This window comes from Miniopterus natalensis, chromosome 9 (genome assembly GCF_054644295.1).
Source record: "Miniopterus natalensis isolate mMinNat1 chromosome 9, mMinNat1.hap1, whole genome shotgun sequence".
Classification (NCBI taxonomy): Eukaryota; Metazoa; Chordata; class Mammalia; order Chiroptera; family Miniopteridae; genus Miniopterus; species Miniopterus natalensis.
Genome location: NC_142089.1, coordinates 76620630 through 76685466, shown reverse-complemented (window position 1 = coordinate 76685466; position 64837 = coordinate 76620630). Strand labels below are relative to the sequence as shown.

The window sequence follows — 64837 nt, the reverse complement described above, 5'->3', positions numbered from 1 at the left end:
GTTTTTGTTGATTTCAGAGAGAGGAAGGGAGAGAGAGAAACATCAGTGATGAAAAAGAATCATTGATGGGCTAACTGCCTGCATGAACCCTACTGGGTTTGAGCCTGCAACCCAGGCACCTACCCTGACCAGGAATCAAATTGTGACCTCCTGCTTCATGGGTTGACACTCAACAACTGAGCAACACAGGCTGGGCCAGTTTGATGATTTTTGATATGTGTAAATACCTGTGAAACCATCACAACAATCAAGATAGGGAGCATATCCATCACCTCCAAAGGTTTCCTTGTGTCCTAGGAGCCCTCCCTCCCTGAGCAACCATTGATCTGCTTTTTGTCACTATAGATGAATTTACATTTTCTAGAATTGTACATAAATGAAATCACACAGTATGTACTTTCTTTTGTCTAATTTCCTTCACTCAGCATTGTGATTTAGAGATTCAACCATGTTTTTTTCATGTATCAATAGTTTATTCCTTTTTATTGGTCAGTAGTATTTATTGTATGAATGTACCATTCACCTATTGATGGACATTTGTGTTATTTCCAGTTTGGGTTATTATTACAAATAAAGCTGCTATGAACATTCATGTACACTTGTGCACATACATTAGTATGTATAATGCTTTCATTTATCATAGGTTGTATGGTAAATACAAGAAACACTGTTAAGAAACACTGTTTTCCAAAGTGGCTGTACCATTTTACATTTTCACCAACAGGGTGTGAGAGCTCCAGTTGCATCACGTGGGACACCAGCACTTGGTATGGTCAGTCTTTTCCATTTTATTTATTCTAGTGGGAGTGAAGTAGTATCTTATTGTTGTAATATACATTTGCTTAATGACTTTTGATGGTGTGTATTTTCATGTGCTTATTTGCTTTCAGTAGATCTTCTTTGGTGAAGTGTGTGTTCAAATTTTTTGAATATATATATATATTATTGAATTTATTGGGGTGACATTGGTTAGCATGATCATATGGGATTCAGGTGTGGGTATCTATGTTACAAAATCTGTATATTGCAATGTGTGCCCACCACCCAAAGTCAAATCATCTGTCACCATATATTAGGCCCCCTTTACCTCCACCCCCTTCCCTCTGGCAACCACCACACTACTGTTTGTGTTCAAGAGTTCAGTTTAATATCTCACATATAAGTGAAATCATATGGCTCTTAGCTTTTAATGACTGATTTATTTTACTTAGCATAATATTCTCAAGGTCTATCCATGTTGTTGTAAATGGCAGTATTTCATCTTTTCTTACGGCTGAATAGTATTCCATTGCGTATATAACACATCTTCTTTATTCAATCTTCTATCGCAGGACACTTTGTTTCCATGTCTTGGTCACCATGAATAATGCTGCAATGAACATAGGGGTGCACATATCTTTGTGAATACATGTTTTTGAGTTTTTCTGGGTGTATACCCAGGAAAGGGATTGCTGGGTCATATGGTAGCTCCATTTTTAATTTTTTGAGGAATCACCAGACTGTTTTCCGTAGTGGCTGTACCAGTTTGCATTCCCACTGGCAGTGAATGAGGGTTCCCTTTTCTCCACAACTTCTCCAGCACTTGTCATTACTTGTCTTGTTGATAATGGCCATTATAACAGGTGTGAGGCGGTATCACATTGTAGTTTTGATTTGCATTTCCCTAATTGCTAGTGAGTTTGAATATCTTTTCATACATCTATTGGCTGTTTGTATGTCTTCTTGGGAGAGCTGTCTGTTCAGGTCCTCTGCCCATTTTTTGATTGAGTTTTTTGTTTTTTTGGTGTTGGGTTTTATGAGTTCCTTATATATTTTGGACATTAAACCTTTGTTGCATATATCAGCTCCCATTTGGTTGGATGCCTCTTTGTTTTGTTGTCTGTTTCTTTTGCTGTGCAGAAGCTTTTAAGTTTGATATAGTCCTATTCATTTATTTTTGCCTTTACTTCCCTTGTCTTTGGGGTCAAGTTCATAAATTGTTCTCTTTGACCAAGGTCCATAAGTTTGGTACCTATGTTTTCTTCTATGTAACTTATTGTTTCAGGTTTTATATTTAAGTCTTTGATCTATTTTGAATTTATTTTTGTACACGTGGACAAACTATAACCCAGTTTCATTCTTTTGCATGCCACTTTTCAATTTTCCAGCACCATTTATTGAAGAGGCTGTCTTTACTCCATTGTGTGTTTCTGTCTCCTTTGTCAAAAATTATCTGCCCATATACATGTGGTTTTATATCTGGGCTCTCAATTCTGTTCCACTGATCTGTGTGTCTGCTTCTCTGCCAAAGCCATGTTGTTTTGATATCATAGCTCTGTAGTATAATTTGAAGTCAGGTAGTGTGATACCTCCAGCTTCGTTCTTCTTTCTCAGGATTGCTTTGGCTATTCAGGGTCTTTTGTGGTTCCATACAAATATGATGATTTCTTGTTGTTTCTTTAAAAAATGATTTTGGGATTTTGATGGAGATTGCATTAAATCTGTATATTGCTTTAGGTAATATGGCCATTTTAACTATGTTGATTCTTCCACTCCATGAACATGGGATATTTCTCCATTTTGTTGTCTTTTTCAATCTCTTTTAATAATGCTTTGTAGTTTTCAGTATATAGGTCTTTCACATTCTTTGTTAAGTTTATTCCTAGGTATTTTATTCTTTTGGTTGCAATTGCAAAAGGAATTGTTTTTTCATTTTTTTCCTGAATTTTTTTTAGTTTACAGGAAGGAGGTGAACTTTTGTACATTGGTTTTGTATCCTGCAACTTTACTGTATTTGTTTATTGTTTCTAATAGTTTTTTGGTGGAGTTTCTAAGGTTTTCTATATGCAGAATATGTCATCTGCAGAAAGTGACAGTTTTACTTCCCTATCTGGATGCCTTCTATTTCTTTCTCTTTCCTGATTGCTCTGGCTAGGAATTCCAGAACTATGTTGAATAAGAGTGGTGAGAGTGGCCATCCTTGTCTTGTTCCTGATCTTAGAGGAAAAGCTTTCAGCTTTTCACCATTAATATGATATTAGCTGAGAGTTTATCATATATGGCCTTTATTATGTTGAGGTACTTTCCTTCTATTCCTATTTTATTGAGTGTTTTAATCATAAATGTATATTGCATCTTATCTAATGCTTTTCCTGCATCTATTGATAAGATCATGTAATTTTTCCCCTTTCTTTTGTTAATGTGGTGTATTACATTGATTGATTTATGTATGTCGAACCATCCTTGTGTCCCTGGAATGAACCCTACTTGATCATGGTGTATTATTTTTTTGATGTATTGTATTCGATTTGCTAATATTTTGTTTAGAATTTTTACATCTGTCTTTATAAGAGATAGTGGTTTGTAGTTTTCTTTTTTTCATGTTATCCTTGCCAGGTTTTGGTATCAGGGTTATATTGGCTTCATAAAATGTATTAGGAAGTATTGCTTCTTCTTCAATTTTTTGAAAGAGTTTGAGAAGAATAGGTTTTAAACTGTCTTTGAACATTTGGTAGAATTCACTAGTGAAGGATCTGGTCCTGGACGTTAATATTTTGGGTTTTTTTCAATGGTTGTTTCAATTTCCTCACTCTGACCGATCTATTTAGATTTTCCAATTCTTCATGATTTAGTCTAGAAAGGTTATATAATTCTAGGAACTTATCCATTTCTTCTAGGTTATTGAATTTGGTGGCATATAGTCCTTCATAGTATTCTAATATTATCCTTGTGGATATCTGTTATGTCTGTGGTAACTTCTCCTCTTTCATTTCTGATTTTGTTTATATGGGTTGTTTTTTTCCTTAGTGAGTTTAGGCAGGGGTTTGTCAGTTTCATTAATCTTTCAAAGAACCAGCTCTTTGTTTTATTAATTTTATATAATATTTTTGTTCTTTATTTCATTCTGTTCTGCTCTAATTTTAATGATTTCCTTTATTCTACTGACTTTGGGTTGCTTTTATTCTTTTTCTAGTGCTTTAATATGTAATGTTAGGTTGTTGGAATTTCTCTTGTTTCTTGAGATAGGCCTGTAATGATATAAACTTCCCTCTTATTACTGCTTTGGCTGCATCCCAGAAGTTTTGATATATTGTACTGTCATTTTCACTTATCTCTATATATCTTTTGATCACATTCTTTTATTTCTTCTTTGACCCAGTCATTTTTTAGTAGTATGTAGTTTAATCTCCATGTATTTGTGGGTTTCTTTACTTCCTTTTTGCTTTTGATTTCTAATTTCAAGGCATCATGGTCAGAGGATATGCTTGGTATGATTTCAATCTTCTTGAACTTGTTGATGCTAGTTTTGTGACCCAACATATGCTCTATCCTTGAGAATATTCTGTGTGCACTGGAGAAGAGTGTATAATCTGATGTTCTGTGATAAATGTCTCTAAATATCAACTATGTCCATTTGGTTTAGTGTGTCATTTAAGGCAGATATTTCTTTATTGATTTTCTATTTGGTTGATCTATCTAGAGCTGTCAATAGAGTATTAAGGTCCCCAGCTATGATTGTGTTTTGACCTGTTTCTCCCTTTATTTTTGAGAGTAGTTGCTTTTATATTTCAGTGCTCCCTGTTTGGGTGCATATATATTAAGAAGTGTTGTTTTCTGGATGTAGTGTCCCCTTTATCATTATCAAATATCCATCTTTGTCTCTTGTTATCTTGAAACCTATTTTGTCAGATATAAGTATGGCTGGCTACACCTGCTTTTCTGTAGATGTTATTTGCTTGGAAAATCATTTTCCAGCCTTTACTTTGAATCTACCTTTGTCCTTGCAGCTTAGATGTGTCTCTGGTAGGCAGCATATGATTGGGTTTTGTTTTTTGATAAACTCTGCTACTCTGTGCCTCTTTATTGGTGAAATCAGTCCATTTACATTTAGGGTAATTATTGATTATGAGGATTTCCTAGAGCCATTTTATCTTCTGTTTTCTGGTGGCTCTGTGCCTCCATTGGTTCTTTTCCTTTGTGTTTCTGTCTGTTGTTTTGTTTGGTGGTGTTTCATACTTCTTTCCCCTGCTTCTTCTTTCTTTACACTGTGTGTCCTGGTTTGGGGATTTTTGTTTCTGGTTACCATTAGGTTTATAAAAAATAAAACTGTATATATACAGTAGGTTTTTTTCTTTTGAGTGAATCTGATATTCATCTTCCTTTGCCAGTTCAGACTCTTACTCCCTCCCCTTTTATGTTTTTGTTGTCACAAATTATCCCTGTTTATGCTGTAATTTTTTTGGTGATCTTACTTGTAATATTGTGACCTTATGTTCTTTGTTTCAGGTAGAATAGCTCCCCTGAGTATTTCTTGCAATGGAGGTTTTCTGTTGATAAAATCTCTCAGCTTCTGTATGTCTGGGAAAGTCTTTATTTTTCCTTCATACTTAAAGGGTAATTTTGCTGGATATATTATTTGTGGCTGGTAATTTCTTTCAGACTTTTGAATATTTGATTCCACTCTCTTCTGGCTTGTAGCGTTTCTGCTGATAAGTTGGATGATATTCTGATGTATTTTCCTTTGTAGGTCACATCTTTCTTTTCCCTGGCTGCTTTGAGAAATTGTTTCTTTGTCATTAATTTTTGACGGTTTTAATGCAATGTTCCTTGAAGAGGGCCTTTTTGGATTGAGGCAATTAGGTGTTCTGTTTGCGTCTTGGATTAGAGAATCTAGTTCTTTCCATAACTGGAAGTTCTCTCCGCTATTTGTCTGAATAGGCTCTCAGTTCCTTTTCCCTCCATTCTTCCAGAATGCCTATTATTCTAATATTTCATTTTCTGATGGAGTCAGACAGTTCTTGTAGAACTATTTAATTTTTATTTATGCTCAGGTGTCTCTTTTCTTCCTCCTGCATCACTTCTAGACTCTCATCTTTGATATCACTAAATCTTTCCTCCATCTGGTTGGCTCTGTTTCCTATGCTCAGTAGTTCACTCCTAATCTCCTTAAATGCATGCTTCATTTCCAAATGTCTGATTGATTCTTTTTTAAAGTTTCAATCTCTTTGGTAAAGTACTCATTTTGTTCATTAATTTGTTTTCTGAGTGCATTGAATTGCCTATCTGTATTTTCTTGCATCTTGTTGAGTATTTTCAGAACTGCAATCTTGAAATCTCTGTCATTTATATTATACATTGCTTTCTGGAGATTTTCTATTTTCTTTCTGAGTTTCCTCATTACTGTGGTTATTCATGGTATTTGCTATTCTCCTTGTCCAGGCATGTATATATAGCACTTACATATGTATTACTGGACCTTCTCTAGCAGCTTTCTCCAAAGAGTTCTTTCTACCATTTTCTAGTAGATAGTGCTGAATCAACATTTTTTACCTCTGTGATTTCCCAGACTTGACCTCTGTGGCTTCTGTAAGACAGTACAACTGTGCTGCTTGGGGGTGGGGTATGTTTGCCCTCACCATAATGGCAACCCCGGACCTCCCCAGAGCCCCTGCTCCAAGTGTCCCACCTGGGGACCAATCACAGAGGGAAACATTGGTTCCACTGCAATAGCCCTAGGTTTACAGATAATGTGCTCCTCTACCTGACTCCAAGGGCAACAGGAGGTGAGTTTGGGGGGTCCAAGGAGCAGCAGGGGTCTGTGGTTCCATTTCTTTGACTGAAACTTCACTGCCCAACAGTGGACAGTCATGAGGCAGAAACCTCATGCTCTGTAAGGAATCCCTGCTGTCCCAGTCACTGTTCTCTCTGCTTGCCCTACTGGACTGTTTGCCATGACTCTCTGTTCCTCCCAGCTAAAGGAAACACACACTACCACTGGCTTCCTCCCCTTTCCTGGCTGAGCTGTGAGCTCCCGGTTGCAGGGCTGTGTCTGTGGCCATCTGAGCTTTCCTCCCCTCTTGCCTCCTCATTATATTCTCAGTTGCCTACGTTTAGATGCTTCAATGTGTGGGTCTCTCAGGGTATATATACCCTTCAATGTGTGGGTCTCTCAGGGGTGTCCCCACATTGAGTAGGGAACTTTTGGTTGGGTTATAGTTGGTTAAATTGTTAAAATTTAAAGGTGAGAGGCCAAGGGGATCTCTCATGCTGCCATTCCTCTGACATCACTCCCAGAGCTTGAATATATTTTTATTGGTTTAATGAATTGCTATTGTTGAATTGTAAGAGTTCTTAATTTTAATTTTTTATTTTATAATTATAGTTGTTATTCAATATCATTTTATATCAGTTTCAGGTGTACAGTATAGTGGTTAGATATTTATATAACTTATGACATGATGCCCCTGATAATTCTAGTATTTACCTCACACCATACATAATCATTACAATACTATTGACTATATTCTCAATGCTGTACTTTGCATCCCCATGACTATTTTGAAACTACCAATTTGTACTTCTTAATCTCTTCACCTTTTTCACCCAATTCCTCAAGCCTCCTGCCATCTGGCAGCCATCAGTTTGTTCACTGTACCTGAGTCTGTTTCTATTTTGTTCGATTTTCTCTTTAGATCCCACATATAAGTGAAATCATATGGTATTTGTCTTTCTCTGTCTGATTTATTTCACTTAACGTAATATCCTCTATGGTCATAATGTTGTTACAAATGGTAAGATTTCATTCTTTTTTGTGGCTGAATAATATTCCATTGTATGTATGTACCCACCTTCCTTATCCATGAATTGCTTCCATATTTTGGCTATTGTAAATAAGGCTGCAATGAACATAAGGGTGCATATATCTTTTTGAATTAGTGTTTTGGATATCTTAGAATTTCTGGGTTATAATATAGTCCTATTATAATTTTTTTGAGGAACCTCCATACTGTTTTCCGTAGTGGCTGCACCTATTTGCAATCCCACCAACAGTGCACGATGGTTTCCTTTTCTCCACATCCTCACCAACACTTGTTTTTTGTTGATGTATTGATGACAGCCATTCTGACAGGTGTGAGGTGACCTCATTGTAGTTTTAATTTGCATTTCTCTGATGATTAGTGATGTTGGGCATTTATATGTCTATTGGCTATCTGTATGTCCTCTTTGGAGAAATGTCTATTCAGATTCTCTGCCTATTTTTCTTTTTTTAATATATCTTTATTGATTTCAGAGAGAGGAAGGAAGAGGAAGAAAGAGAGACAGAAACATCAGTGATGAAAGAGTCATCAATTGGCTGCCTCCTGCACACGCCCTGCTGGGGATTGAGCTTGAAACCCAGGCATGTGCCCTGACTGGAAACAAACTACAATCTCCTGGATCATAGGTTGATGCTCAAACGCTGAGCCATGCCCGGCTGGACTTCTCTGACCATTTTTAAATTGGATTTTTTTTTGGTGTTGAATTGTATGAGTTCTTTACAAATTTTAGATTCTAGCCCCCTATCAAATATCTTCTGGCAAATATCTTCTCTTCATTCAGTAGGTTTCTTTTCACTTTGTTGATGGTTTCTTTTGCTGTGAAAAAACTTTTTAGTTTAATGTAGTCCCATTTGTTATTTTTTTGTTTCCCTTGTCCAAGGTGGTATAAAAGAAAAAAAAATATTACCAAGAGCAATGTCAGAGAATTTACTGCCTATGTTTTTTTCTAGGAGTTTTATGGTTTCAGGTTTTACATTTAAGTTTTAAATCCATTATGAGTTTATTCTTATATATGGTGTAAGAAGGTGCTGTGGTTTCATTTTTCTTTTGCATGTATCTGTCAGTTTTCTCAAAACCATTTATTGAAGAAACTATCTTTACTTCATTGTAATTCTTGCCTCATTTTTCATAGATTAGTTGACCGTATGGGTGTGGGTTTATTTCTGGGCTCTCTCTTCTGTTGCACTGATCTATGTGCCTGGTTTTATGCTGATAGTTTATACTAGGTAGTGTCATGCCTCCAACTCAGTTCTTTTTTCTCAAGATTGCTGTGGATATTCGGAGTCTTGTGGTTCCATATACATTTTAGGATTATTTGTCTTAGTTCTCTGAAAAATTCCTTTGGTTTTTTTTTTTTTGATAGGGATTGCATTGAATGTATAGATTGCTTTGGGTAGTATGGACATTTTAATGATGTTAATTCTTCCTATCCATAAGCATGGTATATGCTTACATTTATTTGTATCTTGTGTGATTTCTTTCTTCAATGTCTTATAATTTTCTCAGCACAGGTCTTTTACCTCCTTGATTACATTTATTTTTTTGATGCAATTGTAAATGGGAATGTTTTCTTAATGTATCTTTGTGACAGTTCATTATTGATGTATAAAATTTTAATTTCTGAATATTAATTTTGTATCCTGCTACTTTATACTACACTTACTTATCACTTCTCATAGTTTTTTGGTGGAATCTTTAGGGTTCTCTGTATACGGTACCATGTCATTCGCAAGTAATGATAGTGTTACTTCTTCCTTTCCAAACTGAATGCCTTCTATTTCTTTTTCTTGTCTAATTGCTGTGATTAAGACTTCCAATATTGTGTTGAAGAGAAATGATGAGAGTGGACATCCTTGTCTCGTTCCTGATCTTAAGGAAAGTGCTTTTAGCATTTTCTTGTCGAGTATGATGTTAACTGTGGGTTTGCCATATATAGCCTTTATTATGTTGAGGTATGTTTCCTTTGTTTCCACTCTGCTGAGAGGTTTTATCATAAATGGATGCTGGATTTTGTCAAATGCTTTTTCTGCATCTATTCATATAAGTCATGTAATTTTTATCCTTTTAAAAAATGTTGTAGCCCTAGCAGGTTTGGCTCAGTGGTTAGAGTGTCGGCCCTCGGACCAAAGGGTCCCAGGTTTGAATCTGGCCAAGGGCACATACCTCGGTTGCAGGCTCTGCCCCAGTCATGGGAGGCAACCAATTGGTGTGTCTCTCTCACATCGATGTTTCTCTCTCTCTTTCTCCCTTCCACGCTCTCTGAAAAAGCAATGGAAAAAATATCCCCATGTGAGGATTAAAAAAAAAAGTGTTGTATATCACATTAATTGATTTGTGTATATTGAACCAAATTTGCATCTCAAGAAAAAATGCCACTTGATCATGGCATATTATATTTTTAATATATTGCTGAATTCAGTTTGCTAACATTTTGTTGAGAATTTTTGTATCTATGTTTATCAGGGATACTGACCTATAACTTTTTTGTTTTTGTAATATCTTTGTCTGGCTTTGTAATCATTTTAATACATAAAATGAACTTGGAAGCCTTCTCAACTCTTGAATTTTTTGGAATAGTTTGAGGACAGGTGTAAATTCTTTTTTTAGTGTTTGGTAAAATTAACCTCTGAAGCCAGGACTTTTATCCCTTGGGAGTTTTTTGATTACTGCTTCAATTTCATTGGCAGTGATCAGTCTGTTCAGATTTTCTGTTACTTCTTGATTCAGTCTTGAGAGATTGTATATTTCTAGGAATTTCTCCATTTCTTCCAAATTGTACAATTTGTTGGTGTATAATTGTTTATAGTATTATCTTATTCTTTCTTATTCTTTGAATTTCTGTGGTGTCAGTTCTCACTCCTCTTTTATTTCTGATTTTATTTGTGTCCTCTCTGTTTTTTCTTGAGGAATCTTGTTAAAGGATTATCAATTTTATTTATCTTTTCAAAGAACCAGCTCTTGGTTTATCGATTTTTTTATTTTTTAGACTCTCTTATTTTTGCTCTTATCTTTATTATACCCTTTCTTTTACTTACTTTGGGCTTTGTTTGTTGTTCTTTTTCAGGTTCCTTTAGGTATAAGTTTAGGTTGTTTATTTGAGATTTTCCTTGTTTCTTGACATAGGCCTGTATTGCTATGACTTTCCCTTTTAAGACTGCTTTTGCTGTGTCCCATAGACTTGGGGTCATTGTGTTTTTATTTTCATAAAAAAAAAAAAAAAAATAGGGATAGAGAGAGAGAAACATCATGAGAAATATCCATGGGCTACCTCCTGCACGCCACCCTACTGGGAATCCAGCCCACAACCGGGGAATGTGCCATTACCAGGAATGGTGACCTCCTGGTTCATGGGTGAAGCTCAACCTCTGAGTAACACCAGCCTGGCTTATTTTCATTTGTGTCAAGATATCTTTTGATTTCTTTCGTGGTCTTATTGTTAACTCATTCATTGTTTAGTAGTTTGTTTTTTGGACTCCATGTATTGATGTGTTTTTCAGTTTTTTTCTTGTGATTAATTTCTAGTTTTATACCATCATGTTCAGAGAAAATGCTTGATATGAATTCAAACTTCTTAAATTTGTTGAGACTTGTTTTGTGGCCTAAAATGTGGTGTGGTCTGGAAAATGTGCATTTGAAAAGAATGTATATGTTGCTGCTTTGGCATAAAATACTCCAAAAATATTGACTAAGTTTATATTTAAGAGGGAATCTGTTTAGAGGGAATACCTGGGTGGAGGTTCAGAGGCCACTGAGAGCGCCAGCAGGCACTGGGTTAAGCCTCAGTGGACTGACCTGCGCCCTGCACCTTGAACCCCCAACCGGACTTGCTGCGGCTGTGTACACTTGGAGTGTGGCTGGAGCCTGTCCTTCGTGGGCTTGGACTTTCTGGGCTTCTATCACGTTGGGGTGACCCGCTGCCCAATGGAGCACGCCCCGCATGTCCTGCCTGGTGTCGCCTTCCTCACAGGTGTTCCGCTGACACTGAGTGAGGCAGTTAAAAAGCGAGGTGGCTACCTGAGCAAGACTTGCAATTTCTTACGGCCTAAGGTCATGTCTTACTGATGCTTCCCTGAACGCTGTCGGTGGAGCCTGCGGTTGCTGCTGTCCAGAGACTGGTGATGTGGCTTCCAGACATTCCTCATGACATCCATGGCTGCAGTCGATAACCTCCCAGATTTGTTCTCCAGCGATGGTGCATCCGTTCCCCACGTCCACACTCTCCGGATCCCCGGGTGATGCCTCTGCTTTCTGAATTCTGCACATTAATTCTTAGCAAGAAGGGCCTTGCTCCAGTTATGAGGGTTAGATCTTGTCCTGAAAATTCTGAGCCTTGCCTTTCTTACCTGCTCAGCAGGGCTGATCCCCACCTCTCATTGGGTTTCTGTGAGGCTTTGGGGATCCTCTGCACAGTACTGGACACGTGGTGGGCACTCATGAGGAGGGGCCTCAGTTGTTGCTGCTATTGGCAGACCTGGAAGGGTTTAATTTAGGTGATGACAGGATCCAGTTTGCCTTGGGAATGACCACAGTAACCTTGTGGAGGAGACTGGATCTCGGTGCCTGAGTGACAGCAGGCTCAGCAGGGACAGGACAGCTGCACTGGCCCAGGCAAGGACGTGAAGGGCCTGGTCTTAATAGAACCTGTGGGACTGAGAGGTGTCCCTAGGCTCCAGGGCCCCAAAGAAGGTGCTACTTGCAAGTCCTGGGGCCTGACTGCATTCTGAGGGAGGGGCAGCTAGTCAGGAGGAGGAGGCTGGAGGAGGGGTCATGAGGTGGGCTGGGTCGGTGCCCTGGCCGGTGAGCTGCTTTGTGTGGAGGAAACTTATGGGCTCCGTCATGCCTGTGGAAGTCCAGAGGGAAGTGTCCAGATGGCTGGGAGGGCCACAGGCCTGCAGGCCTTGGTTGGTGACATCTGCCCAGCACCAAGAGGCAGGGCAAGCACTGTCTTTGGGCTGGGCCACCCTGCAGTGCCCAGGGTGTGCATGGTGGCACTCAGCATTGGCAGGCTTTGTTTGCTGAGATGGAAGATGGTGCCGAGTTAGCATTTATTTGTTTCAGATTCCAAATCCTGGCCAGCAGCCAGCAGCGGTCCCCACACAAACCAGAGCACGATGGGCCCTGTGGGCATCCCTGCTCCCTGTGCACCCACCCTGTAGACCGTGCAGTAGGGCCCACAGCTGAGGCTGCCCAGCAGTCCATCTTCCAGTCCAGCGTAAACGCCTTGGGCAGCAGAGCCTATGCTGGGGTGGGAGGGGCCCCCCTCCTCCCCACTTTCCAGTGGGGAAGAGTTTCTGAGTCATTTGAGGAGGCAAGTCTAGGATGTTCTTTGCCAGGTGTTGGACCTTTCCCATCTTAGGGAAGCTTCGCGCTGTTTAATGCCTGTGTCTGTGATGGACAGAATCTTGGCTCTGTGCTGAGTTCACGGTTGACTGAAACCAAAAGCAATAGAAAAGCTAGGAAGCTACTTTGGTCTACTCAAGGGGAAATGTGGGAATCTGTTTTCCTTACACATTTGAGTATTACAAAAAGAAAATCAGTGATTTCAAAATCCCAAATGTTGGGACAGAAAGCTGCACCTCTCCCTTACATTGTGTAAGTTTCCTGGAGTCGGAGAAAGCAAGTTCAGACAAGGCAGTTTCTTAGGAAGACAAACCCTTTAAAAGGGAATGTGGTCCTAGCTGGTTTGGCTCAGTGGTTAGAGCGTTGGCTGGTGGACTGAAGGGTCTGGGGTTCAATTCTGGCCAAGGGCATGCACCTCAGTTGCAGGCTCAATCCCTGGCCCTGGTTGGAGCACATGCAGGAGGCAACAAATTGATGTGTCTCTCTCACAGTGACGTTTCTCTTTCTCTCTCTCTCTCTCTCTCTCTTCCCCCCCCCCCCCCCCGAGAAGCAATGGAAATAATATCCTCGGGTGAGAATAAAAACTAACTAAATAAAAGGGAGTGTGGTTCTAGGGGCAAACCCTACGTGAGCCCCATTCTCTTGAGCTGTGATGAGCTGTGAACTCCTAGCAAGCAGGGGCGACTTGTGACTAAACAAGGTCATTGCCCAGCACAGAGAACCCCCTGTGACATCCCTTGCTGGCTCCTTGTGTCTCCAGGGTGAGGGAGCACCCGAGGCTCCTGTTCTGGTAGCGCTTGCCCCTTAATGAGGCAGGGGCTGATGAGTGGTGGGGTCTCCCAGCTACCCAGGCCCCACAACAAGGCACTGCCCCCTTGCTGAGCTGGCCTGGAAGTGGGGGAGGCCACGCCTGACACCCACCTGGACTCCTTGTAACCCGCCTCACACCTTCCCTGATTCAAGTTTCCTAATCGGCTTTTCTGCCAGAAGCACAGCTATAACTACACTTTAATAGTATTTTACAATAACCAATGTATTTTCTTAGACAGATACATACACGAGTTTTGTGATCATTATCAGGAAAGAAATATGTTCAGTGGCTGATAAGATTACCTGAAACTTATTTTTAAATTGTGTTCTAAGACAAGGAAGTGCTGTAGTCATCTAGAAATGGCCAGGGCTTCCCTGACCTGTGCCTTAAATGCCACCCTCCCCACACCCCCCAGGCCCTCATCTCTCCGGCTCTGCTGGGATTTCTCACCTGCAGATAAAAAACATTCTCAGTCTCTCCTACCTGGTCAAATAAAACCCTCCCTCTCTTTATGGAACATTTAAACTTTGGAGTACTCCACTATCAGTAATTATCCATGCGTAGTCTAGTTAATGCCAGGGAACAACAGCCTTTACTTGGTTAATAGATAGCAAAACCTGGTGCAGAACATGGGCCCAGTCTTGTTAAATGCAGTGTGTATGTGTGTATGTGTGAAATAGAAAAGACTGAAAGGACATATACCCAGGTACTGTCACTGGTTATCATCATGCCATTATTTATAATTCTATTTTATTTGTTGTGCTTATATGTGTTTTCCAAATTTCTATGTGAACACGTATTACTTTTGTCAGAAAAGAACTACTAATAAATGTGGTATTTAAAGTGCTTTAAAAAATTCTAGTTTAATGTGTAATTTAAGGCCTGTTTCCTTTTTTATTTTCTGTCTGGAAGATTTTTTTAAATTATCACCTGAGGATATTATTTTTTTATTGATTTTAGCGCAAGAGGACAAGGAAGGGAGAGAGAGAGAAAAATTGGTATGAGAATCATTGAATGGTTGCCTCTCGTTAATGCCCCAATGAGGGATCGAACCCGCAACCTGGGTATGTGCCCTGACCGAGAATCAAACCTGCAACCTTTCGGTGTATGGGATGATGCTCCAACCAACTGAGCCACCTGGCCAGGGTTCTGTCTGGAAGATTTACCTATTGATGTCACTGGGGGTGTTAAAGACCCCTAGCAGGACTGCATGACTGTCAATCTCTCCCTTTATGTCCATCAGTATTTGCTTTATAATTTAGGTGGGCCTATGCTGGGTGCATACATGTTTACAAGGGTTATATCCTCCTGTTGGATTGACTCCTTTATCATTATATAGTGTCCTTCTTTGTCTTTTTTGCAACCTTTGTTTTAAAGTCTATAAGTATTGCTACTCCAGTGTTTTAAAATTTCTATTTGCATGAAATATCTTTTTCCATTCCCTCCCTTTAGTCTGTGTCTTTCAATCTGAAGTGGATCTCTTGAAGACAACATATGTATGGGTCTTGTTTTCTTATTTATTCAGTTACCTATGACTTTTGATTAGTGTATTTAATCCATTTACACTTAAAGTAATTATTGATAGGTACATAGTTATTGCTATTTCATTATTCATATTTCTGTTCTTTTTCCCTTCTTCTTAAAGAAGTCTTTTTAACATTCTTGTAATGCTGCTTTGGTGGTGATGAACTCCTTTGGCTTTTTCTCATCTGGAAAGCTCCCTATCTCTACTTCAATTCTAAATGATAGCATTGATGGGTGAGAGGTGTTGGTTGTGGGTCCTTGCTTTTCATCACTTTTTAATGTAATTTAATTTAATCTTTAATTTTGGTTAATCCTCACCCGAGGATATTTTTCCATTGATTTTTAGAGAGAGTGGAATGAAGGGGGATAGGGAGAGAGAAAGAGAAAGAGAGAGAAAGAGAGAGGGAGAGAAACATCAATGTGAGAGAGACACATCAATCAACTGGTTGCCACCTGCATTCACCCGGACTAGGGCTGGAGATCAAACCTGCAACTCAGGTATGTATCCTGGACCTGGAATCGAACCTGTGACATTCGGTGTGCAGGCCTACACTCTATCCACTGAGCCACACTGGCCAGGGCTTTATAACTTTAAATATTTTGTGCCAATCCTTCTATCCTTCAGAGTTTCTGTTGAGAAATAAATCAACTCTTTTATGGGTGCACCTTTGCAGGTAACTTGTCTTTCTCTTGCTGCTTTTAAGATTCTCTCTTTGTCTGTAACTTTTGACATTTTAATTATGATGTGTCTTAGTTGGGCCTCTTAGGTTCATCTTGTTTGGGACTTTCTGCACTTCCTGGACTTGTATGTCTATTTGCTTCTCCAGGTTAGGGGAATTTTCAGGCAATATTTATTCAAATAGCTTCTGAATCCCTTGCACTCTTCTTCTTCTAGTATCCTTGTGATGTGACCATTATTATGCTCGATGTTGTCCCAGAGATCCAGTAAACTATTATTTATTTATTTATTTATTTATTTATTTATTTATTTATTTATTTATTTATGATGTATTGTTTTTGGTGTTCTGATTGGGTGTTTTTTGCTACCTTGTCTTTTAAATGGCTGATTTGATACTCTGCTTCATCTAATTCATTCCAGTGTAGTCCTCACTTTATTATTGTATTCTTTATTTATGAGTGGGCGAGTTCGGGTCATGAAGCAAGAGAGTGCAAGGGAGCAGGAGAGAAGAGAGAGAGCAAGAGATAGGGAATTCTTTGTCTGGGGATTTTAACTTCCAAGATTTCACAATCTTGCAGTGGCTCCACTGTTCTGGCCAATGATCTTTTACCCAGGTTAGACTGACAGGCAAGCACCTTTCCTATGTCACGCCGACTTCACCGTGCATGTAACCATTTCCTCCTTTGTTCGATCCCTTTGTTAAGATTAACAACTAGCTAATGATGAGGATAACAGGGCCAGCCTGCTTCTGGTCTCTGCCCCTCCTACCAGTCTCGAGGTGGCTTCTCCTTTATATCTTTAGTTATAAAAATTCTGTTTGCCCGACAGGGCGTGGCTCAGTGGTTGAGCGTCGACCTAGGATCCAGGCGATCGGGGTTTGATTCCTGGTCAGGGCACATGCCCGGGTTGCGGGCTGCAGCCGATCAATGACTCTCTCATCATTGATGTTTCTATCTCTCTCCCCTACTCATTTCCTCTCTCTGAAATTAATAAAGATATATATATATATTTTTAAAAATTCTGTTTAACTGGTCGTCCTGTGGCTCTCCATGCTGATTTTTCAATGTTAGTTGTAATTTTGATTTGTGAAGGCCAAGTCAGTAGTTTTTTTTCTTCTGTTTTCTTCTAGAAGTATTATAGTTTTAACTCTTCCATTTAGGTCTATGATACATTTCCTGTTAATTTTTGTATATGGTGCCAGATAAGGGTCCAGGTCAATTCTTTTGCATACAGATGCCTAGTTATTCTGGGCTCCTTGGTTCTTTCCCCATTGGATTGCTTTGACATGATTGTCGACAACCAATCGATCATATCTATGTGGGTCTGTTTATGAACTCTTGCTGTATTCACCAATTTGTTTATCTTTGCACTAAAATTGCAGCGTCTTATTTATTGCAGATCTTTAACAAGTCTTGAAATCAGGTAGAGTTAGTCTTCTAACTTTGTTCTTTTCAATGGTGTTTCACATTATATTCCTTTGGTCTGTGCCAATGACACACTGTCTTAATTACTGAGCAGCTGTAATGTGTCTTGATGTTTATTAGTGCTAGTTCCTTCAGAATGTTCTCATAACCACTCAGAATCAGAGGCAGAGCCTCTGGGGGGCAGAGCCACCCCCCATCTCCCTGCTCACGTTTCCTGAATTCTTCTGCCCCTCAAGAAGGCCTGGGGGAGTGTGTGGGAGAGAGGAGGATGGCAGCAGCCTGCCCTTTCCTCACGAGGAGTTTTTGACTGAGAGGTGCCTGCTGGGTAGTGAAGGAGCCAACTTCCCGAATGGAAAGATACAGTTAGATCCTGTCTAGGGCTCTTGAGGCCTAAACGTTTCAGACAGAAGGACACATTTGTTTTGAGAATGATGATAAATCACAAGTGAAGAGGGTAGGATAAGTTCCCCTGGGTCTTCTTTAAAATCCTTTCACAGCAGCATGACAAGATTTGTAGAGAGAGAAAGTTTATTGGCACGTTCTGTAGGAGAGGAGAGACAAGGTTGTTATTTTAGGCTGTCAATGAGCTTACATGTACATTGTGTCTTTTCTTCAAGGATTACAGAATGCTTTACAAATGTGAAACTGCCAGACAGTCATTAATCCTTTTAGTGCCCCGGGGCAATGAAGATTACAGTTGAATGGCTGAGATGGATGCAAATGGCCTCCCACTTATGCTTACCCATCCCCTAACTGAAGAATGAATGATGGAAGAGCCCCTTCAGTGTAATCTAGTCAAAGGATGAGCATTCCATCCACCTGTGCCACATCCTACTGGTTAAAGCAAGTCACATGCTTGCACTTAAGGAGAGGGTTTGTACAAGGGTGTTACTCATTAGGGTTCCCCCCAGGGTGTTTGCCACACTGTCTATTTAGCATAAAGCTCTCTTTCCTTCCTACAAAGAAAAAAACAAGTTTGAATTTCCCTTTATTTAGTAAAACACTGTTTTTCTCCCCTGTCTTTTTGCATACCCATCTATCTCACAGATAATGCAAACAACTCATATTATTAATGAGAAATCTGAAGCTCAAAGGGGAAATGATTTACTCCCTTTTTTAGGTCTTTAATTTCTGTGAATAAAATTTTATGATGAAAGCCCTTATAAATCATAAACTTAAAATTTACACAAATAAAACATGTTTAGTATAGAAATGATGAAAAATACAAGTGAGTATAAACAAGGAAATAAAAATCCTCTGGATGATAGAATTTTATCAGCTATTTCTAAATCAGCCAGCATACTCGTATCAGAGAAAATACACTCTTGCTCTGGACAAGATTTATAGCATCACTGATATGGTCTTAAGTAAACCCAAGTGCATTATTTAAGCAACTTGCTAACTAAGAAAATACCAGTGTGGCTGGGTAGTATTTCTAGGGAACTCTGACTATAAGAAATGGAAAACAATTTCTACCTGGTGATCCTGGAAGATCTTAGAAATGATGTTTCTTTAGATCACTTCATTTTCACCCATAATCACATCTATCCTCTTTCTGTTGAACTTGGGTTGGTTTCTAAACTGGGAGTGATTTTGCCTCCCAGGGGACATTTAGTTGTCATGAGGTGTGGGGAGAGGGGAAGAGAGAACACTCCTACTGGTGTCTAATGGGTAAAGGCCAGGGATCCTGCTGAACGTTGTACAATGTAGAGGACAACCCTCACAACAAAGAATGATCTGGCCCAAAATGTTCATAGTGTTATGGACGAAAACCCCTGATCACACTCCTGCCAGTTAAGTGACCGAGAGCTTGGTTTCTGCCACAGAAACTTTGCCATCCCTGAGGCAACCAGACCCTTCACAGAACACCAACAACCTGTTGCCATTTCAGTCGTATCTCAGGGCAAGATCTAGCTTAGATATCTAACTTCAGGGGGACAATGACTAGGGGAATCCAGAACCCAATATTTGGTCCTCTCTTCACCCTTTGGAGCACTGCAGGCGCTGACAGGCCATCAGCAGCTACAGGCCCTGGGATAAAATCCCACAGTAGAAATATGATAGCAGTTGGAGACACTGGAGACAGACAAGATGGACTGTGAAGGTTCTTACACAGCTGATAGAAGGGCCCCCCAGATGGACCAACGGGACCACAGGGGGTCCAAAAGGTAATACTCAATAGCCTGAGGGCAACTAGAAGGGAAGACTGATATTCACAATAACTAAAGCCTAATAATAACTAATCTCAGTGAGCCCTTCAGTGACAGGCATCGTACTAATATGCACTTTTCACCCCTTATCTATTTATACCTCACAATAATCCTATGAAATGTACTATTATTATCTCTATTCCCAAGTAAGGAAGCTAAAGCCCAGAAAAGTGAAGTGAGACGCTTGAAGTCACAGAGCCCACAGTGGGAGGAAGCACTGAGGGGAAAGCCTGGGCTCAGGAGTAGCACCCAGAGGGACCCAGGAACAGATGGGGAGCCCCAGGCTGCAGGAGGCTGGCCCCTGGGGCGCCAGGCCGGGGCTCCATCACAGATAAGAAGGCTTTCAGGTTTGGGGTATGAGGGCCTGGCCACGGCAACAGCAAAGAGGGCTCGGTGCTGAGCACCAAAGTGCCAGACTACTGGGTGAGAATTGTTTCAGACCTTGGAGAAGCCCTGGACTGTTAGGGGAATAAAAATGGGGTAACGTAGGGAAAGGAGGAATGGAATTAAGGCAGGAACGGACAGTTTAAACATTCCTTGTAGTCAGGTCCTGTGTTCCAAATCAGACTGTTTCTCACACTGAGGGTTTGGGCCGCTCCTGCTCTGAGGCCTGGAGTAGACCTGGCGGGAGTGGCGCTGCTTGACTTCTGCCCGCGTTATGAAAAGGCCACCAATCACCAGTTACCAATGCTGTCCTCAACTGAAACTGAGACATACCCGAGATCTCCTCATCTCTTTTTGGAGTATTCTTTTATTTACCCTCCAATATACACTCCAAAAATTAAAAAAATGAAGTGATAAAAACTTGAGGTCTCAGGTTGGAACTTGGAAATTCTCTGGGATGCTCTTTCCTCTAGAGCAGTTCAGTGCAAAGAGGACTCTGGCTTCAGAGAAAGACAGACTTCAGTCTAAATCCTAGTTCTGCTCCCCGTACTTGTATAAACACCTTGCATCAGTTTACTTATCTATAAAATAGGGATAAGAATAATTATAATTATATATATGTATATAATTCTACACATGAAATTATAAAACATATAAATAATGAATATTCTCAAAATTATAAATATGATTATGTTATAAATATAATTATAGATGGAAATATAAAAATATTATATATTTACATAACAATTATATAATGTTGAGTATTATATATGATATATATAATTATATATAAATAAATAGAAATAAAATAATTTCTGAGAAGAATTCTATTAGCTATTATCATTTAGTTATTTATTAATGAAGTCCCAAGGTTGGCTTGTCCTGAGCTTGGCAAATCAACCTGATTAAAAAATGATCTCTTTTGGGGAAAAAGAAGCTCTGTGGCCAGGTTTGGGAGATGCATATCAGGGAGGCCGGCAGGGGCTGGTGATCTCTGGGGCTGTGGGAAAATCCCCAGGGTGGACCTCTAGGGTGACTGCTCTAGATACTCCGCAGCTGCTACTTTTGACTTAGTGACACTGTATTTTTAACATTTTAAATTATGAAATATTTCAAATACTCTCCAAAATCCAAAACTAACAGGCACTTGTATACCCACCACTGATGTTAAATGTATGTTAAGATTTTGCCATATTTGTTTAGATCTTTTTGAGAAGCACTTAAACCTTCCTGAACGGTGCTCTTCCTCCTTGGACCCCCCGCCCGCCCCCCGCCCAGAGCTCACCAACCTTCCTAATGTGTTTTGGCTTTTTCGTATCTATAAACAATTACATGTTTTGTTTGATTAAAAACGTAACTAGATGGTATAAATGGCATAATCTAAGTATTCTTTTCGAATTATCCTCCCCCCCACTCAACAGCATACTTTTGAGATTCAACCATGTTCATATGCATATCTCTACTTCAGTCATTTTAACTGGTGAGCAATTAAATATAGTTTATTTATATATTCCTCCTACTCAGGGGCATTCAGGTTCTGCCTCCCTCCCTGTCTTTCTTTCCTCCCCCTCTTTTTGTCTTGTCCTATTACAAACAGCTGTGGCCACCTTTTGCATGTCTCCTGGGTTACGTGTGTGAGAGTTTTTCTAGCGTGTATCTTCAGAAGTGGAATTGCTGGATTATACAGTATGCCCGTCTTGACCTTAATAGTATTGAAAAATTGCTTTCCAGAGTGAATCTTTCCATCCATTCGCCCACCAGCAATGTATAGAAGAAGTTCCTGCTTTTCCACATCCTGGCTGTTACTTGTTGTTATCAGATTACATTTTCATCCATCTGACAGGTGTGACATATTGTCCTATTGTTTTTAATTTGCATTTCCCTGAATTTTATTGATATTGGACATTTTTTTCATATGATTATTGGACATTGGTTTCCTTCTCTGTGAATCCTGTTTGTATTTTTCACTAATTTATCAAGTGGGCTGTCTTTTCCTGCTTAGAAAGTTTGTATATTCTAGATAATTAATCCTTTATTACATTCATTAGTTGCTAATAATTTCTTTAAATCTTAGTTGTTGTTTTTTTAATATCTTTATTGATTTCAGGGAAAGGAAGGGAGAGAGAGAGAGAGAGTTGAAACATCAATGATGAGAAAGTCATCATTGATCTGCTGCCTCCGGCTCGCCCCTGATGACCCGGGCATGTGCTCTGACATGGAATTGAACCACGATCTCCTGGATCCTAGGTCGATGCTCAACCGTTGAGCCACACCTGGCTGGGCTCTTAGGTTGATTTTCCATGCTGTTTGTGGTTTCTTTATAATACAGATGTTTTAATTTACAAAAAACCATATCTTTATTGATTTCAGAGAGAGTAAGGGAGAGAGAGAGAGAAACATCAGTGATGAGTCATTGATTGGCTGCCTCCTGCCTGCCCCCGACTGGGGATGGAGTCTGAAAGAGGCATGTGTCCTGACTGGGAATCTTCTTGATCATAGGTCTATGTTTAACCACTGAGCGATGCTGGCCAGGCCAGATGTTTTAATTTTTTTAAAAGTTAAATTGATATATATTTTACTTTATATTTTATTATATATGTATTTTTTATAATTTTTGGTTTTTACTTCTTAAGAAATCCTTTCATATCTAGATGTCATAAAGATATTTACCCATGATTTTTACATATATAGATTTTTACATCTAAGTCTTTAGTCTATCTGGACTCTATTTTTGTGCATAATGTGAGATAGAGAACTAATTTTATCTTTTGCCATATGGATAGTCATTTTTCCCAACATCATTTATGAAATAGACCATTTCCCACTCACTCTTTGTAGGCTTCCTCTTTCTTATACCAAATATAACATATATGTAATGTACCTTTGCACTGTGCTTCCGATGACTCTCAGTCACCATTACTTGATTTCTATGTGCGAGGACTTTCACAAAACCATGGAAGCTGGAAAGTGCTGGGGACCTGACATCCCGTGGGAACAGTTCACGACGAAAGTCTGAAAGGACTTAGTTTAAGAATATTCATCTCAGTTCCGCCACTCACTTCTCTGGTGGGATTGAAACCAGACACAAGGGTTCCGAGGCCATCTGTCACTACTTGAGCCAAATTAAGCAGAGACAGGGTTGAATCATATGTGAGAGTTCATTCCATTATTGCCAGCAAAATGGGAGAGCAGTTGGTGACCCTGGAAATTCTGCTCTGCCTCCCCTCACCAGTCGGCGGATTGAATGCCGGTGAGAGAGAAGATAACTAACTGCAGCTGTGAGCTGCGAGTGTCACAGAGAAAGGGGACGGGAGGGTCTGCAGTCCGGCCTTCAGGAGCTCACAGTCCGATAACCAGGTAGTTAATCTTTTATGATGTGACAAACAGCTCAGCCAGTTCCAGGGACTGGAGAATGGCTAGCATTCCTGAGGCAAACTCCCGGAGGGGTTCAGGGTCCAGGCACAGCAACCAAATCAAAGCATGTCCTGTCCTTGGTCTGTTCTCAAAATAGATTTCTTTCTGAGTAATGGACCCACCGAGGCATCTTATCTTTTTACAGCCTTGTCTCACCCTCCAGTTTCCCAGGGTCTGTAAGAAAACTTCTTATCTACTGTTAGAAGCTAATACCTCAAAGGGGGTATTAACCCCCAAGATAAAAGTAATCTTGTTAACTATCCCACAATTCAATCCCCATCTTGCTTTCTCCAATCTTCCTTCTGTTCCCTCCTTAATTCCAAATGCATAAAAGAAGCTGCAGAACTGTTATTTTCTAGAGCATTTGAAATCTGGCCCCCCCCCCCCCCCCCCCCGCGTATGTCATCAGTTTGGCTCAAATAAACTTATAAAAATTCTCTACAGGTTTGGATGTTTTTTTATGTGAACAGGACCTTATGGACCTTATCCTAACAATCATAGTTAAAAATCTAAAGTCTAGGGTGAGCAAAACCAGAAAAAGGGCACTCACATAGATTCTTAACACTTCTTTGTTAAAGAAAGAAACAGGCCAAAATGGAGACACCTTTGCTAGGCAACGTCACCAAACCCAAACGTGACTAATTTAATTGCAGTTTCAGCCTCTCCTAGGATGGAATTTTAAACCAGTCTGAATTTCCTACTCAGCACTAGTGAGGCAATCTGCCTGATGGGACTTTCCCTAAAGACCAATGACCCTGCTTGAAATGGTCCACTCTTTTAACTTTCTGCCTATAAAAATGTTCTATTTTATACAACTCGCTGAAGCAATTCATATTCATAAACCACTTAATAAAACCAATTAGATCTTCAAGTTTACTTGGTTGAATTTTGTTCTTTAACAGTTTCTGTCTGGAGAACTGCACATTGTTACAATAGGTGTGAAAGAATCTATAAAAAAGGAAAGGACCATACAGGACCATACAGTTACAGGAAGTGGCGCCAATATCAGGTAAGGGGCTGGGTACAGGAAAATGAAAAGTAAAGAAGAACCACTTAATATATTTCTTGGTCAAGTTTTTTTTTAAAAAATGTTTTTATTGATTTCAGAGAGAGGGAGAGGGAGAGAGATAAACATCAACTATCGACAGCCCCTTGCATGCCCTCTGCTGGGGATGGAGCCCCCAACCTGGGGATGGAGCCTGCAACCTGGGGATGGAGCCCGCAGCCTGGGTACATGCCCTGGCCAGAATCCAAAGGCTACTCCTGGTTCATGGCGGGGATCAACCAGCGGAGCCCCACAAGCTGGCTCTTGGTCAAGTTTTGGAGCACTGAGAGTGTGTATCCTTCAGGACTCTAACTCTGCCCAATTCCTGTGTTCAGTTGTTTCTTTCTGGACCCTACCATGGGATCCTTTCTTACCCTGGGTATTGTTTGTTAAGGTAAGTAAGTGCCAAAAGTATAAGCTGAGTCCAAATTGTGTGGTAAATATGAGAGGACTATTTTAAAGCTTCTCTCTCTTTTTTTTTGCAGGTGGCTATGCTGTTGTTTATCTATAATAAACATTATTATTGTAACCCAGGCGTGAGAGTTTTACTTATTTTACATATATGTTTCCAAAGTTAGCTCAGACACTGTTTTCCTTTCCTTTCTTTTTTTTTGCATCTTTTGTTGGAGTTACCAATTCACTTTGTCTTTCCACCATTGTTTCAGATTTTCATATAAAAGACTTTCGTTCACTTCTGCTTTGAGGCTCTTAAGATAGTGTTTTAGGTGCTATTTACATCAAAAGAGCAAACTGGTGCGTGCTATCCTCCCGGCAGATTTCCCTGCTTCCTCTGTGGGGGGCTGGCGGCTTCCCACCAGATCTTGGGTTGCAGGCCCCACAGGCCCAGCAGCCCAGCAGCCCAGCAGCCCAGCAGCCCAGCAGCCCAGCAGGCTCAGCAGACTCAGCAGCCCAGCAGGCTCAGCAGCCCAGCAGGCTCAGCAGGCTCAGCAGGCTCAGCAGCCCAGCAGGCTCAGCAGGCTCAGCAACCCAGCAGGCCCAGCAGCCCAGCAGCCCAGCAGGCTCAGCAGCCCAGCAGCCCAGCAGCCCAGCAGCCCAGCAGGCTCAGCAGCCCAGCAGCCCAGCAGCCCAGCAGCCCAGCAGGCTCAGCAGCCCAGCAGCCCAGCAGCCCAGCAGCCCAGCAGGCTCAGCAGCCCAGCAGGCTCAGCAATACTGAACGGAGTGGTCAGAGCTCCTTCTCCTATTCCGGGTGCTTTACATGACACTGGATCCCAAGGAAGGGCCCCTGGGTCCAACCACATGATGTGATTATTTTGGAAAGCCCAGTGGACTGCAAAGAACTGTAATTAAGGAGCAAGAGACTCCTTTCTACAGGGTTGACCGGCGGTGGCAGACACCAGACCACTCATTTCTTTTTAGACACATTTACCTGCATGCTGTCCTTTTACACTCTATGCTCCTTGCCCGTGAGCACCTCTTTCCTGATGACCGAGAGCAATTTCAGGGAGCCTTTGACTCCCTCGGCAGGATGAACCCCGCTGTGCTGCAGGCACCCGCCCTGGCTCTGACTTCCAGGTGCCGCCTGCCGCTGGGCCCCAGCCGCGGGGAGGCGGCTGTTCACGCAGCGCCCCTCTCGCCGCCTTCTCCCCGCCTTCTCCCCGAGGAGGAGGGAGTCCCCTCTGTGCTCCCGCGCCACCGGGCTTTCCTCTACCAACAGCACGCACCAGCCGTGTTGTAGTTACCTGGTGTCTCCCACCGGCCCAGGGCACCCGGGCACACCCCAGACTGGCAGTGGCCGCGCTCGCAGTGGAATTCCTGCTTCTCTGCGCCCTTTCTTATACCGCCTTTCACCCTGGGTTCTGATTATGCTTTTTCCTCGTGTCTTCAAAATGTCCTTTCTATATGGCCATTGACGTTTTGCTCCTGCCCCGCGCACCAGCCCAAAGTGGCAGCTCTGCCACCCTGACTACCTGTCTAGGGCCTGGCATAGAATGGGCCCTCAACAAACATGACTGGCTAAGTGAGAAAGCTCGGGTGTTGTCTACCCTTCACCCCTTCGCCCTTTGTTTTGACCTCAGTTATCACCAATGGGTAACTGGGTAGGGGCAGACTTTCATCCTCAGTTAATAAGTACAACTCTTCCAGGAAAATCTTAGGTGGTCAAAACTTTTGTCAAGAACAGTTCCCATAAGCAGTCCATTCTTTCATTCATGCGGTCCTTCCCTGTAGTGAATTCCTACAGGACGAGTTTTCTCAAAGGTTGAAGGATATTTGGAGTAGGGACCACCCAAGTCCCTTCATGCCAATCCCAAGGTTCTAGACTCGAAGCCTTCATGAATATGTTAAGCAGACAGGTTCCTGATGTAGTGTGTAGGTTCTTGACTTCATGTAGGAAAGATTTCACCGTGCAAGTGAAGGTGGCTTTTGAGAGTATGTTTATTAAAGTTGGGGACAGTGAAACAAACAGGGGGCTTAATTAAGATAGAGGAAGCAACAGGAGAGGAAAAGTCAGAGAAAAGGGGGCCTTGGAGACAGGTTCACGAGGTTAGCCCAGGTTGAGCTGCCACTGCCCACGGCTCCCTGGTTGCAAGTCTCATGGGGTCCCTTAGTATTTAGATTTAGAAGAAAAACAGCAAAGATACAAGGTGTGGACATGCTCTTGCAAGAGCGTGCTGTAGCTCCTTTGTCTTGAGGTCTTTTAAATCTCTCTTTGCTCGCTGGAATCCTAGGGGAAGTCTTTGGGGAGGGTTTCAACAGAATATTCATTAGTTTTTCAGATGTGTCCTTCAATACTTTGATTCATCAAAATGTGTGTATAAAGGGGCCAGAATTATTTTCTGGTTAGTTTTATTTTTAAAGAACGTCATTGAAGAGGGACTGGGACTGATGCTGGTCTGCCCTGGGACAGTCTGAAAGGTGTAAACCATTTGCTTCTAAGTGTCCTTGGTTAGGGAAGATAAAAACTTGTGATTCATTAGCTGGCTGTAAATTGCTCAAATCGTTTGGCCTTGTTTAATTATTTTGTCTCAGTTTCCCTTATTCCACTTTTCAAGGAATTTTCCTAGCTTCTTACTATCCTGCCTCAATGAAAAGAAAGAAATATCTTCAAGGATTCCTTCCCCTGACCCACATGTTGCTAAATGCTCAAATCTAGTAGATTCGACTTTCCTTCACCAATAAAACACACAATGCGCCCTAGCTGGTTTGGATCCGTGGTTAGAGCATTGGCCTGCAGACTGAAGGGTCCCGGGTTCGATTCTGCCCACGGGCACACCGTACCTTGGTTGCAGGCTTGATCCCCAGCCTTGGTCGGGGCACGTGTGGGAGGCAACCAATTGATGTGTCTCTTTCACATGGATGTTTCTCTGTCTCTCTCTCCCTCTCTCCCTTCCGCTCTCTCTCTCTAAAAAGTGATGGAAAAAATATCCTCGGGTGAGGATTAAAAAACAACAACAAAAAACACACAGATGCAGGAGACAGGAAAGGAATAGCTAACCACTCTTCAGAGATGGGCAAACTAGCCCTACATGCCTAGAAAGCATGCCAGGAGGTAAAGGTTTATTGTAGCCAAACCTCTATGCAGATGTGTCTCAGCATCACCATGGAAACATCTCTTAAACAGTTAAATACAGTAATGACATGGTAATGAAAGAGATGGGATATAATTAAAAACAAAGTCAGAGTTAATATTGGAATAGAAGTACAGAAAAGGCAGCTGGAAGGAACAGGAGGAGGGGTCAGAAAGAGGCAGAGTCAAGTGTATTAAAGTCTAGTATCAGACTGGGTTTTCAGTGTTACGGATTTAGAATCTATTCGAGTCTATCCCCGTTGGCTACTACAACACCTAAGAGAGTTTTGGCTTCCAAACTTTAGCCTCCTAACTCGCTTCAGTGCTCAAGCCTCAAATGATACATGAGTCTTGAACATGAGGCTTAACTGATTTGGTTTCTGCGGGCCTTGGTGTCAGCTTGCTGGAGGACGGTTGGAATCCTGTGGGGAAACAATAACAACTTCGGGGGAGCAGCACAAGCCCTTGGGTCAGAGCGGAGCCTGTGAAACTTGACATCACTGAATGGCAAGTGTTTTTTCCTCGTAAGATACTTCCCCCAAGTGAGGGGCATCTCTTGTGGTGCCCTGTTTGAGAGTATTTACTAACTAGTGCTGAAAGTCCCTGTCGTCATTCCTCCCCCACAGGGAATAAATATTCCACCCCAATGACTGAGTGGTCCCACAACCAGCACCAACTTTGGTTATAAAACGGTCTCCACGCCTTGATTTTGAGTTCTTAGAGAGGAGGTCTCCAGCATTATGCATGCGATTCCTCAGCATCTTGCATATTACATTGCATGTAGTTAGGTAGAAGCTTGTCAGTATTCGTCAGTGATTGATGAGGAGAGACAGGGAGGATATCCCTGTAGCTGGAATGGCCAAAGCAACCGGGGGGGGGGGGGGGAGGAGGGCTCAGAGATGGACATTTCTACCTGGGGTGCGGGATGATTTCTGAGAATCCTGAAATACGGCTGGGTACATGCTCTTGCCCCCACCTCCTCAAACAGTTTGTTTCCAAATGTTCCTGACTTCCCGGTTGAAAAATAATTTAGTAATTAGGTTCAAGAGTAGTTTTAAGAGTGTATGCATATTGCAAAACACAGATGAAAGAATTGAAAAGTTAAGACAGCTATTACAGTATCTCCACCAGTCACTGTTCCCATTAGCAATACATTTGAAACACACGTTTGGAATTGTCTCTTAAACTGCGGGTCCCACTGAATGGCAAGTACTTTCCAGGTGGACTGGGGGCTCTGTCTGCACGGCCTCTGTCACCGCTGTCATAGCTTCCTTTTCAATTACCAACATTTCTGGATCCTCTGAGAGTCTCCTCAGGTCTTTAAAGACTACTGACCAGATAGAAGGCAGTTACCTTTTTCTCTCATGAGGTTGGCGAGGAATCACCTCATATAGAATCACTGTGACACCTTGTGGGCATGGCTGGGGATTGCATCCCAGCCTCCGATTGCTCCAAATCAGCAATTTCAACTGGTGCGCCTTAAGAATTTTTAAAACAGGCTATTTAGTCAGGGACACTGGCCTCTTTTCCCTTAGATTGTCAAATAAATATGACAACAGCCAAAGCAATAGCCAGCCGGTATGAATGAATCAAAATTATACCTATTTTTTTTGTCAGATCTGCAAAAAATATATTTTTTTGTGTACTGCAGAATTTTAGTAACTAGTTTATGTGTGCCATGAGATGAAAAGGTGGACAGTTACTGATCTAAATAATGGCCCCAATCAGTCTTGATGTGGGGCAGACCACTGATCACTCCTCTCCCCCCGAAAGCCTCCCTGCCCCCTCCCACTGCCTCAGGAGTTGCTCCCTGAAGAGTGGAGGCTCTGGAACAGGAGTATGAGAAATTGGTATTCTTGATTCCATGTTAATTTGCCTCTGTCTTGAGTTGGGTTTTCAAGAAATCCCTGCCCTGTGGATACAGGATTGGACCAGCATAAAGTGCATTAGCTTCCCACAGGAGTTGGAGCCACTGCCGACTTTCTCTACCTCCCTTGGTGACTTGTTTACACCAGGAGGCAACAGATCTTTATGATTCTCCTTCCCTTGAGATTTCCATGGAAACCAAACCAAGAAGGAGCAATCTGGAGAGTCAGAGTTTGTTGAGCAGGGTGTGGCAAAAACCACCAGAGAGGTGAGGGGAGAAGCATTTGTCTCAAGATTATATTAGAAATGTGAGCAAAAATATAGTCAGCAGCAGCAGAAAAGCCTGTTATATTTTGTAGTGTTTAAAAATGTTTCTACTTAATGGGAGTGAAAGACCCTAGGAAAATCAGAAGGCCATGTATAGCGCACTGTGAGCAAGGCAACCATGCAAACTGCTAGGAAGGGCCAGGTGTGCAACGAAATGCCACCCTCAGGGGGCTTGCAGCCTCTATGGGGAGGTGAGATGCACACAGATAACCACAGCAAACTGTAGTATGTCCAATACCACACGAGTGGGACCAACATACCCGGAAAAACGGCAGGTGTGTCTCTCTTTCTCTTTCTCTCTCTCTGCTGCTCTGTCATATTAAAATAAGCAGGGAGAACAAAGCCATACCAGGATGAACCTAAGGGAGCTTGGTCTATAGCCCTGGTTCTCAACCCTGGTCAAAGGAGGAGTTTTTAAATGTGGGAGATAGTAAGGCATGATTTTATAGCATTGGGGATGGTCCAAGAGAAAGACGGAGTTAGATGACTTGGGGGAGAGCAGACAATGGTTTACAACATTGGCTACACATTTGAATCACCTGGGAAGTTTAAAAATGTACTGATGCCTGCCTCACCTGCCCTGGAGATCCTGATTTTTTTTTTTTTAATATCTTTATTGATTACAGAGAGAGGAAAGGTGAGGGAGAGAGAGAGATAGAAACATCAATAATGAGAGAGTCATTGATCAGCTGTCTTCTGCACGCCCCTAACTGGAGATTGAGCCCGCAACCTGGGCATGTGCCTGACCAGGAATCGAACCCTGATCGCCTGGATCCTAGGTTGATGCTCAACCGCTGGGCTGGAGATCCTGATTAACTTGGGGGTGGGGAAACTGCACATTGGGATTTAAAATCCCCCCTAATAATTCGAGTGTGCAGCCAAGTTTTAGAACTGCTGTAGATTCTATTCCTAGCACTTTCCTCCACACATGCACATGGAGGCACACACACACACACACACACACACACACACACACACACACACACCCTTGCTCTTGTAATTTTCAGCTTTGCAAAAAAAGAATTAAATATTAAATGGAGTGGGACAGAAATTTCAGAAAACCCGACTTCAATAGGCACATAATTATCCATTTAATATGCTAATAAAGACAGTGTTGTGGTCTGGAGGTGTGCTGCTGCAATGGATTGTGGGAAAGCCTTAAACTAAAGCTGCTCTGATGTGTGCCTCTAACCCGTGACATATTTTCCTCCAACCAGCCGTGATTCTGATTCTGCGCCAGCGTTAGGGAAGTGATATGTCTGTGCCAAGGGTCGTGAACATATGACATGTTTTTCAGTGTCAGTTACACCACATGTCCCTCATGTCATTGTCTCTGTTGACTGTCTTCTCTGGACATTCTGCTTATACCTGTGCTTTTCCTTCTGAATCTCTCTTTAAAACCAGCAGTTTAACAGACCAAGAAGACCTTGCTCTATTTTCTGACAACAGTGAACCTGAGCCCATAAGGGAGTATTGTGTTTATTTTGTGTTTTCTGGTGATAAAACAGAAAAAGTATTTCCAGATAAAACATCTGCTACAACACCTAACATACTACTCCCCCCCCCCTTTGTTTGAGTGAGAATTTGTTGCAGTTGGTGAGGAATTACTTATTTGTGTGATTTTAGGGATATTAATAAAATCCTGATTTCCTCTTACAATCAAAGTTACTGTTCAGGAACAACCGGCAGGGTGGAATGGACCAGGGAGTTGGGAGCTAGAGAGTTATTGCAATAAGCCTGGGGAAGTGATAGGAGAGTGTGCTGGGGACGTAGCAGGAGAAATAGAAAAAGGTTGTGGTGCAATTTATGAGCTCAGGGATCAAATAATATTTGAAATGTTTTAACCCATTCCAGCTATTATCCTTATTGATGCTCAGATTGTTCTATCTGCAGTAAGTGGGAATCTTCCTGTCTGTTAGCTCCTACATCCTTTGGCCAACCCTAGCAGCCTATAGCTTCCTTGCTCTTTGACATGCTTTTCCAGCCTTATGTGCACACTTCCTGTCCCATGCCTGGAACCAGCCACTTCTCCAAGACCACATCTGGCACCTAGTGACACTCATTGCTGCCTGGTAGGTCATCAATAGGTGGAACTAGGATATTTAAAGATTTAAAAACAAACACCTCATGTGTTCATGTGGACACTTCCAGTTCAAATTCAGGACTGCAAGATAATTAACCTTATCCATTTTACAATTGTATCTGTTTGTTCCTAAACCAAGAATCCTGGTTCTCAAGGGCATGTAGATGATAGAAATAGATATGAAGTTATTAATTTGCTTTTCCCAAAACATTTTCAGAATAATAATTCCAGGTTTTACCGTTAATGTCATTGAAGGCAATTAAATATTTTTTTGTACATGCTCTCCCCATTTTTACAATTGTATTGCAACCTTCATTGTTAGAGAATAAAACTACTTATACTTTTTCTCTCATATCTTTCATTTAGTCTTCACTGTATATTTGGATGTTTAATGCTCACTGCCAGTATTTATGCTGATGTCTCTTCAAGGCATTTTGGCTGATTAAAGCTCTTTCTCTAGTAGGTTCTAAAGGACTCAGGAGAACAACATTCTCTCAGTTCTTGTATACTGATGACAATTTGCTGCCTTTATACTTGAAAGTAAATTTGGCTGGATATAAACTCCTAGGCTTACATTTTCTTCCTTTGGGCACCATACATATGTTACTCAATTTTCTTCTAGGAAAAAGAATTTTCATCCAAAACTCTGAACACATTTTCTTTTACTTTTATGTAACTTGTTATTTTAACCTGGATACCTAAAAAGTTTTTCTTTAAAGTCTAATTACTTTGCTAGACTATATCTTGATATTGTTCAACATGAGTCAGTTTTTCGAGGCATGTGAGGTACCCTAGCAATATGTTGGTAATTTTTGGGGAAAAAAATCATTTTTAATGTTTTAATTACAGTTGACATACAACATTATATTAGTTTCAGGTGTACACCCCAGTGATTAGACATCATATAACTTACTAAGTGGTCATCCCAATGAATCTCATACCTATCTGACATTATACATAGTTATTAGAATATTATAGACTATATTCTCTATACTTTACTTTACATCCCCATTACTATTCTGTAACAACCGATTTGTACTTCTTAATCCCTTCACCTCTTTCACTCATCCCTCCAACCCTCTTCCCATCTGGCAACTGTTAAAATGTTCTCTGTATCTATGAGTCTATTTCTATTCTGCTTGTTTGTTTATTTTGTTTTTTAGATTTGTTGATAGATTGTGTATTATTGCCATTTTATTGTTCATACTTTTTATTTTTATTTTTTTTTCTTCTTAAAGAAGACCCTTCAACATTTCATGTAATAGTGGTTTGGTGGTGATGAACTCTTTTAGCTTTTTCTTGTCTGAGAAACTCTTTATATGCTTTTGATTCTAAATGATAGCTTTGCTGGGTAGAATAATCTTGGTTATAGGTTCTTGCTTTTCATCACTTTGAATATTTCTTGCCACTCCCTTCTGGCCTGCAAAGTTTCTGTTAAGAAATCAGCTGACGGTCTTATGGGAGCTCCCTTGTAGGTAACTGTTTTTCTTTTGCTGCTTCTAAGATTCTCTCTTTGTCTTTAACCTTTAGCAGTTTAACTATGATGTGTCTTGGTGTGGTTCTCTTTGGGTTCATCTTGCTTGGGAATCTCTGTGCCTCTTGGACTTGTATGTCTATTTCTTTCACCAGGTTAGGAAAGTTTTCTATCATTATTTTTTCAAATAGGTTTTCAATTTCTTGCTCTCTCTCTTCTTCTAGCATTCCATGATGCAAATGTTGGTACGTTTGAAGTTGTCTCAGAGACTCCTTACACTATCCTCATTTTTTTGGATTCTTTTTTCTTTCTTGCTGTTCTGATCGGGCGTTTTTTGCTTCCTTATATTCCAAATTGCTGATTTGATTCTCCGCTTCATCTACTCTCCTGCTGATTCCCTAGAAATTATTCTTCATTTTAGTTAGTGTATCCTTTATTTCTGACTGGTTCTTTTTTATGCTGTTGAGGTTCTCACTAAGTTCCTGAGCTTCCTTATAACCAGTGTTTTGAACTCTGCATCTGGTAGATTGTTTGTCTTCATTTTGTTCAGTCCTTTTCCTGGAGTTTTGTTCTGTTTTTTCATTTGGGCCATGTTTCTTTGTCTCCTGATTTTAGCAGTCTCCCTATGTTTGTTTCTATGTATTAGGTAGAGCTGCTAAGTCTCTCAGGCTTGGTATAGTGGCCTTATGTAGTAGGTGTTCTGTAGAGCCTAGCGGCACAGCTTCCTCAATCACCTGAGCTGGCCACTCCAGGTGCACCCCCCACCCCATGTGGGCGGTGTGTACCTGCCTGTTGTAGTTGAGCCTTGATTGTTGTTGGCCCCTCAGTGGGAGTGATTTACCCCCTGGCTGATCAGCTGCAAGGACTGGCTTCAGTGACCATGGAGGATCAGTTGTGTAGGGCCCATGCCACAGAGCAGGACTTACTTCAGCTGAGCTCTGGTGCTCACTAAATCTGCCCCTTGAATGTGTTGCTTGTAGAGAAGGTTGGGTGGTGCTTGGACATGGTCTGAAGCTATCCACCAGGTGTGCTGGCTCTGGGGCCTCCTGGGAGGTGCAGGCCAAAATCAGTCACCCCCTGTGTTCTGCCCTAGGCCACATGGCATGAGTTACAAAGCAATCTGCAGATGGCTGCTACTTGTGCTGCGCTTGGAGTTGGTCAGGTGAGGCCCAGCTGCAAACCAAGATTGGCTGCCACTAGTACCAGGCCTGGGGCCACTTAACAAGAGGTATGGGGCATGCTGAGCCCAGATGCTGCTTGTTTGAGAGATTTTAGGAAGGTATAAAGCATGAGCCAGTACAGGCCTTTTGTATGGATAAGCCACTGGAAACAGCTTGGGTGAGGCTCAGGGTCTCAGGGAATCACCAGGACGGGGCAAACAGTGTGAGTCAGGATGATGGAGACTAAGACATGGTGCCCGCCTGCTGGCTCTGTGGGAGTGTCTAGGCTGAGATTCAGGGCTGTTGCTGGTCCAGTTGTGGGAAGGAGCCAACAGAGTCTGGCCTCCAGTGGCCCACATCCTCCTTGTCATATAACCACACCTAGCTGCAAAGGAGTTGAAAGTAAGTCCCTATCCCAATGGGTATGGGTGCATGGCAATACAATCCTGTTTCTGAACAAGAAGGGGGCATGAGAAGGATTGTGGGAGAGCCCAGTGAGCTGCTATAGCCCCAATCACTGCTAGCATGTGGGGGTAATCTTAGCCCCAAAGTTTTTAAAGGATGAGTCAGACTCAGACTCAGGACTTATGAAACTTCAATGGGGAAGGCAGAAATGATGTCAGGGTTCAGCCTCTGCATCAGCTACCAGAACATGTGGGTTTGGGACAGGGACTCTGGACAAATTCAGGCCTGATGCTTTGGCTTTTTAAAAATGTTTATTTCTACCTTGGCCGGTGTGGCTCAGTTGGTTGAGTATTGTCTCATGCACCCAAAGGTCACCAGTTCAATTCTTGGTCAGGGCACATAGGTAGTTTGTGGGTTTGGTCCCTGGTTGGGGTGTGTACTGGAGGCAACTGATCTATGCTTCTCTCTCACACTGATGTTTTTCTCTCTCTTCCTCCCTCTCTCTAATAAGTCAATAAAAACATATATATTTTTTAAAAAAGTAAAATATTTATTTCTGATTTACCTCTCCATCTTTACTCAGGGTTTCAAAACATAGATGAGAACTGGAGCCAGGCTACATTTCTGCTAGAGCTCCAATAGTCAAAATGTGTTCCTGCTTACATGGGCATTTCCAAAATAATATGCTGTTTTAGATTCACACTACAGACTCTTCACCTCCCCTTCCTCTCTTCTTGCTTTGATGGGAGAACCTGACAACCCTGAAACTTTGACAATGGACACCCCAGCTCCAGTCAGCCAGGGCAGTAGCAAGGTGGTTGCTGTCCAAGATACTCAAATATCTGAGTTTCCTTTAACAACCAACAGTGGAGGTGTCTGGCCAAGAAGGAGAAGGGAATGGCCAGTCAGCCTAAGACCCTTGCCTGGGCCCCTCAAGGTTGAAGGAAATGATAAAGGTGGTTGGGCTGTTGGTAGCTCTTCAGGTAATAGCTATTCCATAAGGAGAGTACTCATCATATTTGTATCCATAAAATGGGTTTACTAAAAAAATTATATAGCAATTACATCCCAAACCATTTCTCAAAATTCACATTTTTAGCTTACCTTTTCATTAAAAATTATTTCTACCTTTGAAATTTCCCAGAAAGTATGGCCTCTTTGTTTTCTGCTACTTTAGTTTAAATATAACATCAAACACAGATCATTATTAATGTCAAGTGGACATAAAAGGACACTTATAAGCTAGAAATGTATTCTGTGGGAATCAACCTTTCAATGGCTCAGTGAATAAGTTGTATCACTTTCCCTGGTGAAGCCCGGGGATAAAGCTGTGCCTGAGTCAGGTTTGTTTGCATCTCACATCACCAGATGCTGTCACTGGATGACGGGGGTACAGCCCTGGCCATCAGCCTGAGCCCACCTTGCTTGAGCCTGCCCATGAAGAGGGACTGGCAGGGAGGCCAGGTGGCATGCAAAGCACAAGATTTCTTTCTGAAGCCTCATTAATTGTGGACCTAAAGAGACAATGGTAGGATTGGAAGAAAGAAACTCACCATACACTGTGAACTTCAAAGGAAGGCCAAGGGGAAAACGGCGTCAGGCCCAGAAGCCCTGGCTGGAACACAGCTCCCTCGGGTGGGTTGGAGGCAGGCCAAGTTCATCAAGCCTAGGGCACGGTCCTGGCACCACCTAGTGTAGAAAGGTCTTCACATATGGCCCAGGCACCTGTCTTCTGCTGTTCAGAACCTACCAAACAACAGGTTTGGACGTATGTCCCTCTTACATCACCTGGCATTCATATGCATTCTGGGAATAGCGCAGCATGCACTTTTACACCAGTTCCTGAGACTTCAGAAATACTCCAGCACCAGCCATCACCAAATCCCTTACTATGATAGCAAAGAACACTTTTTTCCAGTTTTCTAAAAGTATTTAAAGTCATCATGAAAAATGTAAAAGAAATACAGAACAGAATGGGACAAAAATGCTACATATTTCCAGTGGAGGACACTTTTAATTGCCCCTTAGAAGGTATCTGCAAATGTCATAAGCAAGCACATCTGTCACAGTCTTGTAGTCACTCTGTTGTTGTGAGTCCCCCACATCTGTTAGACAGGCGGTGGGGGGGGGGGCTTTCTTTTGTCCCCAGGACCTCACTTTCCAGCAAAGCTCAAACTGTTGTTATGACTGTTCTCTGCCCCTAAGGAGGAACAGGTAAGTCAGGAGTCATAGGAAATTTTGCTTTCTGGGAAATGATCTTGCCAATAACATTAAGAAATTCCAGTGAATTTCAAAGAAAAGACCTGACTAGAGGCGCGGGCTGGGAGCAGGAGCCTCAAGGAATTGAGAAAGAAGGTGATTGTGATCTGAGGGTTGTGGTCCATTTCTGATACAGAACCACCAAGAAATCAAATCTATGGTGCTGGCTTTGACTCCGGTGAGGGCCGGTACCAGCTGCATCTCCATCTGGCCTCTCTGGGGTCCGCCTCCCTCCTGGGCTGCATTCTGCAGAGCTGCAGCGGGAAGCTCTCCCCGATGAGGTGATCACCTCATGAAGAAGCACAACTTTGCTAACCTCAAATTCCACTTTGAAGCTGCTGGTCTCCAGTGTAGGGCAGGTGGACAGCCAGAGGAAGACCATGCATATAGGAAGGCGATGTTCCGGCAAACACCCCCATCGGGATCTGAATATTCTGAATGTCTGTGGCCCCGCGGGCATACCCATCTCGCACCCACACGTCTCCAGGGATCAGCTGCAGCTCCGTGCTTTTGAGGGCGCCCTCCAAGAGCTCAGCCATCAGCTCTCCTGTCAGGGGCTGTGTGATAACACAGTTGGTTGAGTTGAGAGGTCCTCTGATGAGAAATTTGATGAGAGAGCAGACTCTCTCTTTGACATTCTGTAAGGTTTCAGGTGTGATTGTAAAGGGCACGGCGACTTGATGTCAGTTTTCCCCCTGAAGAGCAGACTGGACGATAAAGTCACAGGTCTTCGTCAAGCCCTTGGCAAATAGACACTGCTTCACATCACAGCGCAGGGCATGCTGAATGTTGACACAGGCCTTTGTTACTCTTCGCACGCAGAGGAGATTCACCACTGAGGAACTTTGGGGTTTCACCATTTCTCCGGTGCTGCTGGTAATCTGGATAGGTTTAACCAGATTGCGGAAAGCTTCGAGCCCACCTGTGACCTTGGCCTGAGCCGGAGGCTCACCGTTCCTTCCACTGTCAGAGATGCCCTGGTGCTGGACAGAACCCTTCACAGGCATGACCACCACGCTGAAGAGCATTTCCCTGGTGTGATAAACCTTGTTCTTTCTCTCTTTACTCTTAATGTCCAGGGAGGTCCTCATCTCGATAACTCCACTGCAGGGACCCTGGCTATGTACTTATTTTTATAGTTTTTGGTAGGCATTTTCCTATGTCATATAGTAACCCTCTAAAGCGTGATTTTTCAATGATAGTGTAGTTTCCATTATGTGAATGCATCGTTTTCTATATTCTAATTGGCCACTGAGTTGTTTTTTAACTTTTTTGCCATTATAAATAACACCCACTAAAGAGAATTGTATATAAAACTTGATGTATCTCTGAATATTTTCCTGGAGGATTATTCTTAAAAATGAAATTGTTGAGCCAAAGGATATCAATATTTTTAAGGCTTTTGATACATATTACCAAACTTTTCTCTAAGAACTGCACACCCATTTGCTATCTGTGCATCAGTGCATGAAGTTCAAGATTTCCTCGTGCTGCTTTTAAAAAAGTCTTTGCCACACTGATAGACCTCAGACATTTTTCACTGTCATTTTCATTTGAATTTGCTAGGCTGCTAAGATGGTTCAATATCTTATCACATACATAATAACCAATTGTATTTTTTGTGTTATTTCCCTTCACATGATTATAATAAGTGAGAAGAACCTATTCTGCCCAGGCATCTACATGTCATGATGCTTAAAAGACTTCTTTGACTGCATGCTATGTAATTTTCAAAATGATTTGCTAAAACAATATACCGAATGAGTACACATTATCTATATAATCTCCAGTAGGATTTTAATTCGGGTGTTTAACATGTTGTATTTAAATAATAAGATTTACAATGTTGTTAAATAATGAATGGTCACCCGGCCTGGCTAGCTCAGTGGTTGAGCTTCGACCCATGAATCAGGAGGTTCGATGCCTGGTCAGGGCACATGCCCGGGTTTCAGACTCGATCCCCAGTAGGGGGCCTGCAGGGAGCAGCCGATCAATGACTCTCCTATCATTGATGTTTTCATATGTCTCTCCCCCTCCCTTCTTCTCTCTGAACTCAATAAAAACATATTAAAACAATGAATGGGCACAAAGTTCTTCTTCACAGCTGCTGAAAATAATAATAACCATCATTTATTTTATACTTGCTTGCACTTTACAAACACCGCCTCATTTGCTCAGCCTCATGAAGTAGGCATTTCATTCCGTATTTTACATGACTGAGTGAGCCTTGGACATCTCAGCACACTGGTCAGGGTTACACTGCTACTGGGTGATAAAGCCAGAGCTGAAGCTCACTTTAAAGTTGACTCTAAAGTCCACCTTTTGAACTATCATGCTCTGGGGCTTTTCCTCACTCAGTGGCTTATAACCCTGATGGGCATCAAGGGTCTTGGAGAACTTTAAGAAAAGTACTGATGCCAAATAATATAATCCAGACAAATTGCATCAGAATCTCTGGGGTGGTGACGGATCATTTGTCTGTTATAAAGGCTTCCTAAGTTTAATTGTAATGTGCAGCCAGGGTTGAGAACCGCTGTCAGTAATTATTAGCCAGTGTGGCTAAGGAAATAGGCTTGATTTGTCAAGTTCTAGTTCTCAATATTCCATGCTGTTCATATCTTAACCTGTGGGTTGGAACAAATTCCTTTCTCTCAAGTCAATTCTGCATTCTTATTACAAATTTCTCTCTCTCTCTCTCTCTCTCTCTCTTTCTCTCTCTCTCTCTCTCTCTCTCTCTCTCTCTCTCTCTCTCTCTCTCTCTCTCTCTCTCACACACACACACACACACACACACTCAGAATCTCTGTTCATGCAAGCAGTAGTAGATATATAAGACTCTAAATGGAGTGTATTCTCTAGATGCCAAGGTCAAACACAGAAGTAGAATGTCACTCATCCAAAGCCTACAGTGGATCAAGACAAGAAAAAGGATTTGAAAGGCAAATCTTAGGAGAAGCTGAATTGAAAGTTTGGCAGAGTGTCTTCCATCCAAGGAAGCAGGACAGGAGGAGATAGCCTGGGGATGAGGCATCTGGGGATAGGGAATTTTATAGCGCATTGGTGATATTGGAAATGAGAAGAAAGGGAACCCGATTAATGCTGAGGTCACAAACTGTTGGCTCGTAGATGTGTCTTGTTTGCCTCTCACTGACATTTCAAAAATATTCAGTCAAAGTCAAAACTGGGAGGTTGAACATACAAGTTGAATTCCAGCTGTAAAAAAAATCTGAAGATTTGGCAACACTAAACTACTGTTCTCACATGGCAACAACCGGTTGCCCAGGGTAGTGGCTACTTTCAGCAGATGAGGGAGTCTAGGTCCTCACAGCCCCTACAGGACTCACGACACCATGACACTTATTTATGTGATGTGACTGCCAATATTGACATCTGCACAGTGCTATAACCCCTACCTCTCTCTTTCATTTAAGTGCTGCATTCTGCCCAACTGTGTTCTCTCCTGAGTGTGCTCTCTCTGCATAGTCAGCATTCAGTGTTCAGAGCCTCTTTGGGCTCAGTGTCGGAGCAGGGGATGGATCCCCCTTGGTGTCACATAATGGAACTTCTTGTGTAACACCATAAAACTACCCCTTCATGGCACCAGACAACAGCCGAAGCATGCGCAGATCATGCAGGCTACCTCAGCATGTTTTGCCTTACCTTAACCACCTTTCCTAGTAAACTGTGATAGGCAAATTCCTAGGAAAAGCCAAATGAATTTCTAACTTTTTCCCTCAAGGATAAGCTCCTCCCCCCTTTTTTTTCTTAGAGTTGGCTTAGCCTACTTTCCTGAAGGTTTGTTTCTGTGTTTGTTTGTTTTTTAAAGATATAATAATCCAGTTCTTTAGATTAGGCTGAATTTAGGGAAAGGTCTAAATGTTCTGAACTTTGTGTTTCTTCTGGTAGGGCCTGTTCTCCCTGAAGACCTTGGTTAAAGCAAAGGAAAGAAGATTAGATATTTTCATAAAGTGTTTCCTTCTGAAAGAGCAAGCCAACCTTGGAGTCTCTTCGCTTGTTGTAAAAATAAATAACTAATTTAACAACCAAACCCACCAATAAATACATGAATCCCAGAGAAACTTGTTTCCATTTATAGAATGAAAAGGCTACATTCTTATAGCCATGTACTTAAAGTGTATTTTATTCATTCTCTTGTGTATTCTAAGTACTAAGAAAAAGATACCCCAAACTTGTATATAAAGTAAAGAGATGATCTTGTCCCTTTGTTGTCAAACTCCAGCATTTCTAGGGAGATCGTACCTTTGTTTCACTTACTACTTACTATTGGTTAGGGCTCAGATTCTATTACAATAGACGTTAACGTGTAGATTTATAAGCTAGAATTGATTTTTGTCCAGTAGAGATGCACATGATTTTTCTCTGTTAGAAAAGATAATGACAAAGGTTATGGTTTCATTGCGCTGTAGGTCAGTAACCAGTTGTACATCTAACCTAAGAACCTTAGTACAGCATCATCCTTGCAGTGCCTGGATATGTTCAGCCTCTCCACTTCTCTTTGAACCAGCTTTGCAATTCTGCTCGTTCCTTTGTTAATCAGTAAAGCAAAGTTTCAAAGCCTGTTCATTCTCTATTTCTATGAGAGTCATGTTTTTGGCTTTAAAAAATTATACTTTGACACTAGCCTTCTCCCTGAAAGAAATTTTTTTATATTTTTTAACCCTCACCCAAGGATATTTTTTCCATTTTTTAATTTTTTTTTTTTTTTTTTTTTGAGAGAGTGAAAGGAAGGAAGGAGGGGAGAGAGAGAGGGAGGGAGGGAGGGAGACGGAGAGAAAGATGTGAGAGAGACACATCTATTGGTTGCCTCCTGAACCCCAGCTGGGGCTAGGGATCCAACCTGCAACCCAGGTACTTGCCCTTGACCGGGAATCAAACCCATGACCCTTTTGGTGTGCGGGCGGAGGCTCTAACCATTGAGCAACATCCAGCAGGGCCTAAAAGGAATTTTAGGTAGCCCCAATCTCCTGTTCACATGCAGAGCTTCTTGGTTGCTGCGAACTGTAGTTAATGGACAAGATTAACACTTTGTTGAGAAAGAGATAACTGGTAAATTACCATGGTAATCGCAGGTTCACATTTGCTGGGGGATGCAGAATATTTGCTGCACTTCTCTTCTGACACAGGAATGTTTCTGAGGTTCCCTTCATCTATTCTATTCCATTTTCATGTCTCATAGGATCTGAGAGAGGGAGGGGGGCTCAGGAGGCTGTCTGACCATTTCCACTAGCAAGTATCAGTGAGGCATTCTAAAAAAGATGTTCCTGAAAGGGTATGTATAAATTCAAATAAAAACATTTCAAATGAGCTGGAATATTTGTTTTATTGTCAAAAGTATGAAAGTATGAATTATTTAATACTTGTGAAGAAATCACTGTGGAACTCTGTTTTAAAATAGTGTCAGATTCTATTTAAATATCTTTAAATGTATTTTTTAATGAAAAATATATTGTCTCAACCAAATATTGGAAAATAAAATAGAAATGAATTGTCTGTGAAATGATACCGTAAAAAGGGAAAATTCTTTGCAGACTATGTAGTGTTATATTTTTACGCAAATGTTATTTATTATCAATATAGTAATTAAATATAACCTAAAGTCTCCAGTTATCCCTGAGGGGATCATAGTTGCTCTGATAGCCAAGAGTGAAATGTGAGAGTCCACATCTCACATTTGATTTTACTTAGTAACTTCAGTCCCCTCCTAAATATTTCTGAGGATTCCCAGTGAGCACATGTCAACTGCAGACTCCAGTTGTCAGCTTTTTCTCGACTGCTTCTAACTGGTGGATTCTCTCCCATTTCCTCCCTGTACCTCTCTGTTGCCTTCTGTTTTTTGGTGGTCTAATTCACCTGTCAGCATAACCACAGCCCTTCCTTCATTTCCCAAGAAAATGCTAAAATAAGTCTGACACTAAGTTAGTAGTTAAGAAAGGTCTGCTGAAATCATTGGAAGATAATAAAGAGGAATTAGGACACAAAATAGGAAACAACTCAAACACTCTGTTCTCAGGCATGCCTCTCATCATATTTCTGGAGTCCACTTTTCCTTGCCAGGGTCCTTTCTTCTATCTCTTTTTGCCCTTTTTCCAAAGGGAGCTGAAAATAATTAAAAATGATCTCATATTCCACTTCAGAGGATAGCCTTTGATATTATTGTAAAGAGAACTTTAGCTTTCTAAAGATTTGTTTCCCTAAACAAAAGACCAGCTCCCTCTTTTGGGAGTACCCTCTCACTGTCCTCCAAGGGATGTAGAAGTTGCTCTAACCATTTTTTTCTCACATTAACCCTAAAAATATCACCTGAATGCAGAAACTAATACATTGCCAAGGGAGGGGAAGACTTTGAGCTAATTTGTAGAATATATGATGCTAACTTACTAAATGATTTCATTTTGTGTGTGTTAACCATGTGTCTAATAACCTTGTTAAATGCAACCATTAATTCTAATAGTTTGTAGATTGTTTTGAATATTTTATGTATACAATTATTATTTTCAACTGAGTTTTACTTTTTTCAATAGAAACTTTGTGCCTTTTATTTATTTCTCTGGCCACATTATAAAGACTAAGACCACCAACACAAAGTTGAAAGAAATGGCAAATGTGAACATCCTTGTTTGGTTCAATCTGAAAGTCAGGAGAGAGAGTGTTCAGTATTTCAACGTTATGTATTTCATTGGCTGCAGGTTTTTGGATGTTTCCTTTATCAGATTAAGAAAGTTTCCTGAAAGGTTGTTTTGTTTTTTGTTTTTAAATTTATCTTTATTGTTGAAAGTATTACAGGTGCCCCATTTCCCCCCCCAATTGACCCCCTCCACCTCACTCCCACCTCCTCCCCAGACCTTCACCCTGTCATTGTCTGTGTCCATGGGTTACGCATATATGCATATAACTTCTTTGGTTAATCTCTTCCCACCTTCCACCCCCCTTCCTTCTGAAATATGATTGTCTGTTACATGCATCAATGTCTCTGGATCTATTTAGTTCATCAGATTCTTTTGTTCATTAGGTGCTTAAAGAGGACCTTTCAACATTTCCTGTAGTGCTGGTCTGGTGGTGATGAACTCCTTTAGCTTTTCCTTGTCTGAGAAGGTCTTTCTCTGACCTTCAATTCTAAATGATAGCTTTGCTGAGTAGAGTAATCTTGGTTGTAGTTCCATGTTTTTCATCACTTTGAATATTTTTGCCACTCCCTTCTGGCCTGCAAAGTTTCTGTTGAGAAATCATCTGACAGTCTATGGGTGCTCCCTTGTAGGTAACTAACTGCTTTTCTCTGGCTGCTTTTAAGATTCTCTTTTTGTCTTTAACCTTTGGCATTTTCATTATGACGTGTCTTTCTGTGAGCCTCTTTGGGTTCCTCTTGTTTGGGACTCTCTGTGCTTCCTGGATTTGTAAGTCTATTTCTTTCTCCAAGTAGGGAAATTTTTCTGTAATTATTTTTTCAAACAGATTTCCAATATCTTGCTCTCCTTCCTCTCCTTCTGGCACCCCAATAATATGAATGTTGGGCCTCTTGAGGTTGTCCCAGAGGCTCCTTATGCTATCTTCATATTTCTGGGTTCTTTTTTCTTTTTGCTCTTTTGATTGGCTATTTTTTGTTTCCTCATGTTCCAAATTGCTGATTTGATTCTCAGCATCCTCTACTCTACTGCTGATTCCCTGTAAATTATTCTTCATTTCAGTTCATGTAGCCTTCATTTCAAATTGATACTTTATTATGCCATCAATTTTCTCAATTATTTTCATCATACTCTTACTGAAAGCCTTGAGCATCCTTATAACCATTATTCTGAACTCTGTATCTGTTAGCTTGCTTGGATCTGTTTCATTTATTACCTTTTCTAGAGATTTTTTCTGTTCTTTCCTTTGTGACATATTTCTTTGCCTCCGTATTTTGGCTGCTTCCTGGTGTTTGTTTCTATGTATTAGGCAGAGCTGCTATGTCTCCTGGAATTTGTAGAGTGGCTTTGTGTAGTAGGGTCCTGTAGGGTCCAGTGGCTCAGCCTCCCCAGTCACCTGAGCTGGGTGGGCCTTCTAGGTGCTCCCCTGTGTGGGCTGTGTGCACTGTCCTGTTGTACTTGAGCCTTGGTTGCTGTTGGCATCACTGGGAGGAATTAATCCCCAGGCCAATCAGCTGTGAGGACCCGCTGCAACTACAGCCAAAGAGCTGCTGTGCTGGAGAAACTCCTATGGAGCAGGATTTACTTCAGTGGAGCTTTGGTGTTCACCAAGTGCACCCCTTGAGAATGTCGCTTGTGGATGTGGTAGGGTTGTAATCCAGTGTGGTCGAGTCTGACCACCAGGTGCACTGTCTCTGGGGCCTCCCAGAGCTGCAAAGTCAGCCTGTGTCAGTGACTTGCCCAGGGGCACCCAGCCTGAGCTACACAGCAATCCGTAGATGGCTGCTACTTGTGCTGGGTTTGGCAGTGTCCAGGAGAGGCCAAGCTATGAGCCAATGCAGGCTGCTGCTAGTGCCAGGCCTGGGGCCACTTATCAAGCCATATGGGGCCTGCTGCTGCTTGTTTGAGAGATTTTAGGAAAGTCCTAAGCATGAGGCTCGAGAGGCCACTTGCACAGAAAAGCTCCTGGAAATGGCCTGGATGAGCTGCAGGTGGGGAGGGGCGGGGCTTCCGGGAATCGAGAGGCAGGGCCAAAGGTGGGAGTCAGGTGCTGGCCATTCAAATATGGCGCCTGCCTGCAGGGAGGACTCACCAAAGGAGCCTTGGCCTCTGCCAGCCCTTCTGCCTGGGAAGAAGCTGCCTGTCCAGCTATCGCCCGGATTCCAGGCAGGTTAGTTCCTCCCCAAGTGTCCCAGGTCCTTTCAGGCTGCTGCCCGGTGCTGGGCTCAGAAGGAGCGTGTCCGAGTGAGTTCGTGCTCCGGCCTTTAAGAGGAGCTGCCGGGACTCCCGCAGCCTTGGGGACCCTCAGGGACAGTCCCCGCTGGTTTCACAGCCTGGAGTTGTGGGGACTTCTCTTCCTGGCCCAGGAGCCCTGGGCTGGGGGCTTGCTGTGGGGCTGGGACCCCTCACTCCCCTGGGAAACCCCACCACCAAGATTCCCTCCCGGGTTTCAACCGCAGCACCGGGTATGGGCCCGTGGCCACGTTTCTGCGATTCAGCCCCGATCCTCCTGCATCTCCGCCCCTCCTACCACTCTCAGTGATGCTTCAGGTCTCTGGTTGTGGGGCTTCTGTTCAGCTGGATCTCAGGAGGTTCTGAGTGAGGGTGGTTCTGTATTTTAGTTGTAATTTTGATGTGGTTGCGGGAGGCGGTGGGGGCAGCTGCTACCTACGCCGCCATCTTGTTTCTCTCCTGAGAGTTTTTAATGGAACTTTGTCAAATACCTTTCCTGAATCCACTGAGACAATTCTGTATTCGTCCTTTGTTCTGTTAGTGTGGTGGATCACACTGATTGCTTTTTGAACTGTAACTCAACCTTGCTTTCCTGGTATAAAACACACGTTGGCCTATAATTTTACTTTTTTGTAACATCTTTGACAGCTTCTCATAAAACAGGTTGGAAAGTGTTCCTTCATTCCCTTTTCTAAAGGAGATTGCCTAAGAGGCATGGTTTCTTTCTTACATGTTGGAAGGATTTATCAGTAATGCCACCTCAGACTTGAGTTTTCTTTGTGGAAAGGTTTTTAATTATGGATCAATTATTTTAACAGATGAAGGGCTACATAAAGTTTTTATATTTTTGTGACTATTTTAGTAAGTTGTGCTGTTTTAGGAATTGGTCCATTCCATCTAAGTTGTCAAATGTATTGGCTTAAAATTGTTCATAATAACCTCTTATTATCTTTTAAATATACATTGAATCATGATATTGGCATTTCATATTCTTTCTCTACTTTTCTCTCTTTTTTTTGATGCCTTGCTAGAGGGTTATCAATTTTATTAGTATTCCCAAAGAACCAATTTTTGACTGTGGGTTTTCTCTCTTGTTCATCTGCTTTCTATTTCATTGCGTCCTGCTCTTGTCTTTTGTGCTCCCTCCCTTATTTTTTTATTTGTATTTAATTTTCTATTCTTTATCTAGCTTTTTAAAATTTTTGCAAAATTGAGATATAATTGACATATAATATTGTATTAGCTTCAGGTGTACAACATAATCACTTGATATTTGTTTGTGTTGCAAAGTGACCACCACATAAGTCTAGTTAACAACCATCACCATACACAGTTTAAAATGTTTTTTCTTGTGATGATGACTTTTAAGATTTACTTTCTTAGCAACTTATAAGTATGCAATACAGTATTATTTCAATATGCTGTACATTACATCCCTATGACTTATTTATTTTATAACTCAAAGTCTATACTTTTTGACTCCTTTCACTCGTTTTGCCCACCTCCCATGCTTCTGCCCCTGGCAACCACCAATCTAGCCTCTAAATTCAGCAATTAATTCTAACAGTTTTTAGATTGTTTTGATTTGAATATTTTATGTACACAATTATTATTTTAAAATGAGTTTTACACTTTTCAATAGAACTTTATGCTTTTTATTTATTTCTCTGACTATGTTATAGAGACCAAGACCACCAACACAAAGTTGAAAGACACAGCAATTGTCTGTTTCAGTGTGAAAGTCAGGGGAAAGTGTTCAATATTTCTACTTTATGAGCTCAGTCTTTTATTGTTTTTAGATTCCATATATAAAAGTGTTTGTTTTTCTCTGTCTTACTCATTTCACTTATAATACCCTCAGGTTTCATCCATGTTGTTACAAATGGCAGGATTTTATCCTTTTGATGGCTGAATATTGTTCCATTGTGCATATAAACCACATCTTTATTTATCCATCTATTGATGGACAGTCAGTTTTTTTCTAGCTTCTTGATATGGATACATAGATTATTGACTTTTCAGTCTTCCTTCTTTTCTAGTGTAGGCTGTGGCAGACATGGAGATATGCCACTCAGATAAACTTTCAAGAAAGAAACTGCTCAGCAGCTATGAGTATAATTATCCAACAGCCTCCAGCTGTTATCTCCCTCAGGTCTACTTTCATTTCAAGTCAAGTGATGCTCTTCCTGGGAAATGTCTGAGCAAAGCAGTGGCAGCTGACTGCGTTCTCTTCTCAGGGCATCTTTCAGCCAATGACTGAAATAGATAGTGGGACAAAAGCCTAGCCACTCCCACCTAACAGAGGACTCTTCTAAAGGGCAACCTTTTCTCTGAAGCATTTGGGGTGCAAGATCTGGGATCAAATCGCCACCACAGTCTGATGTAGAATAACTTCTTGACCTGCAGAAAGTTATGGCGATATTAATAAAACATGGCATTCCTAGGGACAAAATAGTTGGCAGCCTACAAAGGTATGTGCATATATATGTATATTCATATGCACACATATATATACACACATACAGTCAAAAGAAAGCAAGAATGGAAGGAAAGGTGACTAAGGGGATTCATCCTCCAAAAATGTTGTGATACCTTGCCCAGTTTCTGGGTATTTTCTAATAAACTTAAAAAACACTTGATTTCTAGTTTAATTTCATACTTTGTATGATTTCAGTCCTTTGAAATTTGGTGAGACTTTCTATATGGCCTACCTACAGCCCATCTTGATCAATGTTCATGTGTTCTTGAAAAGAATCTATAGTCTATATTGGTGGGTGTTGTGTACTATATAAGTTAATTAGGTCATATTGGTTAATCATGTTGTTTAAATATATTCTATTCTTACTGATATTTTTGCCTGCTTCGTCTATTAGGTACTGAGAGAGATGTGTTTGAATCCCCAATTACTCTACACAAATAGCTGCACATACATGTTGGTAGCAGCTTTATTTATAATTGCCAAAACTTGGAAGCAACCAAACTGTCCTTCAGTAGGTGAATGGGTAAATAAACTGTGGTACATGGAAACAATGGAATACTATTCACTGATAAAAATAAATGAGATCTCCAGTCATAAGAAGAAATGGAGGAAACTTAAATGCCTATTAATAAGTGAAAGAAGTCAATCTGAAAAGGCTGCATACTGTATGATTCCAACTATATGACATTCTGGGAAAGGCAAAACTATGGAGATAGTAAAAAGATCAGTGGTTGCCAAGAGTTAGAAGGAGGGAGGGAGGGATAGACAAAGCACAGAGGATTTGGGGGGCAGTAAACTGTTCTGTGTGATTATTTATTTATTTATTTATTAAAATATATCTTTATTGATTTCAGAGAGAGGAAAGGAGAGGGAGAGAGAGAGATAGAAACATCAATGATGAGAGGGTCATTGATTGAGCCCGCAACCTGGGCATGTGCCCTCACCGGGAATCGAACCCCGATTGCCTGGATCCTAAGTTGATGCTCAACCGCTGAGCCATGCCCGGCCGGGCTGTGTGATACTTTAATGGATACATGTTATAATACATTTGTCCAAACTCACAGAATCTACAACAACCAAGAATGAATCCTAATGTAAGCTTTGGACTTTGGGTGGTAATGATGCATCAGCGTAGGTTCATCCATTGTAACAAATGTTCCACTCTGGTGGGGGAAGCTGATAATGTGGGAGGCTATGAATGTGTGGGGTAAAAGGGGAGTGTCTGGTAAATATTCGTCCCTTCTGTTCAATTTTGTTATGGAAAATTTGCTCTAAGAAATAAAGTTAATTATGAAAAAGTCAAAAGAGGAGGAGTTGCCTGGGAAGGAGTTTGAGGGGAGCTTCTGTGGTACAGGTAATGTTCTCTTTTTGAACAGGGTGTGTTTACTCTCTGTAAATCCATTAAACTGTACACTCATGAAAAAAAATCTCCGATTATGACTGAGAAAGAAAATCCATTTTTCCTTTTAGCTCTGTTGTTTGCTTTTTATATTTTGAAGCTAAGTGTTTTATATATACCAATTTTATGATTTCTGTATTGTCTTATTGAAATTATCTTTTTATCATTATGAAATGTTCCTCTTTATAGAGTAATACATCTTGCCCTAAGTACTACTTAGTCTAATAACTTCTCTAGCTCATTTGTTTAGTGTTTTCATGGTATACTTTTTCATCCTTTTATTTCTAACTTTGTAAACAGCATCTTATTTCTATTATTCATCCATAGTTTAAGCCATCATTAAATTTGGTCTGTATGATACTGATTCTTTGAAATATGCTAAGGTTTAGCAAGTGATAAATTTTCATAAGTGCTCCATGGTTTTGAATGTTACTTGCTATGTATTTGAACAAGCTTATTTATTGTGCTGTTCCAAATTCTACATCTTTCTAATTTTTTGTTTGTTTTCTTAACTTTCCAATTACTGAAAGAAGAGTAAAATTCCCCACTATAAATGTGGGCTTGTCAACTTTTCTTTGTAGATTTGTCAGTTTCTACATCATATACTTTGAGGCTATGTTACTCATTGCATACAAATTTAAAATTGTGTAGTTGTGGTTAATTGAGGTCTTTAATCATTTTTGTTACATTCTTTATTACCAGGAATGCTTTTTGCCTTAAAATCCATATTTTGTGATATTAACATAGCTACCCCAGATTTTTTGTTAGTATTTATCTGATTTATTGTTTTCCATATTCAACTTTCAAATATTTGTGTTTTTACATTATTTACTCTTTTTTTTTCAATAAAATAAAAACCTTGAAATGCATGAACTTTTACTATCTCCATTCTAACTCATATACTACAATTTTTCAAAATTTTACTTCTGGCCTATTTCTCCCACTTATTATCATTATTTTTTGACAGAGTCAATGTTTGCTTTAATTTACCTACATGCTCAGCAGAATATTTGCTCACCATTCCTTCTCACATCTCAGAACTTCTGTCTGTGATCACTTTTATTCTACCCAAAGTACATCCTTTAGAATTTGTTAGAGAAAATGTCTTGATGACAAATCTTTAATTTTTATCTCCATAGTTTGCTTTTCCTCTTCACTGAAAGTAAGTTTTTTTGGTTATAGAATTCTAGGTAGACAATTATTTTCTTTTGGCTTATTAAATATATTTATTCTATTATCTTCTTACTACCACTGTCCCTATGAGAGATTAGCAGTCAGTCTAATTGCTATTTATTTGTTCATGATTTCTTTGGCTCTCCTTTTAAGATCTTTCCTCAGCGATGTTCTGAAATAGCCCTATAATAAGTCTGAGAATATATTTGTTAGGCTTCCTATACATGAGCATTGATATATTACAATAATAAAAATTCTCAGCTATTATCTGTAGACCATTCCTATTACCTTATTGTCTTATTCTAGAATTCTAAGTAGATAGATGATAGGGCTTTAAAATTTTTCATGTCCATTAACCTATATTTCAAATACAAATTTTAGAAATCTTGATAATTCCTTGCTCTCTTGTCAAATCTGTAATGGCTTTACAAATATTTTTAGAACAATATCAGACAGTGCTATTTTTGCTTTGGCTGTCTAACATAATTTTGGAAACTGAAAAGGAGCAGAACCTATTGTATTTATCCATATTTTGGCTTACTATATTCTTTTATTTTTATCCTGATATTCCAGGTTTTTTCTTTTCATTTCCTTTCTGTATAGAAAACTTCCTTTAGCCATTCTTTTGAGTTAAGTGTGCTGGTCACAAATTCTCTTTGTTTTTCTTCTTGAATTTTTCTTTATTCCTGAAGGATATTTTCACTGAGTATAAGATTCCAAGTTGACAGCTTTCTTCCCCTTTCAGCTCTTGAAAAATATTGTGCTGAATCCTTTTGCCTTCCAGGTTTTCTTTATGCCATCAGCTCCTAGAACCATGTCTCCAGTCCCAAACTCTTCCTCAACTGAGCTTCAGTGCCTTATTTTCTGATGTCACTGGGCATCTTCACTTGGATACCCCATGAGCACCTTAAACATATATCCTTATTATTTTACATTCCCCATACTCTCACATCTGTTTTTATTTTTTGGGGAAAAACACTTTTTGTGGGAAGAATTTTTTTTCTAATCAATTCAGTGTTGTTGGCAAGAGATTCTCCCAGTGTTTTTTAAGTGAGGTTTTGTCTGGGTAACTAACTAACTTAATATTTAAAGGCATTAGAATATACCTTATTTTCTTGTGTTTTGTTATTTTTTATTTTTAATAGAAATGCGTCTATGGAGATTCTTTGAGGCCTGGGTTGAAGTTGAGGACTTTTTTTCTTTTCTTTTCCCCACCAGTCACTTTGGAATCTCGACTTAAAATTTCCTTTTGAGGTTTTTCAGAATATATAGGTAACAAGAACTCAAATACACATGAAGTTCAACTTGTGGCTAATGATCGCCAGGGGATTATTTTAATTTTACTCTTTCTAATCCTAGGATCCGGACAGTGAGTTTCCTTGCTGTTCCCTTTCATTAGGGTTCACTATGGGTAAAGTTCTTTGGAGTCTCAGTTTTTTATGAGAATCTCATTTTCATTCCCCACCTTTGGTGTGCTCTAGGTTGTCCCTTCTGCCCCCTGTACCTGGTGCAGTCATTAAAATACAAGCTCAAGGATTCTAGATTTTGTTGAAATTTTCCAGGATGGCTGTTGTTTTTGGCACTTTCAGAGTTCCTGGTTTCACTTCACTTTGGAGACTGGCATCTATTTTACTTTTACACAAGCTTAATGTTCAAAAAAGATTTAAAAAGGTTTCTTATCCAGTATTTGAATTATTTTATTGGGGGGAGTGGTGTGTTCAGGTTATCCAATCTACCATACTGCTGGAAAAAGAGATTTCCCATATATATGGTTTTCTTTTATAAATTCTTATCTGCTTAGCTTATGTCTCTTAGCTGAATACGTTGCAGTCATAAGTTTAATGATTAAACATTTTTTATCATTAAATAGTTTAATGAATAGTTTAAAATTTCTTTTAACTCATTGTCAGCTTTCTATCTCTTAACCTTGTAATATAAAATAGACAATTGGAAATGACCCTCTAAGAAGCTGTGCAGTCGGCCTGATTTGATTAAATGTCATGACAGTAATGAGGTTTAATTTTTTGACTGCATAATCATCTTGAGTTCTTTGCCTCTGGGATGAGAACTTAGAGACTGAAGGTGATTTAGTGTCTTATTTACACATAAAGTGAAGTAGAAAACCTTTCTACACTTAGCTGAAAATGTTTATGAAAGATGTCTTTCAAAAAGCAATTGGAGGTGTAGAGATTACAAATGAGTCCAGAATGGCCATAGAAAGGTTATTTCAGTCAATTTAACAAAATCCAAAGAAATAATTATATTAGAGTGGAAGAGGGTTGCCTTTCCCTATACCTACTGAGCATTAGTCTGGGATCAGACTAGGAAATGGCTCAGGAAGATACACATATACCCATGTACACACCTGCACACACACTTGCAAACCTATGCACACACTCACACTACAATTATACAAATGTAATTAAGTAGTTACACAAAAAGAATTCTGGCAAGTGAGTCATTGGATATTGTTTTTTATTTTATACCTTTCTCTTAATTCTCAAATAATAAGTATTCATCAGAAAACTATTGGAGATTCTTCCTTGGACAAGAAAGCAGGGGAAGGTGGCGGCACTGTGAGAAGAACCAGAGCACCCTTGCTCCCAGCCAGAGAATCAATTTACCACTAAAATACTGGGTAACCAGCTTGGAAAAACTAGAGAAATATACCTGCCTGTACATATTTCAAGTAGGGAGCACTGAAAAAACATCATAGAGCCTGCACCCATACAACAGCTCACATGATGTGATTGGGGCTGAGACACACAGTTAGCCAACCTAAGAGGACAGTCCTCCCAAGAATGGTCAACAATAATCTAGACTCAATCACAACAGGAGAGCCCAAAGAGCCCACAAAAGGGACACCCACAAAAGGGACACACCTAGAGCAAATAGCTCAAAAGTATAAGGAAAACACACCTCTGGGTTCCACTGGACATACACTACAAAATCCCTCCCCACAAGACTGGGAGACAGCAAATATATCTAATATATAGATACAAACACTAAGAGCCACCAAAATGGGGAGACAAAGAAAAACCCCTCAAACTAAAGAAAAGAAAAAATTGCCAGAAAAAGACCTTGATGAGATGCAGTTAAGCAAGTTATCAGAAACAGAGTTCAGAGTAATAGTTATAAAGATACTCAAGGAAATTAATGAGAACCACAAGACACTTAATGGGAAGGTCGAGGGACTTAGTGAAAACATGAAAAAAAGATAAATAATCATAAATAAGAATCAGGCAGAAATGAAGAATACTATATTTGATATCAAGAATATGCAGGAAGGAATTTAAAGCAGGCTCAATGAAGCAGAGGATAGAATAAGTGACTTAGAAGATAAGGTAGAAAAAAACTACTCAATCAGAGCAACAAAAAGAAAAAACACTTAAAAAGTATGAGGACAGTGTAAAGAAGCTTTGGTACAACATGAAGAGAAACAACATTTGCATCATAGGGGTACCAGAGGGGGAGGAAAGAGAGCAAAGAGTAGAGTACCTGGTGGAGGAAATAATGACAGATAACTTCCATATGCTGGAGAGGGAGAGAGCCACACAAGTTCAGGAAACACAGAGGGTTCCAAACAAGAGGGACCCAAAGAGACCCACTCCAAGACACATCATAATTAAAATGGCAAATGTTAAGGACAAAGAGAGAATATTAAGGGCTGCAAGAGAGAGACAAGCAGTGTCCTACAAGGGAATCCCCATAAAGCTCACAGCTGATTTCTCAACAGAAACACTTGAGGCCAAAAGGATTGGCATGAAGTTCTCAAAGTAATGAAAAGCAAGAACCTGCAACCAAGACTGCTTTATCCAGCAAGGCTATCATTTAAAATTGAAGGTGAAATAAAGAGCTTCCCAGACAAAAAAAGGCTAAAGGAGTTCAGTACCACCAAATCAGCATTGCAAGAAATGCTAAAAGGACTGCTTTAAGAAAAAGAAGAAATATTGAGAGAAAGGTATATCAGCATAAAAGGGAAAAATGGCATTAAATAAGTATATATTCAATAGTAACATTAAATGTAAACAGAATAATGGTCCAATCAAAAGACATAGGTTAGCTGAATGGATAAGAAAACAGGACCCAGATATATGCTGTCTACAAGAGACCCACCTGAGAGCAAAAGATTCACACAGGCTGAAAGTGAAGGGATGGAATAAAATATTCAATGCAAATAGAAAGGAAAAAAAAGCTGGAGTAGCAATTCTTATTTCTGACAGAATAGACTTCAAAATAAAGACCATAACAAGAGACATAATACTAAAGGGATCAATCCAATGGGAGGATATAACCCTTATAGATATATATGCACCCAATATAGGATCACCTAAATATATAAAAAATTACTTGGTGGACTTTAAGGGTGAGATTGACAGCAACACCATCATAGTGGGGGACTTCAACACCCCACTGTCATCACTGGACAGGTCATCAAGACAAATAATCAACAGGGAAACACAGATCTTAAATGACACACTAGATCTTATGGATTTAATAGACATTTACAGAACATTTCATCCCAGAGCAGCAAAATACACATTCTTCTCAAGTGCACATGGAACATTCTCAAAAATAGACCATATGTTAGGGCACAAAGCAAGTCTCTACAAGTTCAAGAAGACTGAGATCATATCAAGCATCTTCTCAGATCACAATGCCATGAATCTAGAAATCAACCACTATTAAAAACTCAAAAATATTCAAACACATGGAGACTAAATAGCATGTTATTAAACAATGAATGGGTTACCAATGAGATCAAGGAAGAAATAAAACACTTCTTGGAAAAAAATGAAAATGAACAGACCACAACCCAAAATCTATGGGACACAGCAAAAGCAGTCCTGAGAGGAAAGTTCATAGCAGTACAGGCCTACCTCAAGAAACAAGAAAAAGCTCTACTAATACATCTAACACAACAACTAAAAAAATTAGAAAAAGAACAGCAAGAAAAGCCCTGAGGAAGTAGAAGGAAGGAAATAATAAATATCAGAGCAGAAATTAATGACATAGAGACTAAAAACAAAACAAAACAAAACAAAACAATCAACTAAACCAAGAGCTGATTCTTTGAAAAGATAAATAAGGTTGATGCACCTTTAGCCAGACTCACCAAGAAACAAAGAGAAAGGACCCAAATAAATAAAATCAGAAATGAAACAGGCAATATAACAACCAACCCAACAGAAATACAAAGGATTGTAAGAAAATACCATGAGCAACTATATTCCAACAAACTGGACAACCTGGGTGAAACGGACAAATTCCTAGAAACATGCAATCTTCCAAAACTCAACCAGGAAGAGGCAGAAAACCTAAATAGGCTGACAACAAATAATGAAATTGAAGCAGTACTCAAAAAACTCCCAGCAAACAAAACTGTTGGACCAGATGGATTTACAGGGGAGCTTTACCAAACATTCAAAGAAGAATTAACACCAATCTTCCTCAAACTATTCCAGAAAATTCAAGAGGAGGGAAAACTCCCAAGCTCTTTTTATGAGGCCAGCATCCTCCTAATCCCAAAACCAGATAAAGACACTACTAAGAAAGAGAGTTACAAGCCAATATCCCGGATGAACATAGATGCTAAAATCGTCACTAAAATACTGGCAAACTGGATCCAGCAATACATTGAAAAGATCATACCCCACAACTAAGTGGAATTTATTCCAAGGATGCTAGGCTGGCGTAACATCTACAAATCAATACATGTGATACATCACATAAACAAAATGAAGAACAAAAATGTGATCGTATCAATAAATGCAGAAAAAGCATTTGACAAAATCCAGCACCCATTACTGATAAAAGCTCTCAGCAAAATGGGAATAGAGGGATCATACCTCAACATAATAAGGCCATATATGACAAACCTATAGCTAGCATTATACTCAGTGGGCAATAACTAAAACCATTTCCCCTAAAAACAGGTACAAGACAGGGTTGTCTGCTTTCACCACTCTTATTCAACATAGTACTGGAAGTCCTTGCCACAGCCATCAGACAGGAGGAAAAAGTAAAAGGCATCCAAATTGGAAAGGAGGAAGTAAAACTGTCATTATTCGCAGATGACATGATATCGTACATAGAAAACCCTGAAACTCCATCAAAGTACTACTAGATTTGATAAATGAAATGGGCAAGGTAGCTGGATACAAAATTAACATCCAGAAATTGATGGCATTTTTATACACCAACAAAGAACTCTCAGAAAGAGAAACTCAAAAACAATACCATTTACCATTGCAACTAAAAAAATAAGATACCTAGGACTAAACTTAACCAAGGATGTAAAAGACCTGTACTTGGAAAACTACGTGACACTGAAAAAAGAAATAGAGGAAGATATAAACAAGCGGAAGAATGTACCATGCTCATAAATAGGAAGAATTAATATCATTAAAATGTTTATGCTACCCATAGCAATTTACAGGTTCAATGCAATTCCTATTAAAATACCAACAGCATATTTCACAGAGCTAGAACAAATATTCCAAAATTTGTATGGAACCAAAAAAGACCTCGAATAGCTGCAGCCATCTTGAGAAAGAAGAACAGAGTGGGAAGGATCACTTTACCAGATATCAAACTGTACTACAAAGCCAATGTAATCAAAACAGCCTGGTATTGGTACAACACCAGACATATAGATCAATGGAACAGAACAAAACCCCCAGAAATAGACCCACACCATTATAGTCAGTTAATATTTGACAAAGGAGGCAAGAGCATACAATGGAGTAAAGACAGTCTCTTCAATAAGTGGTGCTGGGAAAATTGGACAGGTACATGCAAAAAATGAAACTAGATCACCAATGGACACCATACACAAAAATAAACTCAAAATGGATAAAAGACTTAAATGTAAGTTGCGAAACCATAAAAATCCTGGAAGAAAACATAGGCAATAAAGTCACAGACATCTCACGTAGTGGATTTTCACTGATACATCTCCTAGGGCCAGGGAAACAAAAGAAAAAATAAACATATGGGACCACATCAAACTAAAAAGCTTCTGCACAGGAAAAGAGAACAGCCTCAAAATACAAAGAAATCTCATGGTTTGGGAAAACATATTTGTCAAGAATGTATCTGATAAGGGGCTAATTTCCAAAGTGTACAAAGAACTCATACAACTCAACAAGATCAAGACAAACCATCCAATTAAAAAATGGGCAAAGGACCTGAATAGACTCTTCTCCAAAGAGGACATACAGATGGCCAAGAGACATATGAAAAAATGTTCAACTTCGCTAATCATCAGAGAGATGCAAATTAAAACCACAATGAGGTATCAGCTCACACCTGTCAGAATGGCTGCCATCAACAAATCAACAAATGGCATGTGCTGGCGAGGGTGTGGAGAAAGGGAAACCTAGTGCACTGCTGGTGGGAATGCAGACTGGTGCAGCCACTATGCAAAACAGTATGGAGTTTCCTCAAAAAATTAAAAATGGAGCTGCCTTTTGACCCAGTGATTCTACTTCTAGGAATATATCCCAAGAATCCTGAAACACTAATCAGAAAGAATATATGCACCCCCATGTTCATAGCAGCGCAATTTGCAATAGCTAAGATCTGGAAACAGCCCAAGTGCCCATCAGTAGATGAGTGGGTAAAAAAGTTGGGGACATTGACACCATGGAATACTATGCAGCTGTAAAGAAGAAGGATCTCATATCCTTTGGGACAGTATGGAAGGACCTGGAAAAAATTATGCTAAATGAAATAAGCCAGGCAGAGAAAGACAATAATCATATGATCTCACTTATATGTGGAATCTAAAGAACTTAATAAACTGATGGACAGAAATGATTCAATGACATGGAAGCATGGATCAGACTGACAAATCTCAGAGAGATGGAGAAGGGCTGGTGGGTGGAGGGGGAGAGATTAACCAAAGAATTTATATGCATATATGCACAACCCAAGGACACAGACAATGGTGTGGTGAGGGGCTGGGGAGGGAGGTGGGGTGAGGTGGAATGGGTCAATGGGGAGAAAAAGGGACATCTGTAATATTTTGAACAACAAAATAAATTAATAAAATAAAATAATGAAAGAAAGAAAGAGAAAGGAAAACTATTAGAAAGTTTAGAAAAAGCACCCTTAATACTACTTCCTGGTAAAAACAATGACAACACTTTAGTGTATTTCTTTTCTTTGCACTTATTAAATTAAACATAGATCAGCTTGTACAAGCACTCCTGCTTTTCTCTCCCACTTAATAATTCTATATTAGGTATGTCCTATGTTTCTAAATAGTATTTTAATCATGGCAAAATATATATATATATTTACAATTTCCCTAATGTTCTCTTATTAGACATTAAAGTTGTTACAATTTTTCCAGTAATAAAATGAGTCACTGTTGTTATATCTCTCTGTGCCTTCTGTCTTGGTTGTAGAAAAATTAAAAGTTGTTTTCAATTTCAAGTGTCAGTGAAATCCTGAGAGGCTCGAGTTCAGCCATCAATCTACTGTTACCCAAGCATTCTCCACAGGGTTTTCCAACTGCAACTCTTACACTCATTCTTGGCACAGCAAGCTTTTCAAAGAGTACCTCCCAACCCCATGTGGTATGTGATCCCCTTAGAAGGAGTTCTAGTAAATAAAGAAATAATCCCCATCTTGTTATATTTCTGGTTCTATTTCCTTGTATATATACATGATACATTAATGCCTGAGGCACAAATTCGTGCCTTGTAAAAATGCTGAATTATTCTAGAGCTGTGCTGTAGATGAGCATCTGACATGTAGCTAGTTCAACTTGAGATACTCTATAAGTGTAAAATAAAGAACAAATGTCAAAGACTTAGTATGATAGAAAGAATGTAAGTTATCAATAATATTGATTACATGCCAGAATGATAATATTTTGGATTAAATAAAATATTTTGTTAAAATTAATCTTTTTATATGTTTTAAATGTGGTTACTAGAAAATGTAAAATTACATGTGAAATTTTGCACTTGTGGCTGGCAGTGTATTTCTGTTTGAGAGGCCAATTTAGATCCTAGAGTTGGAGCCTGGGGCCCCACACCAACATTCCCTCTCTGGAAAGTACACTCTCCACCTGCTCTTGGCTCTAGCCTCCAGCCTCCAGAATCCTGGGTAAAGGGAAAAATTCAGCAGATGTCTTCCTGTCTCATCCTCTCTTAACATCCTACCTCACCACAAAGCATGTGGAAACAAAGGATTAGGTAATGGATGAGAGAACAACCAGGTTGGCTGGTTGTGCTAGTTCTATTCCACCTGGGAGTATCTGCCACTCATAAAACCTAATGCAGAATGGATCATATAATTAATAAAATAGCACAACCAACCAAGTTAGTTACAGTAATCAAAACAGTATGGCATCAGCATAAAAACAGACACATAGACCAATGCAATGGAGTAGATCCCAGAAATTAATCCATGCATATGTGGTAACCTAATCTTTGACATGGGCACCAAGAACACACAAAGTGGTACGAACAGTCTCCTCATTAAACGGTGTTGGAAAAACCGAATGTCTACCTGCAAAGGACTGAAACTGGACCCCTATCTTACACCATTCACAAAAATTAACTTGAAATAAATTAATCACATAAATGTAACACCTGAAACTGTAAAACTCTTAGAAAGAAAACATAGGGAAAAGTTCCTTGACACTGGTTTTTGCAATGATTTTTTTGGATATGACACCAAAACCATAGGCAACAAAAGCAAAATTAAACAAGTCGGACTATATCAAACTAAAATGCTTCACACAGCTAAAGGATACAATAAACAAAATGAAAAGGCAATCTAGGAAATGGGAGAAAATATTTGCAAACCATATATCTGATATAGGGTTAATTCCAAAATACATAAGGAACTTCAAATAACTGAATAGCAAAAAATAACATATATCCCAATTTTAAAAAATAGGCAAAGGACCTGAATAGACTTTTATCAAAAGAAGTTGTACAAATGACCAAAAGACACATGGAAAGGTGCTTACCACAGCTAATCATCAGGGATATGCAAATCAAAACCACAGTGAGCTATCGCCTCACGCTTGTTAGAATGGCTATCATAAAAAAACGAGAGATAACAAGTGTTAGTTAGGGAGGGTATGGGGAAAGGGAACCCTCGTGCCTTGCTGGGGGAAATGTAAACTACCACAGACACTATGGAAAACAGTATGAAGGATCCTTAAATAGAACTAGCATCTGGTCCAGTAACCTGGGTGTACATCCAAAGGAAATGGAATCAGTATCTCAAAAGCTACCTGGATGCCCATATTTATTGTAGCATTATTCACAATAGCCAAGATATTGAGCCAAGATACTGAAACAAACCAAATGCTAATCATCAGATCAATGCATGAAGAAAATGTGGTGTACATATACACAATGGAATATTATGCAGCCACAAAAAGAAGGAAATCTTGCCATTTGCAACCACATGGATATTATGCTAAGTAAAATGAACCAGACGCAGGAAGACAAATGCTGAATGGTATCACTTATAAGTGGAATCAAGAAGAAGAAGAAGAAGAAGTTGAGCTCATAGAAACAGAGAGTAGAGTGGTGGTTGCCAGGGGTTGGGGAGCAGAGGAAATGGGGAGATGCTGGTCAAAGGGTACAAACTTCCTTTATAAGATAAATAAGTCCTGAGGATCTCATGTGAGCATGGTGGCTATAATTACACCACTGTGCTGTATACTTCAGATTTGCTGAGAGTATAGATGGTAAGTATTCTCACCTCAAAAAACCAAGGGAACTAAGTGAGGTGATGGGTGTATGGTTTGTGGCACCCATTTCACAACGCATACGTAAAGCAAATCATCACATGGTGCACTCTAGCTACATACAATTTTACTTGTAAATTTTACCTCAATAAAGTTAAAAAAAAGAGACTATCCTGGAAATAATTTTTAAAAATATATACATGTATTCTGCTAAGATATAAAATTGGCCTCAGAGATAAATATCTTAAATTGTTCCCATAACGCAGAAGAAGAAAGCTAAGCAAAAAGAAGCTAAGTGAATTGTGCAATGTCTAAATTAGAACCTGGACTTAGCACCGGGATCCATGCTCCGCGTCTCCCTGCCTCTCAGCTACTCCTCACAGTACTGTCGTCCCTTGGCATGTGAATTGTGTCTCCAACTTTCAGTCTCATACAGTCCAGTATTATGCTTTGCACATAAGCATTCAATACATATTTTGTTAATTGAAAAAAAAGATTTACATTTTGGAGGTACCAAGTTTAAGGTCTGTAAATATCCAGGTAGAGATATACAGTCGGTAGTTGGAAATACAGTGGTTAAGCTCAGGAAAAAACTCAAGAAATGAGGAATATGGGCATCATCAGCACACAGGCCATGGTTGGATGAGACTGCTGAGTGTGGGGCTATAAAAGAGGGCCAGTCAGAATCCCTCGTGGTGCCCACATCCACGGGTGTGTGCAGAGACTAGTGGTTATCCAGTATCATCCATTCTCACCTTCTTCCATAATAACCCACATTTGTAACTGGGCACAGGGTTGTCAAAATAAAGACCATATATCCACTTTCCCTTGTCACTAGGCATGGCCATGGGACTAAGTTTTGGCCAAGAGATTTAAGAATCAGTTACTGCTTTCAGGAACCTAAAAGACATTTGGCACTTGCCGTTTGTCCCCCTGCTCTTTGTCCCACATTCCATCCTGCTTCCTGGAATTGTGATGGGAAGGGCTGGGGTTCTAGCAGTGTCCCTGGGCCATGTGGATGGGTGCTATATCCTAAGGATGGAGCAGTAGAGGCTGGCATGGGGCAGGGTCTAGATCTGCTATATCAGCCCTGGGCTGCTGCGTCCCAGATTTGACATTAGGGAAAGATGAACTTTTATCCTGTTTAAGTCCCTGTTATTGTGGGTCTCTGTTGCTTGCAGCCAAACCTAATCCCAAATGACGTAGCGCAGGAACAGCTGGTGGGGACGAAGTGTCGGAGACTTTGAACAGGAGGGATACAGTGTCATGGAAACCAACCAGGGAGGACGTGACCCACAGTGAGATCAGGCCTGAGGACAAAGACTCTATATTTGATGGCTCAGAGGTCACTGGTCGTTTTAAGTTAATACTGTCCCAAGTTAACTGTAAACCAAACCATATGTAAAGCTTCCTTACAGCATCTGCAAATACTCAAGTTCATTGCTATGTATTCTGAGCAGGAAAAAACATTTGCATACTCACCTCATCTGCATAGCCTGTATCAGCCTCCAGAGAATTAGAGTCCACAGTCACTGCGAGAAAAGCTGTCCAGATAACTAACGGAGGGTTCTGGACGTAGAGGGTGAGGGATGAATGAAGGGCAAGGGGTCTCCTTCACCCCCAACTTCTTCTTCACTTGGCCAGTGCTACTGGTCCTTCAGATCTCAGCCTAGAGCCACTGCCTCAGACACGCACTCCCTGAACTCCCTTGGTGTGGTCTCTCATAGCTCCCCAAACTTGTCCTCCACATTTCCCCTTGTTTAATATCTGCCTTCTTCAGTAGTTTCTTTGTTCCATGAGGCCTTGGATCCTGTCTGGTTCGGTCATTGCCGTGTCTTCAGGGCCTACACAAATGCCTGGCAAAGAACAGGAGCTCAGCTCAGTGCATGAAGTTTCTCTTTCCAGTGCTGGTGCCAAACTCTTTTAGCTTGTTCCTTGTGCCTGAGGGGAGACTTTTTTTCTTCAATTATGATTTACATTCAATATTATTTTGTATTAGCTTCCAATGAGCAGTGTGGCGTTTGGACAATCATGCACTTCACAGAGTGCTCCCTTCAATATTTCTAGTACGCGCCTGGCACTGTACATTGATATTGAGACATCATTGACTGTATTCTCTATGCTGTAATTTACATCTCTGTGAGGGGAGACTTTTCGAAGTTGTTTCCTCTCTTGGCTTCTCTTGAAAATCGTGCTGAAGGAAAAAGAGGGGTAAGTGGAATTCCTACTTAAGATCTCTGTGTTAGGGGTGGATGATATTTTAATATTCCTTTCACTCATTAAAGGCACCAGAGAACCAATCTGTAATACGAGGACTGTGTGGTGCCCAAGTGTCACTCAGGAGCTGCAGGAGTAAAGGCTTCTGAAGGAAGTTTCTCCCAGAGACCTCCTGGCATGAAGGTATTTTGACAGGTACTCTAGGTCAGCACCAATTAGAGCTTCATTTCCAAGAAAGACCACCCTTCCAATTCCTCACATTCTGGCCTCTGGCCTTATCTCCTCACTCCCTCTCACCTCAGTGAGAGCCATCATCTTGCCCAACACACCTTGGGCGCCCCCAGCTCTGTGCCTTTGCTCAGGTGGTTCCTCTTCTAAATGTCTTCTCTCCCCTGTCCTTGCCTCCCAAATGCTGCCCATAATCAAGACTCATTAAATGCATCCTCTCTAGGGAGCCTTCCCTGG

General features: G+C 40.5%; 1 pseudogene; it reads right to left on the bottom strand.

The window, feature by feature from the left end:
• Positions 1 to 37663: 37663 nt before the first annotated feature.
• LOC107528711 (vacuolar protein sorting-associated protein 26C pseudogene) lies at positions 37664 to 38599 on the bottom strand (annotated as a pseudogene).
• Positions 38600 to 64837: the final 26238 nt, after the last annotated feature.